The sequence below is a fragment of the Dioscorea cayenensis genome, chromosome 21, assembly GCF_009730915.1.
Source record: "Dioscorea cayenensis subsp. rotundata cultivar TDr96_F1 chromosome 21, TDr96_F1_v2_PseudoChromosome.rev07_lg8_w22 25.fasta, whole genome shotgun sequence".
In the NCBI taxonomy this organism is placed as follows: domain Eukaryota; kingdom Viridiplantae; phylum Streptophyta; class Magnoliopsida; order Dioscoreales; family Dioscoreaceae; genus Dioscorea; species Dioscorea cayenensis.
The window spans coordinates 3,664,485-3,736,573 of NC_052491.1; the positions used below are offsets into that span (position 1 = coordinate 3,664,485).

General features: G+C 35.0%; 3 protein-coding genes and 1 long non-coding RNA gene across 4 annotated transcripts; 1 reads left to right on the forward strand and 3 right to left on the reverse strand.

The window, feature by feature from the left end:
* Positions 1-2,029: 2,029 nt before the first annotated feature.
* LOC120252553 (F-box/kelch-repeat protein At1g55270) lies at positions 2,030-12,589 on the reverse strand. Its single transcript, XM_039260732.1, has 2 exons — positions 12,195-12,589; positions 2,030-3,768 (listed from the first exon to the last, which is right to left on the reverse strand). Exons 1-2 carry the CDS (start codon positions 12,255-12,257, stop codon positions 2,515-2,517), a joined length of 1,317 nt encoding a protein of 438 aa, XP_039116666.1. The 5' UTR covers positions 12,258-12,589; the 3' UTR covers positions 2,030-2,514.
* Positions 12,590-24,880: 12,291 nt separating this feature from the next.
* On the reverse strand, positions 24,881-25,693 carry LOC120252524. Its single transcript, XM_039260696.1, has one exon. It carries the CDS (start codon positions 25,691-25,693, stop codon positions 24,881-24,883), a length of 813 nt encoding a protein of 270 aa, XP_039116630.1.
* A 6,145-nt stretch (positions 25,694-31,838) lies between these two features.
* LOC120252525 (signal recognition particle receptor subunit beta-like) lies at positions 31,839-43,117 on the reverse strand (the record flags this gene model as incomplete). Its single annotated transcript, XM_039260698.1, is given in 6 exon segments — positions 31,839-31,946; positions 31,948-32,008; positions 33,500-33,629; positions 33,903-34,053; positions 34,218-34,304; positions 43,019-43,117. Coding segments are annotated over 6 exon segments (636 nt in total), but the record flags the coding sequence as incomplete, so codon positions are not given.
* An 11,689-nt stretch (positions 43,118-54,806) lies between these two features.
* LOC120252504 lies at positions 54,807-56,933 on the forward strand. The gene is made up of 3 exons (XR_005534004.1): positions 54,807-54,904; positions 55,525-55,574; positions 56,856-56,933. It is a non-coding gene; the product is annotated as an uncharacterized LOC120252504 (long non-coding RNA).
* Positions 56,934-72,089: the final 15,156 nt, after the last annotated feature.

Consider the following 72,089-nt stretch of genomic DNA (forward strand, 5'->3'; position numbering starts at 1 on the left):
ATTTTAAAATAAATTAAACAAAAAGATTAAAATTATTATATTAAATAAAATTGATGTTTAGTGATAATAATAAATAATAATATAATATGGGTAGTGAACATGTATCTTCATAATATTTTTTAAATTTTATACTTTAAATATATTTTTTATTAAACTTATCAATTTATAATTATCAAATTTCTAAAAATATTAATATAAAAAATAATAGTATAATAAATAAAATAAAAAACCAAAAAAACTGCAACTACTATTTCAAAAATCTCTAAAAAAGATGTGACCGTTCTCTTTCAAGATCATATGCAATTTCTCTCTCTCTCTTTGCTCAGTCTCTTCCAAATTTATGTTTTATCTTGTAAGGACTTATCTTACCTTTTTTTTTATATTTAATTTAAGTTAATTTAATTTGTTGCATTGTTTGATTTTTTTTTTGTGAACAAAATAATATGATATTTATTAAATATTTGTTTTGTTATTTGTTATGAATGTTTGTTATGAAAAATTTATTTTGCAAATTATTGTACATGAGTTGTTTTCTAATTGCATTATTTATTACTTTAGTTTTTCATTGTTAGTTGAGTCAAATGTTATTTATGCACATATGATAAAAATTTTTACACTTAACCCAAAATTCTTAGATATATACATATTTTATATAGATTATTATTATAATCTCAAGTTTGAATTAATGGAATTGTTTAAAATTAATATTTTTTTTAAATTTGAATTCAGCACCTCTTGTTTTTGTTTCTAGTTCAGCCACTGATCGTTAGTGTTTTGAAAGTTAGTTTCATTGTATTGTATTGACAGAAATGTAGCTTGTTTATGCATGATGTTGTTTTATGTTTAATGTAAATGCAGTTATATTTCTCAATTGCATTAAGATATTATTATTATTTTTTGGAAAACAGGTTATGATGATCAAACCTTAAAGCTCTTAATGAAGTTATAAAAATCAAAATATTTTTAATATTAACTCATTTTAATTTTCAACAAGGGTTATAAAAAATAAAAAAATATATATTGGATTTAAGTTCTAAATATACGAATCCGATAGGACATTGAGAGAGAAAAAAAAAAACAATAATATATATATATTTTTTTAAACAACCTTAGAATTTACTATCAAGAAAAATCCTCATCTAATTGGTATGACTAGTATTTTTAAATAATTTCAAATATCAAATTTATAAAATATATATATATATATATATATATATATATATAAAATCCTCATCTTGGAGGTAGTTGTTTTGCGCTAATCATGTAACTTCATGTTGTGTTGAAAAAGCCACTAATGACTTGCTACCCCTGCTTCTTGTCATTGAATTAAAACACATTTTCAATCATGTACACAAACTTGCATTTTAATGTTTAATGGAAGTTATTACATCCAACATATTTCTACTAACATTAAATATCTGCTCACACTCTATTAAAGGCATAAGATAAGCAAAAATATTTTTTTATATCTAATTAAAAAAACTGTGGTATAAATTTTTATTACCTTACCCCCATTTACCACAGTTAGATGAGGTTAAAATTCATATCTATGCTGGTGTTTGCAATGAATTGGACGGTCTATATCTATCTATCTAGCTACATAGTATTTTGTTAAACCAACCACCTCTTTGACCTATTTAGTGATCAGGGAATCAAATCCCATGAAATGTAATTGATTTTTTTTAATAAAATTTTTTTATTTTTTAATCAACCGGCCGGGTTGAACGACTTGGGGCTGGTTACAGATTGCCAGCCCTACTGCCGATCCAACGGGTTTTGCCAGCCAGGTCCAAATGCCAGCTTAAAAAAACACCCTAAACCCTAATGCCATATTTACAGAACTAATGCAAGAACTTCCCAATTTAAAAAAGTTCAGCAGGCCATCGCGCGCGCGCGCACACGTCTAACTGTTAGAAAATATTCATGCGGGCAAATATGTCCACTTTCCTCAATGCAAGGTGCAAGCACGAGCCCTGCACTCATATGATCCTTTAAAATAGAATCAAGATAGAATAACCATGTTTTTAAATGCTCTAAAGATCCTATATATATATATATATATATCCCAGCAATGATAAACTGATCTGAATTCATAAAAATTACATTCCCCAGCTGAAATCTACAACTCTATTTCTCTTTCCTACATGTTTTCACAACAGAAACACAGCCTACCGAACTATATAATGCCAACTGGAGAGAATTATACATCTCATCTCCCAGTTTTGTTTTTCTCAACATTTTCACCTCCAAAGAACACCTAAATGCAAACTTCAAAACCATCGAATGATGATGGCCCCTTCCATCCTCATGTTTCATATCGAACAAAAATGATTTGTTTTCAGGTGTCTAAAATGATTCCATCGCTTTCAGAAGAGAAGTATATATTAGCACAAGAAACAATCTTATGTTGGATGTTGGATCATATATAACCTCTCAACAAAGACTTCTTCCAAAGCTCGGCCGCTTGTTCATTCTCTGACAGATAAAGGTACTCTTTTGCAATCCCTTCAATTATTAGACCTGAAGAACTTGGCAGTGAACAATGTGACTTTTAAGGCCGTTCCGCCCTGCAATGCTTGACCACAAGTTTGTCATGAAGGTCTTAAGTTGGCCTTTCCCAGCAATAGTTACCCAGATAAGAGAACTGTTAGGTCCCACGCCAGCCCCATGATTCAGTATGTCAACAAGACTGATGCTCATATTATTTCGGATAATACAGAGTTTCCCGTTGATTGAAACAAGCGCGGCAGCTTCCAGGGCTCGGGAGCTACCCAGATGGAGTTTGCTATCCACGGATTTGTTCCACGAATCTGTAGCTCCATCGTATACCCTGAGCCTGCAGCCGTCTCTGCAGTCCAGAGCATAAAGTCTCCCATCGAATGAAATGCTTGGATTACGCCATCCTGTAACCAGCCCATCGCTAACAATAGACCAATTATTAGTTGTAGGTGCATACACTTCGCTTGTAACCTGCCGATGAGAATCAAGACCTTTGAGGAACCACTTGCCTTCGTGAACAACACCGATAAAGGGCACCATTGCGGTGCTCATGTCAGCAACCAAACTCCATTTGCCTTTATTGGGATCATATACCTCAACGGAACGCAAAGTTCTTTGAATACCTTCACATTCACCACCAGCAACATAGATACAGTTATTTATAACACATGAACCAAAGAAGTGCCGCTTGCGGAGCATATCTGGAGCACGGTGCCATTTATTTGTCCGGGCATTATAAAAGATGACACGCCTCATAGAGCCTCTCAGCGGATCTTTACCACCAAACAAGTACAGGTTACAACCACTGAGAACAGCACAGCCAAAACCAAGCGCTTCTGAATAATCTCCAGGAATAGGTGGAAGAGGCTGCCAGAGTTGGTAGATAGGGTCAAAAGCATGCCAAGATATCTTCCCATCCCGATCTCTTTTAATGACATAAACCCATTCCTCAGCCATTCCAAGCTTTTGTCTGAGGGAGTAAAAGTAGTTCCCAGACAAAAGGCGATTCCACCTCTTGCAAACCAGTCTAAGGTTTTGGTGCTCAACTCTAGGAACTCGGATTAGGCAAGAAATTGCAAGATCATCTGGAAGACCAGGTAAAAGTGGCGCCTGATTTCTGCTCCTCTCCTTGCGTGAGCTCCGAGACTTTGCTCTGTTGGGTATTATATCAGGCTGGATACATAACTTAGCTCCTGGAACAAATTTTCTAGCACCAACAACGGTTTTCAATCCTGCATCTACCCTACAATAGCATGTTACAGAATCGACCTGCAAATTTACACCATGTAGGTGAAAAGTTAGCAAAGAAAGGAAATAAAAGCAAAAGAGAATAAATTCAGAGAAAAGGATTAAATTTTGAAGGTTACAATCGACTATAGCTACAGCAACACAATGCAAAACACTGTACAAACATACTAAATACATTTAATAGCAAACATCAAAGGCCAAGAGACAGGAACTATTCTTTGGTGACAATTTCTAAGTATTATTAAATTGCTTAATGAATACACAGCAATAACACCAAATCTCCTCAAGTTACACCACATTATTCTACAAGCGAAAATATTAAAATGGCATTTTTAATCAGCAGAAGGGAAGACCTCTCCACATGCAAAAGAATATAAATATATTAAAGAAGCTAAAACTTAAAAGATGCAATAGAATCTAACAGTATTTGCGAAAGCTTGAACAAATTAAAAGGTGTTTAGCAAGCTTATCATTAAAGGCTTGATGTTCCAGTTATTCTTTTGGGGAATCTTATCACTGTTACTACACTAGATAAAGCCATGCATCCCCAAGCACCACATTTTCATCAGGAAAATAAGCTGATTTCAACATCAAACAAGTAAATAATAAATCTCAAATGGCTTAGTACACAGCTAATCAACTAAGCAAACACTTTAGCTGTTCATAGAGCAGCATATGGCAAGACAACAAACTGCTGCTTATGTGCCCGGTAATTGAAATGTTACGATAACCAGATAACATGACAATAAAACTACAGTCGAAGAAAAGTGTTACGAGACTATAAAACTTAAGGCACAAGGGCCAATCAGCCACTTCATCGCCATCAAGAGGAAGTTCAGCCCACGTCTGCATGAAAAGTGAGGTTTTTTTTTTTCTTTTTTGGGGGCAAGGGGTAAATACTCAAACTGATTTTTTTAAAAAGAAGTCCACTGCGCGAACTCCTGTCACTCCCCAAAAAAAGAAAAAACACTCATCGTAAGTCCTTGAGCTTTTGCCCCCCTTGCATTTAGCAAATATTAACATTTAAGCAGATATCCTACCACAATGTGTCCATATTGATGATGACCAACTATTTTTCCTATTCAAGCAGATATCTTAAACCTCCATGCATAACCTTCCCATTAGAATGAGAGAATATGCCTCCAGTATTTTTTGTTTCAAATATAATTTAGTCTAAAGTATTGTGATAATAACATCATTCACAGAGAGAAAAAAAAAAAAACCAACTCATGCTTTTTATACTACTTTTTGCCTTGTATGGTGATTTAGAATCAGGTGATATTACTAAATACAATCCACCAGGATAACAAAAAGGGATATAGTGAAATTTTATGGAAGATTAGAGCAAGTGATTATCCATAGTGGTTGAAGAGCATAAGATATTAAAGACGGGTAGTACACAAGAATATGAATGATCATCTAAATTTTGAGGGAAGCAATAGAATAAAATTGCTCAGGAAAAACAGAAAACGAATTAAAAAAAAATGGAAAAAGAATAGTAAATTTGAGGGGAAAAAAACCAAGGTGATGAGGAGAAACAGAGCTTTACTATGGAAATTTCAGGTAATTTAAAGCTAGGCGTCAGTCCAGAAGAAAGCTAGGTGAAGTGTTTGCAACTATGAAGGGAAATTTAGATGATCGGGTCAGAAGATATGAAAATTCATGATATTAGCATGTTGGAATGGTTATTTGCAAAAACTACTATCTTATGATAGCATAGAAGTTAAACTACCTCAGTTTGATTTGAATTTTTTTTTTTTTTGACAAAACAAATATATGTGCTTTGCTTTCTCTCATTTAAGTAGGACATAAATATAGCAGAGCTCATTTAAAGAAAACAAACCTTCTTCTAACTTCATGTGATTTTTTCAAACATCAGAATTAAATATTTCAATCTAATTCCTCAAAATTATAGATCTAAAGAAAGCTTGATAGAATACTCTGGATTACAACAGAGATATTACCATATTACTTTCACCTATAGAACATCAACAGTTAATAGTTTTCTTCTATTTAGTTATTGTTTTGCATTATTGTTCAATGGGAACATTAGTATCACCAGTTCCACAGAATGTAGTGCTTTGCAATAAGAGGTACATGTTTGCTGATCTTGTTTGCTTTATTGTTTTAATTTTGTGAGATTCTTATGATATGTAGTCAAGTGCTTCCATCAAAGCTTAAATTTATCTTAGGTCAACAAATCAGGAGTTAAATTCAGTGATTTACTATGACTTAAATATTTTGAATCAAGACTTTTTCTTTATTGGTGTCTGCTATGCTGTTATCTTAGATACAATTATGTAATTCTTGATTGGAATTACCAGATTTTATGCACAGGATGAGGTAGTTGGAATAAGTTCAAGTTCAACAGTAAAATCATATATTTGGCAGGCAACAATGAAAAACGTTTAAGATATTTGTTTTGAGGTGGGATAATCACTAAATAGAAAGAGAATCAGGTATTTGCAACCTTATCATGTAGAGTCAATGTAGATCAGTCTTCCATTTCTGTTGCCACGATATTTACAATATTGAAGAATTTATACATGCGTAATGGATTACGTGGTGTTTGAGCACTTTTCATACAAATCTGATGACAAGAACATCGGAGTTACAGTAGCATCTTAAAAGCGGGTATGAAGACTGCGTAATGGATTATGAGGTGGGATAATCACTAAATAGAAAGAGGATGAGGTATATGCAACCTTATCATGTAGAATCAATGTGCATCAGTCTTCCTTTTCTGTTGCCATGATATTTACAATATTGAAGCATTTATACAAGCATAATGGATTACGTGGTGTTTGAGCACTTTTCATACAAATCTGATAACAAGAACATCAGAGTTACAGTAGCATCTTAAAAGCGAGTATGAAGACTGCATAATTCCAGACTTAAAGCTAGGGATTATTTTATAAATGAAACATACAAGTCAAGACATTAACTAAAGTGGTAACATGGTTTGTTCTTCATGAACTTTTGATTAAAACATTGAATGGACCAAAATAGCATCCTCTTGACCACTAACATAAGAAAACTGAGGCAATCTAATTGGGCCTAATGTTTGTTAAGTTCAAAGGCATGACTGTAATTGAAAATATCCCACATGCTAAACATAGGCAAAGTATGATGCCTTTATAAAGAAATTTTAAAAAAATAAGGAAGAAACTTATAAAAAAAATCTTTGGGAGGGTGATTTTGGGATGAAGTTCATATCCTTGGATGATAATGCTTTCCTTTCTATTATTTATTTATTTATTTGGATTGCAATAGTATTTTGAAATTAACTAAAATCTCTGTTTTCAGCCACTGACAATTCCAGGTTAAAAGAAGACTCACTGTGAAGGGCCGAATTGCTGCTATATCATTATAGTCCAAAGAAGACTCACAACGCAAAGGGATGAATTGCCACTATTATCACTAAAGTCCATCAAATGTTGATTAATCTCACTGAAGATGATAGATGCAAACCAATTCTTGGACCTTATAGACTGTCCAAGAGTAAAAATAATGATTCAAAAGGATGACAAGAGAAGGCATTGTTTTGAAGCAGTAAAGTCTTGATTCTGGGGATTTTCAGTATATGTGCAATGGGCAGCTAAGCAGCAACTGAAGCTAGAGTTGTTTTAAGATCTACTTTGATTGAGGCTGAAGTGCAAGGTGCAAGAAGCAGATGCATAGTAGACTTGTATGCAACAAGCGACTGGATTAGCACTGCAACTGTGCATGTGACACAGCTAGCGAAGGATCATTGAAATTATGTAAGCAAGTACTTCATAACTGGAAGGTATTATCATATTGGCACCAATGCCAACTATTGGTAGAGAGCAGAATTGCTTTGAGCCCTCCAATGAACAAAGAGAACTAGAATTGAGAACAAAGATGAGATAATGCAATGCCCAAAATGGGATTTATGGACAAGGAAGAACTCAATGAAGTTGGCCATCAAGTAAATTCTTTTCAATTTTGGCTGTCACTAGTACAGGTTCTGATCATGTAAAAGACCAGTATAAAACAAAATTGAAGAGTTAATTTTAAATAGGCAGCCAGAAGAAATGTTTATAAGGACATTAAGCACTTTATATATCAAATTATGCAGATTATTTTTAGAAGAAAAACTAACCTTATAAGATGTAATCATCAATTACTCTAAGAATACGAAGAAAACAAAACAAACTATAAAGGACAAACGAACACCGATTTTGATGGATAATTTCCAAAATTTGAAAATTAACTCGCCATCCATGGCATTATGACGGAAGAAGAGCAATCCAACTTAACATTAAAATCCATAGAAAAATCAGCCTACATGGTACAAAGTGTAATGAATCCCCCAAAAGTATAAACACTGGTCTTGGATGGTTCCTGGGCTCATAAACAAGAAGGATATTTGTTTGTCATCCCCCAAGAAATTTGATGAAAGAGGAGTTATCTACCTTACACAGGAACTTGTAGAGAGATCATTCAACATTGCCCATGTTGTGAATCCTTCATAAAACTGAAGACTAATGCTTAGTGATTCCTAAGCTTGTAGCCATATAAAGTCAATCATATTCAGGATGGCATGCTAAAAAATGTTTTCGATGGTTTTCCATGTTACCTACGGATGTCACACAAAGATACTCAAATATAAAAAAGTCTCCTTACAGACACTATTAGATTTATTTAATAATAGAATTTTCTCTTTGGTCTTTGGCCCCCTGTTTTCCTAGGAGCCACAGGCTCAAAACTAGTTCGAGATGAGGTATTGGGAGCTCTATAAGATTCAGCAACTGAGGAATACGAGCATCAATAAATTTATAACCACAAACCAATATTTCCATTTCCTTCTTTTGCCTCCAACTAAATCTTCCACAGCCAACAACAATTCAGATGTTCCATGCAATCATTCAAAAACTATAATTTGATCTAACATAGAATGTCCAATATCAACTAAACGATGCCAAAAGTATGATATGCCCTAAATAATGTCATAAGCCCTAAGTGAAAATTTGGTTACCGTATTAGCTCAACAGTCCCATCTCCATTTTATCTACTTTATAAAAATAACCAAAAATATTTCTGCTATTGTCCTTTCCTCTTCCTCTGTTTTTTCTTGGCATCATTCTACAGAGGGCGCTCATTCTTTACTTTTTACTATTTATTACAGCACTGCAAAATTACTTCCACTTAAAATCAGAAAAATACACAAACTGACTAGACAAATTTTTCTACTTCCCAATTTTCATGTCAGCTTAATTCTATTTAACATTCTGATCATGTACTTTAAACATTTCTTGCATCTGTAACTATTCAACAAATAAAGATCCAAATGGAAATATAATCTGAATGCCTGCTTAGAAAACACAATCAAGACTCCTTGTCAAACTAATGCTAAGCAACCCCATAAATTACAATAGGGGACTTAGTTATGTATTGAAAAGGTAACATAATGGGTACAGTATTATTAACACAGCCAAATGTACCATGCTTGAACAAGCATACACCTAGAATCAACTTGATAAAAGGAAATCTATCTATGATAAATGACAAAGATAATCTTACATATGAGGTAATTTCAAAAGAGAAAAAATTCATAAAAAGATGATGCAAAGAAAAAAAAGGCTCAGAGAGAGTTAATTGTGTGAATTGTAAGCAAGTCAATGGTAGCAACACAACCTCTAAACCAAATATCAAAATAAACACCTGAAACAACACCTCCCATAGTTCAGGTTCGATTTTTGTGTCATTGTCTACAAATACTTTAATGTCTATGATATATGTCTTTTACTTTTTATAATTTAGTTAGCTATTGCTGGCAAAATGAAGTCAGCTTTCTATTTCCACAAAATTGTAGCTGATAATTTTGATGCCAAAGCTCTTCATACAGTTTAAATTCCTTAGCATGGAAAATGTGTGCCAAAGGGACGCAAGATGTTGCCACTGCTTTTCTACAGTAGCTACCACAAGCTTTACCCTTTTTGATTTATTACCAATTCTTAACTTGAACTCATTCTATATCAAAACCATTTAAGGCAAAAAATATCTCCTAGACATCATAAATAAAGATACACTACAAAATCAGCTATAGATATAATCAGTTCAATGTTCCATATCAAATTATTTTTTCACAATTAATATAATATACAAAATGGTCACAATAAATTTAATATATTCTTCTTTTTTTTTCCAAAGTCATTGTATCTTAGAAAAAACAGTTGCTTAAATCACAAATAAGAGTAATGATCTAGAATAATAATCCAGGATGTTCATAAAACGTCAATCAGCTAAAACATGCATGATGAGTTAATGGGCTCAACTAAATATCCCAACTTATCCTTGGAAATATGGCTTCCAGCCACACAATTACCACACAATACCTTCTACACTAGACTCGAGCAGAAAAATTAACAGGGGTCAATGAAATTGTCATCTTCCTCTTGGATCCTCAACAACTAATTACATACAGCATGCCACACAAGATATTTAATTTAGTCATCATCAAGAATTTCATCAATTCCTCCCAAAAATAATTACATATCATAAGCTAACAGTGAATATTAGCTCTCAAAGAATTACAATAGGAAAAGTTTGTCTAAAAATCTCAGAATTCCACCATAATGCCCATTGGATACCAATTACAAAATAATGTGAACAACCTTTGCACTGGAAAGAATAATTGGGCACCTATTCTAATTAGCAAAATAGACTTTGCACATGATTACAAATAGAGGGAACTAGGAAATTCTGGTATTCTTTTCCTAAAAGTGAAATTGGAGAGAGTCAAGTCCATATTCAACCAATTCCCCAAAAATAATTAGTGCTACTAGAATATGGTTGCGGATATTAAATATCCACATATCCAAGAGTATCACACGCATTAATTTGGCAAAAATTGATATGTGGGCACATGAATAACATTTCTTTTAGAGGACTAAAGAACACTGTATTAACAAAAAACATTTTGGAGAAATAGGCAACAATGTAGTAGGACACATTGTTTTAGAAAAATTGGGACACATTGTAGCAAAACTCTATGTTTTAACATTCTACTGGAACATATTGCCTTTAAAAACATTATACCACACCGCATTATTTTTAGAGAAACCGATACAATATACTGAAAATTGTGATTTTCACAGGAATAGATCCACATAAAGGGAATTTACATTATATTAAAATTTAAATTAAAGCAAAATAAAATTTCCAAGATCATTACATTAGAAAAAAAAAACCAAGGATTAAAAATATAAGAGAAAATAAGGAAGAATTATTACTTCAAACAAATAAAGAGAAACAATTGATGGGGTTTGAAAAGATAAAGAAAAGATAAGGTAGATTAAAAAAGAAAATTGAGATTGCAAATAAAAGAAAAACTAAGATTTTAAAACCTACATTATCCAAATCCATCTAATAGGGTGTCAAACCTTCTTATCCAAAAAAACAACTAATGTAAGAAAGGTAAGATACGACAAAAACACAAAGAGGAGCACAATTATATTGCTTTGAGATTAGCAAATTACAAGATAAGTTTCAAACTTATTAATTTTGATTTGAATTATACAGTTAAATGTATTGTCCTGTAGTCTCAAAGCAATTGCATAGTGATTGCTAATCTCTTGAAGTTTTTGTCAGGCTAACACTATATTCCCGTATCTGAGGAAAAAATACAAATTTGTCGTATCCGCGTACCACTAGAAATAATTACATCTCAAAACTATGGTTAATAGCTCTCAAAGAATTATGAGAGAAAAATGTCCATCTACAAACCTCTGTATCCCACCATAATGGCCACTGGTTACCAATCAAATGACAAGGTAAGCGCCTTTATTTTACACAGTACAGGGTATTTAACTAACTATTTTAATTATCTAAATAGTGCTTGCACATAATGATTAACTTAAAATCAACAATTCTAGTATTCTCGGACTAAAAGAGAAACTGCATAGAGTGAAGCCCCACACTTTGTTCGCCCGCATGGTTGTGCAATCATGAGGATCTTGGAATTCCAAGGCCACGCCCTCATCCTAATGATCGTAACCAATGATAAAGGCACACAAAACAAAGTACATTTCTACATTTTAAAGGTCAAATATTCCTATTTAACAGCCAAAAATCAAAATGCTCTGCATACGACAAACACAATGCCGAGCAATACAAAAGTGTACATAAGTTAGGGTTCAAAGATTAAAACTTTGTGGAAAAAAGTACCCTAGGTTTTGGCTCACAATCAGACATGACATCAACTAGATATCAGATGGTTAAGAGAAATCTCCAGTCATTCAAGAACACCCTCGAAATTCCCTAATATTCTAGGATCCAGAAACACAAATCAAGAGCAAACAAAACCAAGGGGGAAAAACAGACAAATCAACAGAGAGGAAGAAGAAGAAGAAGATAGCAACAACAACAACAGATCAAGATCCAACATCAAAAAATTGCACAAAAACTAACACGAGAAATCTCACCAGCGGGGCCTGAACGCGAACACCTCTAGGGTTGCTCACCCCACGGCCAGACCCAGCATCCATCCTCCTCCTCGCAGCCCCACCGAACCAGCAGAACCAGAACCAAAAAGCAAAGATGACAACAACCCCCCTGACAACAAAGCTCAATCACCTCCTCCAACGCTCATTCCTCCTCATCCCCTCTCAATCCAGCTCGCAAAACCTACCAGAGATGATCAATCTATCAATGGATAGATCGATCAATCGCATTCCCTCCAAGCAAAGCAAACTAGGGCATCATCCACAGAAGAAGATCTCTAAGGAAGCCCAAGAAGGAAAAAAAAAGTCACAAGAATGGAAGGGAAGGGACATTGTTTCTTGTGATGTATGTGTCTTTGTGGTGGTCTATCATTTAATTATGTTATTTTATGTTTTGGTCAACCCTTTGTAGACTTTAGGACTGACCTAAGTATATAGAGGAGCGGTTGGGTATGGGACCTTCTCTCCCCTCTTTTATCACCACAATTTATTTTTTTGGAATAATAAATAAATATCACATTTAAAAGAAAATAGTTGGATTTCATGTATATTTGCATCAATTTGAGATACAAAGATTTTTTTTTATATATAGTAAGATTTTGAGATTTTTTTTTAAATAGCATTCTTCTTTAAATGTTTACTAAATTAATATTCACCATATTATTCTTTATTGATTTTAAAGCTTTATTTTTTAAGGTGTCGGAGAGACATCAGTTATTATTATTATTATTATTATTATTATTATTATTATTTATTTATTTATTTAAAGCTTTGTTGTTCAATATGGGATTGCAAAACCTTTTATAGCCCATATAATGAAAATTACTTGCTCTAATTCCTGTTAATTCCTTTTGGTAGTTAGGAAATGTATGAATAGTAATTTTTCATTGGAATAGGATTCCTGCCAATGGAGGAATCCCATGTCATCCAACATAGGGTGAATTAGCTTTACTAAATTACTAAATTAGCTTTTTACCCTTGTTATAAAAGTTTAAATTGTTCTTCTTTCCTTGCTCTTAATCTCCATCCGATGCTCTGATCTCATCCCAGCTACTCTCAATCTCTGGATCCATCCCCAATTTGTCAAATTTATCTATGAACTCTTGAGTTTGTCACTAATCTCTCCTTAACCCGTCAAATCCTTCCCTAATATGTCTAAAATTAGGCATCAACTTTGGCAAGATTTAGTTTCAATCTTGTTTGATGCTTTTTCGTGTATTTTTTTATTAGAGATATTTTCGTATTCTTATGTTGTTAAATGCTGTCAATTTTGAATTTAGTGCCAAATGAACATGAGTTTAAGATTATTCATCTTTATTGATGTTATTTCTTGAATAGATTGAGAAAAGCTTATAATTTGATGAATTAGGTTATTTTATTGTTGTTTCTTTTCTGATATTCTCTCCAATGATATCTTATTGTTGTTTTTTTAATTGGATTATGATCCTATTTGCCCATCTATTCTACAGTTGCAAGGTTTCTATGGTTCTTTATGTATATATATATTAGTTGACTAAATTTCTAGGTCTTTCTTTCTAAGGATTATTTTAACCTTTAGTGCATTCTTTAGATTAACTAAGCATGTGTTTTGGATTGTTGATGTTATGGCTTTTAGAAACCCATGAAAGTTCTTTTCGTTCATATTTCCTTATTTGTTTTCTTATTATTGTTGTTTTCATTGGAAGTGCTATTCTTTCAATGACCCTTTTTTTTGTACTTAATAAAATGTTGAATTTTCTTTTCTTTTTTATAAGGATTGTTTGAATCTTCATCTACCTTGATGTTGTGATTTTTATTAATCAATGAAAGTTGGTAGTGTTGTGATTGGTTTATCATCTCAGTGTTTTTCTTTATATTATTTACTTTTTTGAGCTTTTTATTACTTAAATTTTATTTAATGTTTGTTATTGTATTAATTATGATGTTTTTGATATCATTATATAATGCTAATAAAAATCATGAGATAATTATGCATGTTTCTTATTATTGTCGATTTGTCTTGATGTAGACTGTAAATCATTAGGAAAATTTGTTTTAGAATCAGTTGTTGTTGTTGTTGTTTGGCAATTGTTTATTTTTATTCTTGGTTGGTTGCTTGTTATCATTGCTTTGCTATTCCATTGATATTTTTACCGATTCTTTTATAGTGAAATTTGCATTTGGTTTAGCTGTCTGAGGAATCCACAGCATTCATGTTTGAATTTTGTTCTTTTGATAATTGAATGCTTCTTTATTTTGTGATGTTTTATTAGTTCTTTGCTATTCTATTGTAATAGGATGAGCATAAAACTTATGACTTCATTTTGAGTGTTTACTAGCATGTTGGAATTTAAACATCATTGTATTAAATTGCATTTTGATCTATAAAAAGACCAAGTCTACTTTTTCTTTATAGAGTAATTTCATAATGATATTTTTGAAACTTTTCTTGAGAATTCAATAGTTCAAATTTGAAATTTTCTATTAAAATGTTTTATATTTTTCATGAATTACAACTGTAGATCTTTATTAAGACACTAACTTATTCATAAGGAAGTAATTATTAATAGATCTATCTAGACATTGTTGTGCATTTATTTACTTATATATATGCATTTCCTCATCCACAGTTGTGCATGGCTTGTTTTAATATACATAGGGTATGTATGCCAATCTGTCTAACCAATGCAAAATCTCAAAGATACCTAAAAATAGAGAACCATAGACGTGAAAGCTAGTAAAAAGAACATTGTTCCATAGTACTTTAAAAACTCCATTACTTGAAAAATACAATGAATAGATTTCATAACCACAAGAATTGCAAATTAAATTTCCATATTTCCATGTGAGTAACTCATGGATATTTCCACGAGAAACTCATGGTTATACAATTGCTTGGGGGTTTTTTTTTGGGACTTAGATGAAGAAGTTTCTTAGAAAATGAATGTTCTTATAGTTAATAAATGACGAGTATATCATAAGCTTGCCTTAATTGATGTACTTGTTATTTTAGATTTGGCTAATGACAATAAGGAAGGAATTGAAGCAAAGCATCTACCGCATATAAGCAAAGAAAGTGACAGAAACCATGTGGTTCATTATGATTAGATTGAGCCAACTTTTATTAGGTACCCTAGATAATATGAGTACTTGTATCAGGTAGCTTACAAAAGCAACATGAAGTGTATTAATAAACTATACATTGATCAATATTGCTTTCATAGATTATGTTAATTATTGATCACCATCGACAGGCTACATAGCGTAAGAAATGTTATGGTTGAGTAGAGATGATCACGATATTCTTGAACATTATGACACATCATGCCAAAAATAGGATAATTAAGTTTGAATTTGTCAGATCAACTGAAACAGTTAGTTGATATTTTTATGCATTTTGAAGATCAATTATCCTTTGTCATAGAGTCTTGCTGAGAAAACCTGAACCTCTTCTTGAAATTCAAATGACCCTAGATGGAATTTTTTTACGGTAATACTAATTAACTGCATGATTTTATTTTTAAACTATAGTGGATGGTTAGTAATAATGTTTGTTTTTCCCAATATAGAATTATCTTGGAGCATAAGATGAAACACACATTTGCTTGAATGTGCCTAAAGTTGATTGACCAAGATATAGAACAAGAAAATTTGAACTAACTACTAATGTGCTTGATGTTTGCAATCAAGACATGCAATTTATATGTTTTGTTTGGTTAGGAAGGTTCAACACATGATGGTTGAGTTCTTAAGGATGCTATTACAAAGCCTAATTATTCAAATATTCCAAATGGTGAATAAAATGTGCTCTTGCTTTTTAAAGTGATATTAATAATGAAATGGTTTCCAAAACCATTGGCCAACAATTAATATTTGTCTATCGATTAGGTTTCTATTACTTGGTTGATCCCAGATATATGAACTCACCCAATTTTCTTGCACTTTTTTGAGGATAATGATATCACTTTAGCTCTTAGGCTGATGACCATCAATTAGTTACAACTCAAGAGTTCTTTACCATGAAGTATGTTGCTACTTTTCCTCAAAAAATTAATAATAATAATAATAATAATAAATAATAATAATGAAGCATGATGCTACTAGAAATGTAATTGAGAGGTCATTTGGTCTTCTAAAAATTCATTGGAAAATTCCATCAAATCCAAGTTTACACAACATAATCACTCAAAGGTATATATCATTAATACATGTTATTTATTACATAATTATATTAGAATAGAGATGACATAAGACCCTATATAAGATGAAGTCAATAATCTAATGGTGAAGGAAAACAGTGAAGATGATACCAATAGCACTATAGCTATTGATCCAACATATGAGTGAGCCTAATTTAGGCTTGGCATTCCTACAGACATGTTTAACACATGGTGATCAAGTTTATTCAAATAATTGAGACGCGTGTACTTATCATGAATGCTTTCATATATTAGTATTTTTTATCAACATTTGTTTTATATTCAGAAATTTCCATGTTGATGGTTGATTTATGTGACATAAAATGTATTTGAATTACTTGACATGTGTATTACCTGCATAGATCAAGAGTCACAACAAAGGTGTAGGGGTCTAAACAAACACTATAGAGCAACACAAGAAGATAAGGCCTTGATTGAAGCCTTACTTGAGTTATTTACAAATACCATGTCACGGAAAGAAAGAGGAGGGGGGGAATGATAAAGGGAAAATTTCTGCATACTACACTGAAGGTTGTGCTAAATATAAAGTCTCAGGAAAAATTGTTCGTATACTATGCATTAGTGGTTTTGTTTGGAGACCAATATATAGAACATGGCAATGCAAGGGCCGATCTTGGAGATGATGCAGACCAATATAGGCATGGAAACATTAGCTTGGATGATAATGCAAGCTTATCTTAATTTCCAACTAATGATTTTTTTATGCCCATGGAGGAACCCATTGAGTCTTCATCTCCCATGACCTCAGATAATGGTGCCTCAAGCTTTGTAGAACAAAAGAGGAAAAAAATTGCCAAGGACCCAAATATCAAAGAAAATTTCAAAATTTTTTTGGTAATTTGTGATTCAAGACCATGGTTGAATGTGCAATTCGTAATGACAAGGCCAATGCACTTAGGGAAGTAGCTTATACAAAAGTTTAGGAAAAAGGAAATTATTGAATCAAGTAATTTCCAATATTGATGGGCTTTCCAAGGATGAGGCATTAGTGGTAATGTAGTCATTAAGAAAAGATGAGGAGCAATTACATATGTTTTGGGATTTGCCGGATGATGAAAAGCAGAATTTTTGTTATCTACTTCTAGGAAGGATGTCAAATCAACCACCGATTGTGTAAACCATCTCTTGAAGAATATGGTTTCAAGAACTAGATCACTATGCATCTCTTTTGTTGTTTATCACTTGACTTGATTTATCTATGCTTTATTCACTCTATTCATGGCATTTTTATTCATTGAATTAATTGCTGGGATCAACTTTTTCCAAGGCATATCACTAGTTTAATTGCTTATTAGCATGCTAGATTTTTCTAAACAAATATAATTTTAGTGTTGCCCAATAAAATATTAACAAAGGTTTTGCTGATAATTTTAGTGTGTTATCTTACTTAATTGGAGGGATTTGAGATTTTAATCTCTTTTATAAATGATCTTGCAATGATTAAAATAGTTCTTAATTGCCAGTATGTTGTTTGATAGCTCTGCATCTCTAAAATTTCTATATTGCACCATTCTTTTCAACAATGAGCACAACCCAACATATAAAACTTTGAGCATGCAAATCTATGCAACAAGCATACTGAAAATACGCTGTAGTGTTAAGAAAGTAAATCAAATAATCCTACTATTTGACTAACACTTTAAAAATAAGAACACTTTGAAGCTATAATTTTATTTGTAACGATGGCTATCCATCTTTTGACAAATTGATGAAGAAATATCTAGGCCATATATTCCTTTTCTAGTACTTCACTGGTTTCCTTGAAAATTTCTAGTGTTAGACTACTATACTTAATTTCATTATTTCCTGGATGAATAACCTTACCACTTTTCAACCAATTGTCCACTTTCTTTATTCCTCTTAGATATCAATACTTTTTTTTAATCTAATTTTCTCATCAAAGAAGCACCAAATATCATTAGAAGAATACTATATATATCATGCAAAAATGTTTGTTGATGAGTGCATTTCATATAGATGTTTTATATACCATTTTAATGTATTTAGCTTATTTTTTTAGCATTTATTTGTTGTGATTCGATGCTACTTTAGTATAAATTTCCCGTGAAAAGAGCACAACTGGACTTCACCAAGGGAAGCACGACCTTAACACGCCCATGTTCAAGCCCATGCAGATCTTAGGACATAGAGAATTCATCAAAAGAAGAGAAGCATGGGCTCACATGCTCGTGTTCCAAACACATACTATAGCAAAAGTGTTGTAGCACTATACTGTAGCAAAAGTATGAGCATCCTTCTCAAAACACGATTGTGTAGATGGAAGCATGGCCTTGCTTAGGGCATATTCCAGGCCATACAGATTATAGATTGGCTAATTTTTATGTCAATTAAAATCCCCAGACTTTCTTGTATAGTGCACGGGCATAAGCACTGTCTAAGCACGGCCGTGCTCGCATCGGGGAAACATCTTTTTAAGCCCAAAGTTAGGGTTTCAAGTGGACTTCTTCTGGTTTTTCTGCTGCAGCTGCTGAGCTACTTTCATCACCATCTTGTAAGGGAAGAGAGCTAAGATATCAAAGCACTAATTGGAGCGTAGCTAAGTTAGTGAGAACTTCCTTGGAGCACGATTGGAGAGATTGGAGAAGCAAAAGGGACTCTTATGAATTCATACTTGTTTGTTTTCTCTATATTTTTTTTTTTATGTTGTGTGAACCCATGAGGGGCTAAATTGTTCTTCGGTGCTCCGGATTATGAACCTTGAGATGTTTTGTATTCGATTTGCTTAATTACATTGACTATGGAGTTTTCTTGGATTTTTCTATATTTTATCTTGGATTGTAATTTCATTGTGCATAATTGCCATAGTTTGATTATCCACAAAAAGTTCTTCTAAGTTTCAGTATTCACTTTAAGTCTCTCCTATTTTTGATTTCACACTTTTTTATTCTTCTATCAGAGAACACCATTTAATTGGATGTGTTTGATGAAAATGCCCCTCCATCGACTGTAGCGTCGACATTTTTTTGGAAAGCAGTTGGGATGGGTACAAGTCCCGAGGAAGTGCGATGTTGACTAGTAAAAAATTGCCCCCTTGTTCTTCTCTTCTCTCCCTTCATCTTTCAAAACATTCACACAAAGAAGATCGTTTCTCTCCCTCTATTCATTTCACATGTTTGGATGGTAAAAGCTCTACACCAAAAGGCTAATAGCAACCGGTTTGTCGGAGAACTCCCGCTGTACACTAACAAGGATCCTTGACACCATCTATTCACGCTTGAAGCAATTGATGCCGCGGCCTAAGGTAGGATAGTAGGCTGGGGTAGTGCAATATATCAAGAGTTTTAATTTTGGTTTTCTACTTTTTTAGGTTTGTGTGTATTCCATGGTTTTGCAATGTAAGGTTTACATTCTTGTTTATGATTTTACATCGAGGTAGTAGTTATTGGTTCTTGTGAAATTAGGGTTTTGGGTTGGCGTGGGTTTTGTGGATGCCGTGTCCACCATCGTATCCCCTTACATGACGTGCCATTCAAGGTGATAATCAATTGTGTGCTCGTTGTTATGTGATAATTGAATAACAATTAATCGTTTCCTCATTACGAATAATGTTTTCCGCATACTCATTGTGAATGATGTTTTCCGCTTTGCTAAAATGTTTTTGTTTAAAATATAATGTTTTCGCTTAGTGCTACCGGTTTCCATTTAAACATTAATAAATGTTGAATTGAGTGATGTGTTGGTCTTAGTGCTGGTAACCGAGACATGGCTACCAATCTTGTGAATGGGAGGAGATAATATGTCCCAATAGTGGAGACATTTTTTGAGTTGAAACTGCATATGAGTGGAAGACACTTGGAGATTATCAGAAGGACACTCTTGGCACATTAATAGAAATTGAGGCGATTATGCAAGAGAGGAGGACTACTTGATGCTTTGATGCAGAGATATGATGACCGATCTAGAAAATTTAGGATTAGTGAGAGCTTGTGGAACTTTAGACTTGAAGATGTTGTCATCACACTTGATCTTTGATATGATGGGGGTATGGTGGTATTCAAGAAGAAGAAAACACAATCAACCTTTGAAGAAAAATATCAATCTAAAACATATGAAAGAAACAAGGATGCCATCAAGAAATTCTTCATGAGATTCTTCGGAAGAAGGAAGAAAAAGAGAAATTTGTAAGGCTTTTGATGATATATCTCCTGGAAACTATGTTGTTCCCAAACATATCTTGTTTCGTGCCCAATTTGATAATTGACTACATCAATGATTTGCCCTCCCTAGGACGATATGCATGGGCAGAGGCCACGAACAGGTGGCTTATGGAGAATGTCCCTCAGATGGCCACTCGGGTATAGGAAAGATGTAGTGGAAAGAAGACTATTGCAAGCTACCTAAGAGGGTGCACAGTGGTATTAAATATATGGTTTAACGAGATTATCAGTATTGGGAGAAAGGTGTGTGTTGGGAGGACACCATGGATATTATGCTACGAGAAGAACAATTTTTGGAAGCAAGCTACCCTCCGTCCCCTTACTATCATCTCTCGATGTCAAAGAGGTATTAATTTTGTTTCTAGCACTTTAAATCCAGAAATACTTTTATAAGTTGCTGCTAAAACATTTTGTATTTCAGCTTACACATTTTTCTTTCTCTCAATTTGTTTTATTTCCACTTAAGTGTGTCCATTTTCATTTAAGTTTGTTTGTTATCACTTTAAGTGTGTTTGTTTTCTCTTAAGTGTGTTTGTTTTCACTTAGTCATTTTTGTTAGTGGTTAAATTTTTATGTTTCTGATTAAAGTATGTCCATTTTCCCTAATAGTATTTTGAGCGCAACCTCATTGGCAGTGACTAGCAGCCCCCTTCCCCCCGGGTGCCTCACGGGGGCGCCGGAGCACCCATCATCGTTCCTTTACTGGAACCTCTACGTGACTACAAAGTTTAGCAATTTGTAGGCCTAAGTAAATGCAATGGAGGGGTGGGTCCACATACATGATGCATTGGTTTAGAAAAGTGAGGGAAAAGGGCAAAAGCCCCACTCATCATCATCTCCTTCGTTGGCTAAGTGGGTAAAAAGGCTTGCTATAAAATGAAGGCTACTATTGCCATTTCTTGGTACACGTTAAGCGTCGACTACAAAAAAAAACCAATCAGACAGTTGATACCGGTAACTCGTTCTGTGTCTATAAATGCCGATTACCTTGACGGCCCTCCAAAAAAAAACCTTGAATTGCAGAGTAGAGAAAGAAACAAAACCAACATCTTCCTCCACATCTCATGAGGATGATGGCAACACTGCCAATGTTAACAGTATAATTGAATCTCTGACTAGCTTGAAAAACTAATTACCCTGCCCTAAGTATGATGTTTCAATAGAAAGTCCCCATGGTGATCTTGTGGGTGAGGTTCCCACAGTAGATGACAACCCCATCATTTCACCAAAGGCCATCACTGAACTGCCAACTTTTTAAGCTAAAGTAGCATCGGGAGATGAACCAAGGGCTCTCTCGCGAACTCAACCCATAAATGATAAATAAAAAGCTCCCTCATTGACCCAGTTAGCAAAAGAACCAAAAGCACTAGTCCTAAAGCAAAACGAATAAGAAGATGAAGACGAACAAAATACTCCTATCCCAGCACAAAAAAAGGCAGAAGATAAACAAGAAGCTCCATCCCTTGCTTTTCTAATAGAAGATGAAACAAAAGTTCCCAGATCAGTTCCATCTACAAATGAAGCAGAAACTTTCTTCCCAATGCAGGTCCCAAATGAGCCAAAAGTACCTTCCCTAGTGATGCCAGTAGACAAACCAAAAGCTTCCTCCCCGGCTCAACCCACAAAAGAAGAAGTAAATGCTCTCTCTCTCTTGAGGTGCCACCCACTATCATTGAAGTACAAGGCGATGGTGTTGAACTGACAACTTCATCCATCAAGGAACCGGTAAGCACCAAGGCTATAGAATAGGTCTCTGTTGTACAACTGCTGGCACTTACCACCCCTAAACCAACCCACTTAACCAAACTTTAGGAAACTTGTAAAAAACTCACCATCATTGAAAGATAACAATCACAAGAAGTTAGGACAAAATTTATCCCGAAGAGGAAATGACCTACTAGCTTTATGAGGTTAGATAAGTGTGAGCAAGCGACAATTGCAATATACCTCAACTGCATGATGGATAAGTAAGAAGCAAGCTTAACAAGATATGTTTTCATTTAAGTTGTAGAGGTTTCATTTGAAACCATTGTTTTCACTTTTTTACTTGTGTTTCGATTTAACCATTATATTCACTGTCTGTTTTGTCTCTATTCATCACAGGGCCATTGTATGGAAAAATAAATGGGCCTACACCACTCGAGACCACCTATATAAGTTAGTTGAAGGAAAAATGGTCCCCGATGATTTCATGGATGTCTTTGTTGTCATTATCTCTGAGTCTTTTAAAAAAAACTATATCAATACAAGAAGCAAGCGAGAATTACTCGCCCATTAGCCCAGTTGATGTTGAAGATGGAACACAACATTGAAGTCTCTCTAATGATGATGGAAGATGCTGCATGTAGTTACCGTGAGGTCGAAATCCTCCTTCTCCCCATTATCTTTAATGGTCACTTCCATTTATTTGTCTTCAACAAAGAGAAGAAGGAGTTTCAACACTATTCATCATTATAAAGCCGCAAGTATGATGTCGACGCCAAACATGGTGAGAATCCTTACATGGTTTACGCATTTTCTTTTTTTCTTTTTAACCTTGTCATCAATTTGACTGAGCTGTCATTAGCAACATCGGGGTCTCTTCGATAGATGCCTGGCAATTGAGCTGAGGTATGTGGAAATAGAGGCCAACCCCCTTGTTCATGTTCAAGATTGCCTGCAATAGAAGCCTAATAGCGTCGACTACTACCCCTTTATGATGCATTTCATAGAACAAATCCTCCAAGAGGAGAAGCTCCATCTACCACAAATAGATGTTTCTCTTCTTCAGTTATGTTTGTTATATAGATACTAATGGACGGCATCCCCCGAAGTAGTAGCAGTTCGTAGGGTGAGGAGAAAGAGGCTTCGCTTGAGAAATCTTAGAATGTCATACTGGATTTAATTAATTCATCAAAATTGGACATGTTTTCGATTAGTGCCACTGTTGCACACTTAAACGTTATTGCTACCGCTTACTGGAACATGTTAACGGTTAAAACAAAATTCATCATGCTTAATTTTTTAGTTTTTATTTATTGCAGCATGTTGCATATAATTTGACTCATGGTTGCCTAATGTATGCATTTTTCATGTGTTGAGCAACTTTCAACCTGGCATGCATCATCTCCGTGGTAATAGGGTAAAAACACTTTAACATGTGTATAGAAAAAAACCTTGGTCAGTCAACTATTGGTGCATTGTAAGATATTCGGTCATGTCCAGCCTTGTGACATCTGCTGCATAGTAACTAACAAACGATGGATGACAGTGATTCTATTCTCTTTTCATCTCAGTTGATCTGAATGAATCCTTGTGATCAGTGCTTGCAAAAGTAGTTCTGCGGTTAACATCGGTTGGCTTGTTATGGTCCGGTATGGAGAAAATAGCTTCAGCATATGAAAGGACAATAAGCGTCGATGGTGAAGTAGTAGTCAACATATCGATGCACAATTGCTTATGTTTGCATTATTGACGAGCATGCATTCTTGCAAAGGATGCTATAAATTTTCCAATGTCGACAGGAGCACATTTTTGAGAGAAAACTAATCGAGTAGCTGTTTTGGTCAACTACCTCGAAATGATCTCCACTTTAGCGGCCGCCCAGCAAAGGGCATGATTCTTCAATAATTTCCTCAACCTTCTTGTGTATGTTAGGCCATAAGTGTATCTCCCATTAGTGACAATGTTCGCGGAGTATACACAACATGTTCATTAGCTTAAACCTTGGTAATGCCAGGGCAACAATCAATTAAGTGAAAACAATGTTGGATAAATGAAAAATTCTCCCCTAAGTATAAATAAACTATGTTAAGGGGAAATGTCGTCTGGTGAACAAAAATGTAATATATTGGAGATAAAAAGTCACTTTTGAATGATAAAGTAGACTGGTAAATGGAGAAAGTGTAGGTTAAAGATAAAATAAGTTTCTTAACATGGATATAATGAAGTAAGCCGAAACTTGTTGGAGAGTAAGTGTAAATATGCAGTACTAAGTTCAAATGCATATGTTAGTTAGTTAACCCAAGTATGTCCTACATATGCACAATATTGAAGCTTACGTTATGGAGTATACCATGTTCATCACCCGGAAATGGCAGGCCTCCTTAATCCATGTATTGAATGACTCAGCAATGTTTGAATACATCTCATCCCATCTTTTACCTTTGAACATATAGTTTGACCAATGAGTGACATTGAATTTTTGCAGTAATCTTCGATGTGCATCCACTGAAGTGGCTAACAAGTTATTAATTGCATTATTATACTATTTCTCTATGCACACGTATACAATCTTGATGAGTATGGACCATCAGTCCTTTTTCAATTTCTTCCAAAATATAATATTCCCTTTCATAAAATTCACTTCCAAGTGCCTAAAGCAATATGCATGTGGGGAAGAAGGAAAGACTTTCACGATGGCACTGATGAGGCCATTCGATTTGTCAGAGATGAATGTAATAATCTTCATATAATCATTATCCTCGTTTAATGCATCCCCGAGCTTTAATAGAACCCACGTCCAGTTGGAGTCCATTTTGTTGTCCACGATAACAAATGTGACATGGAGGAAGCCGTCGTTCCCATCTTTACTTGTGGCACCCAGTAAAGTGCCCCCGTATTTTCCGAGCAAGTGAGTACCATCAATGAACAACCAGGGCCTGCAACTACTTTTAAAGCCAATAATACATGCATAAAAGGAGAAAAACATGTGCCTAAACCGATTTTCATCCTTATCGACAATAGCAATACTACCAAGGTTCGTCTCCATGATCTTACTTGCATACCATATAAGTAGGTTATAGCTCTCCAGTTCACTGCCATGAAGAACACCATGAGTAACCTCTTTCCCCAACCAGTCTTGCTTATACGATAGATTAACACCGTGATCTTGTAACATATCACGTTGAATGTCAATAGTCCTGTACAATAGGTGGTCTTTCAGCTTCTGTATCACACATGCATTGACCCATTTTTTGGATGCTTTTGGGTGCAAAATCGTGCCAATATCGCCGCTGCATATGTGTGTTAGATACATCATCTTGATTCTAAACATCTCTTTATTGCCTTCTTTTGATGCATGAATACGCCATTGACAACCCTTGAAGGCACATTGGGCAGTCATCTCACCAACTTCCAGTGGAAAACTTTTAGAGCAATCTGACGAAGATCATATCGATAGGACCCCCACAACTTATTGTTGAGTTGGGAACGTGCATCGGCTATAGGATATGCTCTTTGAAAATGAATCACTATAAACAAAGGAAACCAACAACCATCATATTATAAGCAGAAACAAATATTATTAAACAGAAACCTAAAACAATAAGCCAGGTTATTAAATAGAAACGTACGATATTAAGAGAATAACCATAATCATATGTTAAAACATGTATTTGTAAATGGAAAAGACAATTTGTAATCAGAAAGGAAACGACTGATGTGGGAACTTAAGGTATCAATCAAAACCCATAATTTTATAGAGATGGTGAATCAAAGCTGATGCATAGAGCAAATACAAGATATTTATGATACAAATGAGGAACACTCGAGCACATGCACTGTTTCCTCGACTGTATCAATAATGAGATCAATGGTAGAGCTGTTGAACAGTGGTATGCATGGCACATGCATTGGAAGTCCACCTTGGTATCAATGGGACAAATTGTTCGGTGTGCATATGGTGTAACAAACTTCACCCTAACACTAAAGACTTCAAGTTCCCATCTCTTTAATATCTCGCCAAGTATTAACTCCCAAGAAGTCAACACTGTAAACTGCAAGACTCAATTCTCCTCCTTATATATGGCCACAGTGCCCAAGGTATCCAGACCCACAGTGACATGGTTTAAGAGTGCAGAAACATGAAAAAATTCTCAGCAAAGTATGAAAAATACTCACAAAAAAGTTTAACGTCTCTTCGAATCTCCCTTGACAAACTTGGATGGTTACATAGATGGTCATTCTTGGTGCACAGATGGTTAGATGGCTAGTAGCAAAGTGCAACAACAACAATGTGTGAGAGAAGAGACAAACTAAACGCAGATGGAAACAAAAGGGAATAAAAAGGATTTGTGGAAAAAGAAGAAAGGTAGAGTTGGATTTAAAGCAACACAAAGTATGAAAAATTATTTGAAAAGATGGGAAAAGTTAAGTGAAAAATGGGAAGAGGTGTTAATTTAATGGACATTTGTACACCATCTAAAATGTTTGACAATATAGGCAGGTTTTTTCCCACCACAACTAGGGGTATAATTGATCGAGTTCGAGCCGAGCAGTAGCGAGCTCGACTGAAAATTCGGTACACGATACTTGGCTCGAGCTCGATCGAGTATTTATTTTATAGCTCGAGCTCGACTCGGTACACAAATCAAGCTACTCAAGCTCACTTGATTAAGTTCGAAAAAGCTGAAAATAATCATGAACATTATGTTCGAGCTCGAGCTCGACTCGAGTTCGAAAGTTTTTCCCTTTGATTTTTATCAAATAAATCTAAAATTATATATATATACATACATGCTCGATTAGGCTCGCGAGCACTCGAGCCAAGTATCACAATACTCGAACTCGGCTCGCTCGACTACTCGAGCTACTCGAGCTCGAGCTCGGCTCGACTGTGACCGAGCCGAGTTTCGAGTTTTCACCAAGTCGAGCCCGAGTAGCTTGTGAGTAGAGGTGTATCATTTACACCCCTAATCACAACTAGGGGCAAAACTGTTATTTAATACAAAAGTAACTGACTGAGTGAGCTCTAGGGACTAAAAAATAAACGCATTGAAAAAGGAGAGACTATCTGGGATATTCTAATATTAGATGGACTATGTGAGAAGTTTTGAAACTTTTAGGGACCTATAATGAATTTTCCTATTTTAAACATACCAAACAACTCACTATAATGTATTTCTTGATATAATAAATGTGTTCTATTAAAAAAAATGTGAACTAGAATACTAAATGAGTGTACCATTAAATTTTTGTGAGTCTCCTGGTCCAAATGTGTTATTCAAATCTATTTTTTATTTCAAATTATGTTTTTAATTTTTTTTATATGTTAGAAATTGGATATGTAAGGAGTTTTTAAATATGTTTAGGATTTTGGTGTATGAAACTTATTATATTCGGAAGAGAGTATCAGGTTAACATATGTATGAATAATTTTGATAAATTTTTTTTTTTACTTCACCAAAGATTGTTTAATAAACTAAAATGCATCATGGTCTTCCACATATGTGTTATATGCAATTTTTTTTAATATTCACTCTCTAACAAAGCTTTTATGTATACATTGGAAACAAGGATGTCAATTTTTGACATAGCACGAAACAACAGGTTCTTAGGAGGGTTTGGGTTTGGGTTAAACAGGTTTATATCATAAACATATCACCTGTTTATGACATGATTAACGTGTTCAACACAAATGGATAAACATGTCACATGTCAACATGATAGTGTATATGACTAGCGAAAATAATTCAATTAATTTATTATTTTAATTTTAAATTATAATCGAAAAAAACCCTAAATTCCTAATTCATTTGGTTCTTTTTAGAGTTCAGACTTTCGTTTCATCCACAGCCGTAACCACTTCTCTTCCTCTTCTTCAAACCCACACTTCTCAACAACCATAGCCAAATCACCATTTCTCCAAGCTTCTCCACAACCACAGCCACGTTTCTCCAAGTTTTTCCAAGCTTCTCCAAAACCAAATCACCGTTTCTCCATAGCCACATCCCAATACTCTGACGTTACTCTGATACTGGCCATTACTCTAACGCTACTCCGATGCTACCCATTTCGTCTGACGCAATCCTTCACTCCACAGTAAGTCTTCCTTCACTCACAACCACTCCGACGCTATCCATTTCATGTCTTACTTGTCTTTCCTAGTCCTACTCTTTCCCCTTTTTCCTTTTTCTCTCGATCTTTCTCTCTCTCTCATGGTCTCTCCCTTACAACCATTCTTTGTCTCTCTTTTCTATCATTTTAGTTCGCACTCATGATTTCTCCTCTCCGTTTCTTTTTCAGGTTCGGACTATCACCGTTCTGTTCTCCCCAGGCTATTGAACTAGCAGATTTGGGCTATTGGATTAAGGTTGGTTTTGGTTTTGATGTTAAATTTTTGTGAAATTTGATTAGTCAATGTGAGATTTTTATTGGTCCAGCTATTTGGTAATAGTTCATTTGGTTTGTGATGATTTTGCGAATTTGATTAGTAAATGGCAAGTTTTTTATAGATAATGTGTTTTGTTCTGATTATGAATTTTTGAAGTTGAAATTTTTGGCAAAATACTGTGAAGAATGAGCTGGTTGTTGTAGTCTTGTAGATGAGGGCGCCATGTTATTTTTTGACAACTTGTTATTTTGATGTTGAAAGTTTTTAATAGCTTGGAAGCTTGTTATTTTTTTGGTTTTATATTTAATTGTTTGCTTTGGTTGCATGGAATTGGCATAATCGAATTATCCTGGTAAGACTAAGCATTCTTTCTTTTTTTTTAAACAATAATATGGTTTGTTGGGTAGTGTCAATCGATTAATCTGAAATGGTGGTAAATAGTGACATTATAGTTATGTTTTCTATGTAATGGTGTGTCGTTTGTAGTACATTGCTACTTTGAAGTGGGCTTAACTTTTAATATGCTTAAGTTGATTGAAGTTTAGGCTATAATTCTTCTTTTAATGAAGACTTGTTGATTTTTGTTAAAATGGATTGTTGATTTTACTTGTAAATTAGCTTCTTCTTTTTTCTTTTTCTTTTATGATAATATCTTATAATTCTTGTTTTTATATTCTTGATTGTTATTATTCTTGAATAGCTTATAATTTTTGTCTTTAAAATGTTTTAATTTTGTAGAAAGTATGTCTTCAAGTCCATATGTTGGTGAAATTGATGGTTCCCACATAAATGTTGATAAGGAGAATGATGATTTAATCGACTTGGAGGAAATGCCTCCTCTTGGGGAGACAACAACAACAAAAAAAAAGAGTGGCTCATAAAAGAAAATTTATTTCAGCGGTGTGGAACCATTTCAATATCCTACCAGAGCAACCCGATAAAAAATGAGGTGCGAATGCAAACACTGTGGAATAACTTATGTGGCTGAGTCAAAATATGGGATAGAAAACATGAAGCGACACATCTCCACTTTTGTTGGAAAAGATATCCGTGATGTATGATAGTTACTCATTAGCTTTGGATCTATGCCTTTGTCTGGTAATAAGTTTGATGTTGAAACCTTTAGAGATTTGTTGACTGGTGCAATTATTATGCATGATTTGCCCTTTCAATTTATGGTGTTTGAAGATATTAGAGCTGTTTTGACATATTTGAAGCTTGATTTGCATATTGTTACTAGAAATACTTGTAAGGATGATTGTCTTAAGATATTTGAAAGGAAAAACAGAATATTAAAAGTATGCTAGAGGTGTCACCTGGAAGGATTTGTTTGACTTTTGATTGTTGGTCATCTTGCACTTGAAGCAATAGTCCTAGGGTGAGAAATGTCCGAGTGCCCCACTTTCTATCGATTCCTCTCCTATCATTTTATTATGTCTCCTTCTTGTTCTTTTTATTTCTATTCGCATCGATATTATTCACACCACTTTCATTTTCACCATAGTTAAATAGCAATTCTTGTGTTTCTGATCACTATTCTCTGTAGATATGACTACCCACTCACCAGGGTACTTTATTATTTCGACAACCCGTGCACTTACGGTATGCACTCACAAGGAGTGTGTCAATGACCCATCGTATAAAATTTTATATATATTTTAAAAAAAAAGCAATATTTGTTGTTTTCTACAGTCACTATAAACTATTCACTATTATCTACAGTGATGGTTCATTGTTCTCTACAGTTGGCATCCCACTATGAATAGTGATTTCACAATACTGAGTTAAATAAAGGATGTTATGTACCCGCCTTTGTTCGTGCTGAGGGAACTTGCCTCCAAGCTTCCTTCATTGGGTGGATAGTGCTCTCGCTGCCTCTCGCCTTTCTTCTGTGCCTCATCCTCCCCTGTTTCCCTCAGCCTGCTCCTATTTTCTTTCAGCTTTCTCCAGAGAGTGATTGTCTCCCCTACTTGCTATTACTGTGGTATACTAGGCCACATCGAGTGTGATTGCTGGAAGAAGCAACGTGGACTTCCACGTGTCGCTCCTCCTAACGCTTCTTCACCAGCACCACCTCTTCTTCCCATGCCTCTCTCTCCCCAAACACACTCTGTACAAGCCTCTCATACTCCTTTATCTCCTGCAGATTAGTAGCTAGTGGCTATGTTCTGTTAGTTCCACCAATTCTATCTGGCAGACTTCTCCCCCTTTACTAGTGATGCACGTTCCGCTCATGTTTCTCCATCTGCTTCAGGTAGTTTTTGTCCTCTCTGGCTTCTTAACTCTGGTGTTTCTCTCCATATGACCCCTGATGCCACTTATCTTTACCATTCCCATTCACCATCTCACATCACCTGTGCTCGCATTGCTGATGGCACACTTCTTCCTGTTTCCTCTACTAATCATCTCTTCTTTAGTGCTTTCTCAGTTCTTTCAGTCTCTCATGTTCCTTGTTTATCCATGAATCTTATATTAATTAGCTAGCTCACGGATTATGACTGGAGCTGGCTATCGTCATAATGGAGTCTATGTGTTGGATTCCCTTAGTCTTCCATCTTCAGCTAGACCTATTCATCATTGTTATACTATCGTTCAGTCACATCGTAAGTGGCATCATCGTCTCGGCCATTTATGTCCTTCTTGTATGTCGTCCCTTATTCGGTATGGTATTTTAGGAGCTATCTCTCCTTCTTCTGATGTCATTTGTTTTGGCTATAAGCTCGGTAAATAGCTCCAACGTCCTTATCCTTTGATTGTGTCTTAGACTACTGCTACTTTTGCACTAATTCACTTTGATATTTAGGGGCCTGCTTCCTTTATTTCGGAAGGTGGTCATTGCTATTATATTCTTTTTATAGATGATTACACTCGCTTCACCTGGTTTTAACTTATGCCTTACCGTAGCCAATTATTGTCTATCTATCACTCTTTTTCCGCTATAATACACACCCAGTTTTCTGCCTCTATCAAGACCTTTCGATTTGACTCTAGCGGTGAGTACACCTCTTGCGTCTTTCATGCCTTTTTGTCTTTTGAGGGTACCTTGCTTCAGTTATTAAGTCTTGGGGCTCATCCTCAGAACAGGCTCATCCAGATTTTGTTTCTCAATCATGAAAAGATGCTGCACCTTGACCTCTCATTGTCGAGGATAGATCGGTTAAGCTCTCCTGGGCTTCACTTGCTCTCTAATGAATTGTTCAACCTGAAACACAACCACCTTCTTATGGCATTGGGAGAATGAAAAAACCTCCAACGGTAGCCCCAAGTGTGTATTCATTGGTCACATATGCACTGGATACAGCAGTTCTTGATGCTCGGAGCTTGTTACTGCAAAACAAAATGCAGTTTTGAGTTAGTGCCCTCAAATTCATAAGCATATTAAAGGTTTCTTCATAAGAGGAGAGAGATCTGCTAAGAGGCAGTTTGGTTCATGGTAATGACATATTACCACGTAACGAAATTACCATAGTAATATGAGTAGGAATGTTATATGATCGGGAATATTGTAGTAATTTAATGTAACCATGTTTGGTTGGAAACTTTTATTACCGAAAATAGTTCATTGTCGTATTTGGTTGTCATGGTAATCAATTTGGTAAAATATAAAAAGTTATAAGATTACCACGGTAATCCAAGATAGACACCAAATTTGGTGGTAATAGAATTACCAACTTTTTTGGTAATATTTATAAGTTGGTAATGTGATATTACCATCCAGATTACCACCGGTGCAATGCCAAATGTCATAATATTTTCAGATTATCACGTAACATGTGGTAAACCTTCTACATTACCGCAACCAAACGGCCCCAAGAGTCATTCTATTTTGCGCTTGAAACAGTAATAAAGTACTAACTAAGAAGAAATCCGAATCTAGCACAAAGAAAGCATTCACAACATAACCCAAATTCATTGAATTCATTGAACATGAGAATTCAATGATGACACTAATTACCATTTTATCAGTGTGCAAGCTCCCTTAACCACAAAGACTTTGTTAACGACATATTCTCAGTGTCCTGCCTTTAAAATGTTGCTAGGAAACTGACCCTAGATAAACAATTGAAAGATGGGCATACTTCCAATTATCATCAAACTAAGTTGACACTTCGAATAGGATGCCACCAGACCATGCTTATGTTGCTAAATTTATGACTATGTGATCCCAATCTCTCAAAATGGACCATAATTTAGTTATTGCCAGCTTTCAGGAAATATAACTAAATTGCACCAGGTAGCATGGAGATGAAGATTCAGAATTAAATAGGTAACCTAGTGCAAGGTCAGTGTCAAACAAAGGTATAAGTAGAATTTAAATGTGAGAAATGAGAATCATAAACTCCAAATGTGAGGATACATCTATTTTAGACTAGTTCACCTTTTCACTTGGGGAAACTGGAAAGAATAATAAAAATGGTTGCCATGATAGTTAGCACCCATTAAACGCTATCTAAGGATGCTATTTTCATATTTAGAGCATTCTTATTACAAATGACATGAGGTTAGGCCTTGATTTCAAACAACACTTCCAAGTGCCCAATTGATGATGTCAATGAATAAGTGCTTCCAAATCCTTACAATAGAAGCTAAGTAACACCTGTACAAGCACGCAAACAAGAAAATGCCAACAAATAAATAAACAGGATAAGCAAGAAAATTTGGATTACTAAACCTGCAAGTCATTAACCATGACAAATTTCGAGCTACATTTAAAAATCGTATTCATCAGGTCAGAAAGAGAAACTGAAGGCCATTGCTTAAACATGCGTTGCCATTAATAGCTATCATTTGGTAATTAGATGAAGTTAAAGACCTGACATTTCCTTCTCCAATTGTTTCTGGATAAATTCCTTGGAGTGTGCTGTAATTTTGTCAGTATTGTTGCACAATATCAGAATAGAAACTTTCCTCTTAATGACAGTTGATTTGGTCAAAATATCATACAGATTCTTTCGACAACAAAATTACAGAGAAGCAAAGAAATTTATCAACAAATATTAAAAAGAAATGCCGCTTATAAAAAAGTTATAAGAAAAGGCCAAAAGAAGAGTGATGGAGCCCATAGCCACCTCAAACTAAAAGTCAACTCCCAGGAAACAGCAGGTGCCATTTCTTAACACAAGTCAAGTAAAATTGGTCATAAAATTGTAGTCATTCAACCAATTATCTTTAAAAATCATTTCATGTCAACAAGAAAATAGGCAATCGTTATTGGTGGCTTACTCTGCAGTAGCCCGACATTTTGGCAGGAACTCTACTGCATCCACCACAAATATAATTCCAGCTACTTGAGCCAAGAAATCATCCAGAATTGGTCTTAGCCGGGAATGCCCAGGTACATCAACCAGATGGATAGGTTTAATCTTGTCCTTCTGCAGAGAGAATAAACAATAAATTTTAGCATAAAAACATGCTCCAATTACTTGACTTAGCAATAGCACACTCAGAATAAGATGTATAGTGGCCTCTTCAGATTAGTTTGTGACTACAATGTTTCCTAAGAGTTAAATTAATAAGCTACAATCTACTGCTTTACCTTTTCCAGCTCAGAATGCAGTACAAAAGTACCACGATTTGGCTCCATCGATGTCACAGTGCCATGATGAGGGGTGCCATCACGAAGCTAGCAAGAACAGTAAATATAGAATACAGGTAAGAGAAAGGGTACTCAAACCTTGTAAATATGAGGAAGGGAATAGTAAAGTATGAGAAAAAAATGATCCTTCACTATTCGATACATAAACAATGACATTTTACTATAAAAAGTTTTGCCAAATTATAAAGGAATGACTATTGTAAGATCTATTGCACTATGAACAGGATTATAAATGGTATAAAGTTAGATTAAATCTTTTGAATAAACGTCTGTTATGAACAAGAGGAATGACTATCACGTGATAGAATGTGTAACATCTTTTTCAATCTCAACAGTTAAACCATCAGATTAAATATACAAGTTTCGTGCTTACTGGATCTTGTCTTGTGAACAAATAGATTGTTGAAGAATAAGTCAAAAAAAATTCTTTTACCAAGCTTATTGGAGGTTCTTAAAACTATAAGCTAAGAGAATTCAAGTTGAGACATGACTGATAGTTTTATTAATATGTGATTCAACTACTTTAAGGCATTGGAGGTGTGTTAAATTGAGACAAGTCACGTAGTCACAGTGACCATTAAAATTTGTTAAGCAAAATTAGTTATCAGATTCTTATATTTTTTTTAAATTTAGTTAATCTGTCCCGGCCAGTCTTAATTCTTGGCTCAAAATCAATGGAGCATAACTCTTCATCAAAGCACCAAATCAGCTAAATGATCTTTCTTTTGGGTGCGTCTTTCAATGAATCTCAATTCATGAAAAGATTACATGCTCCATCTAACACAAATGAAGCATATGGATATTTGTTTGTATGACCTGAGAGTGAGAGAACATACTGCAGGTATAAAAAATTCTCAATAGTTGAGTTAAGATGTCACCCCCAAAAAAAAATCTAGACTTTGTAGGAAGTCCTTGAGAAGTATTTTAAATCCTAACTTCAACCAATTGATAAAACAAAAGTCTTCAAAGTTTTTATCTATTACTCTTCACATGTGTACAAAATAGTGCAGCATAAAAATTTATCCCTTGAAGATGCTTTTGTTGAGAAATATAAAGGTGTAAATTTTGGACAAGCCCCAAGTAGGATTCGAACCCTCAACCCTTATCCTTGAGTAGGAAGGGGAATTAAATAACTGTTAGATGTATTATTTTATTTTTAAATTGTATATGTATATATACATATATGTGTATGTATAGACGTATATGTATACTTGTCTATTTCTATATGTGGACCCAAAGGGTCACACATGAATGTTGTTTAAGGTATATGGACTTGTTGCACTCTCTCTCTCTTTCTTCCTCTAACATGGTATCAGACGCTTAGGTTTTTTCAGCCACCGCCATCGGCCGTCGTTGCCGGCTTTCTTTCTCTTTCTTTCTCTATTCTTCTCTCTTGCCGGCCCTCTCTATCACTCGCAGGCAACCTCCTATAATCTTCTGCCCCTGGTTCTTTACCAAAAAAAAAAACACTTCAAATCCGTCCGCTCGCCACCACTATCTGACCAGCCTGCCCATCATCCTTCCACCAGCCAGTTGCACCCCACCAGCTTCGGCTACACAGTCCTCGCCATCCACGCAATTGTGTCATCCTCCCATAGGTGCAGCTCCTCTTTACCGCCCATCAACGGTCTCGATTGCCATCTCACTGGAGTCGCCGTCCAGATTCACACTTTCTTTTTTTTCCACAGACCAGATCCAAAAAAAAAATAATTCAAATCCAGTGACCGTGCCACCTGCACTCCGTCTGCTCCCTTACTGGCCTGCCAGCCCCACGTAGGAGCATTACCGCTCACTACCGATAGCTTTTTTTTGATCTCACATGAGACATTTGAATTCTCTTTCCAAGCACAAATAGCCAACCTGTAGGAGTCCAAGAACTTTTCCAAAGAGAAAGAGACAAAATGTTGTAACTGATAAGTGCTTGTGTATTAATAATATAAAGTATTCTTTTCTTACATAAAACATTGCTTTTCTCAGGTTTTATCGCTTATGCATGTGTATTTGTGTTCTTTTGCCCATGTAGGGTTGTGAAGACAATTATGAAAGAAAGAAACCAAAAGTAGATCGTGGGTGCAATTTGTTGATGAAATCTTAGAGTGAACAAATGTGAAGACACAAGTTGTACTGAAAGACATGTGAATGTGTGGCAACCTCCGTTGTGCTCGAGTGAACATGCAAATTGGAGGGGCACAAAGGCAGTCACGCTCATGTGTTCCGACTTGTGCAACACTAGCAAGATCTTCGTCAAATGTGATTTTATTGAAGACGCAACGTGATCTACTGCATGGATGTGTGCCCATTCATGTGGCCTCGATGAAAAGTGTGGATTCGGGAGCATTTTGGTGAAGTACTATAGCAACTTACTGTAGCAAATCACTGTAGTAGTACTGTTCACAGCGCGCTGAAAATTCAATTCCTAGAGATTCACACAGGCGTGTGAAAATTCCACACGCCCGTGTGTATGCCTGATTCCAGCCCTATTTAAGCCGTGACTTGAAATGTTTTGAAGAATCTTTTTCCCATCTTTTCCCCAACTTTGGAGGCGCTCGCGGCTAGGGTTTAGAGAGGCTTCGGCAAGGTTTTTGGATTAATTCTATGGCTTTCAACACCGTGTTCCTTCATAAGATTGTTATTGGGGGAGCTTTCATCGGAATCTATTCGGCGAGGTGTGCCCAAGGCTTGACGAGGGAACCTTTGGAGAAGACGAGGCTACTCCACAAAACCATCGATATGGACTACAAAGGGGTTTTACTTATAGATTGCATGTTTTTACTTTCGATTTCATTATTGATTGTATCTTGCTCCATGGAGAGCTAAACCCTTAGTGGGTGCTTGGACTTGTAAACCCTAGGATGATTTTGTTTCATTGACCTTTCATTATATTTTCTTTAATTGATGTTCTAATTGAGTTCCAATCTTGAATGCTTGTTGAAGTGATTTTCCTTTAGAGTGACCTAAGATTGAGAATCCATCTTGGTAATCCTTGTGGATGAGTGACACAACATGAGGGTTAGACAAAGCTAGATTGGAGAGGGTTGAGAGAGTTAGTCGAGAGGTAGAGGAACATCCCTTTTCTCTTTCGGTGTGATTTATCCTACCTCCGTGTTCTAAGAGTTCTTTGCGGTCACAATAGGGTGAAGTGCTAATTAACGAACTCCGCTGGGTCTTTGTTGCGCAAGCAGCAGTGAAGCGTTGAAGTTATCCTTAGTGCTGGGGCTTAATTGTAACTAGGGGTCTTTCGCCTGGACCAAAGGGTTAAATCTAGATTAGGGAATAGGATTTATCATTTGGAGTCCCTAGAGCTTTTTCCAACCCCACACATTGTGAGGCATTGAGAGCATTCCTTTCCGTCGGGACATAGTATAGAGTTAGTCACGATTGACCTTAGGTTTGGGACTGTGTGTTTAAGGATTTCCATGACTCATTAAATATCAGTTAGGAGATATAGTGATCGGTCTTGCACTTGAAGCAATAGTCCTAGGGTGAGAAATGTCCGAGCGCCCCACTTTCTATCGATTTCTCTCCTATCATTTTATTACGTCTCCTTCTTGTTATTTTTATTTCTATTCCCATCGATATTATTCACACCACTTTGAATCATTTTCACCATAGTTAAATAGCAATTCTTGTGTTTCTGATCACTATTCTCTGTAGATATGACTACCCACTCACCAGGGTACTTTATTATTTCGACAACCCGTGCACTTGCGGTATGCACTCACAAGGGGTGTGTCAATGACCCATCGTATAAAATTTTATATATATTTAAAAAAAAGCAATATTTGCTGTTTTCTACAGCCACTGTACACTATTCACTATTATCTACAGTGATGGTTCATTGTTTTCTACAGTTGGCATCCCACTATGAATAGTGATTCCACAATACTGAGTTAAATAAAGGATGTTATGTACCCGCTTTTGTTCATGCTGAGGGAACTTGCCTCCAAGCTTCCTTTATAGGGTGGATAGTGCTCTCGCTGTCTCTCGCCTTTCTTCTGTGCCTCATCCTCCCCTGTTTCCCTCAGCCTGCTCCTATTTTCTTTCGGCTTTCTCCAGAGAGTGATTGTCTCCCCTACTTACTATTATTGTGGTATACTAGGCCACATCGAGTGTGATTGCTAGAAGATGCAATGTGGACTTCCATGTGTCACTCCTCCTAACGCTTCTTCACCAGCACCACCTCTTCTTCCCACGCCTCTCTCTCCCCAAACACACTCTGTACAAGCCTCTCCTACTCCTTTATCTCTTGCAGATTAGTAGCTAGTGGCTATGTTTCGTTAGTTCCACCAGTTCTATCTGGCGGACTTCTCCCCCTTTACTAGAGATGCATGTTCCGCTCATGTTGCTCCATCTGCTTCAGGTAGTTTTTGTCCTCTCTGGCTTCTTAACTCTGGTGTTTCTCTCCATATGACCCCTGATGCCACTTATCTTTACCATTCCCATTCACCATCTCACATCATCTGTGCTCGCATTGCTGATGGCACACTTCTTCCTGTTTCCTTTACTAATCATCTCTTCTTTAGTGCTTTCTCAGTTCTTTCAGTCTCTCATGTTCCTTGTTTATCCATGAATCTTATATTAATTAGCTAGCTCACGGATTATGACTGTTAGGTTATTTTTTACCATACCTTGTGTCGTGTGTGGGATCACTGTGGGACAGTGATTGGAGCTGGCTATCGTCATAAAGGAGTCTATATGTTGGATTCTCTTCGTCTTCCATCTTCAGCTAGACCTATTCATCATTGTTATACTACTGTTTAGTCTCATCGTAAGTGGCATCATCGTCTCGGCCATTTATGTCCTTCTTGTATGTCGTCCGTTATTCGGTATGGTATTTTAGGAGCTATCTCTCCTTCTTCTGATGTCATCTTTTTTGGCTATAAGCTCGGTAAATAGCTCCAACGTCCTTATCCTTTGATTGTGTCTTAGACTAATGCTACTTTTACACTTATTCACTTTGATATTTAGGGGCCTGCTTCCTTTATTTCGGAAGGTGGTCATTGCTATTATATTCTTTTTATAGATTATTACACTCGCTTCACCTGGTTTTAACTTATGCCTTACCTTAGCCAATTATTGTCTATCCATCACTCTTTTTCCGCTATAATACACACCCAGTTTTCTGCCTCTATCAAGACCTTTCGATTTGACTCTAGCGGTGAGTATACCTCTTGCGTATTTCATGCCTTTTTGTCTTTTGAGGGTACCTTGCTTCAGTTATTAAGTCTTGGGGCTCATCCTCAGAACAGGGTCGTTAAACGTAAGCATCGTCACATCTTAGAGATGACCCGTACTCTTATTCTAGGTGCTTTTCTTTTCCCTTATTCTTGGGCAGAAGCTGTTAGCACTACCATTTATCTCATTAACCTACGACCCTCTTCTCACCTTAATTGTCATAGTCCAGGTGAGAGTCTCCATAGAACACCTCCCTGCCATGATCATCTTCATGTTTTTGATTATCTTTGCTTTGTTTTGCTTTCACCTAGGAAGAGAACAAAGCTAACAACCTAGTCTGGTTCTTGTGTCTTTTTGGGATATAGCCTTGAGCATAAAGGTTATCATTGTAATGATCCTGTCACTCGTTGTATTCGCATCTCTCGTGATGTCACGTTTGATGAGTCCACTCCTTTTTATACCTCTCCGTCTTCCATTGAGTCCCCATCTCTCTCGATTCTTCTGTCTTTCCTTTTCCCTACCCCTTTGGCTGAGAATGCTCCCCTTATGTCTTCCTCTACTCCATTATTCGATCCTCCTTCAGAGCTTCTTTCTCAGTCCTCTCTTGACCCTTCTCCATCTTTTATATGTTGAGTCTCCTATAGTGTCTTCCTCTCCTTCCTCACTTTTTCTTGCTTACTCACCTATTCATTTCACATACCACTGTTGGGATCCTGCAGGGCCTCTATCTCGATCGGTCATCTCTGACTCCTCTCCTACTACTGATCTGGCTCCTAAGGAACTCTCTCACACTTATTCTTTACGCAATCGCTCCACTTTACATCCCCCAGTCCGTTACGCTTCTGCTAGCACCAGCGTTTCAGATATCTTTGAGCCAGGTACCTACAGGGAAGCAGTTCGGTCACTTGAGTAGCGAGCTTCCATTGCAGAGGAGCTTAATGCCTTGACTAGGACTCACACGTGGGATCTCATTCCCCTTACTTCTCATGTTGTTCCCATCACCTATCACTGGATCTATTGAGTGAAAACCCGCTTTGACAGGTCTCTCGAGCGCTATAAAGTGCACCTGGTTGCTCGTAGCTTTCAATAGGAGTATGGTCGCGACTATGAGGAGATATTTGCCCCAGTAGCCCACATGCACATTGTGCGCACTTTGGTTGCTGTTGTGGCTGTTCGTGGTTGGGTTCTTCATCAACTTGATGTGAAGAACGCGTTTTTTACGGGGATTTGAAGGAGGAGGTTTACATGACTCCTCCCCCTGGCCTTTGGGTGTCTCTGGGTTTGTTTGTCATCTTCGCCATGCTCTCAATGAACTCAAACAAACTCCATGGGCCTGGTTTGAGCGGTTTAGCACAATGGTTGAGGCTGCTGGTTTCACTCCGAGCATACATGATCCAGTAGTCTTTTATTCACTCTTCTCCTCGCAATCAGACTATTCTTCTTCTATATGTAGATGATATGATCCTTACTGGCGATGACTCTGCTCACATTACCTTTGTGAAGCAGAAGTTGTGAGAGACTTTTCTGATGACTAATCTAGGTCCACTTCGTTGCTTCCTAGGTATCGAGATCACTTTTCATCTTGATGGTTACCGTCTCTCTTAGCAGCGTTATACTCACAACCTACTTGCTCAATTTGGTTTGGTTGATACCCATACTGCCGCTACACCGATGGAGTTACATTTACCGCTTCGTGCTTTTGATGGGATTCCATTATCTGATCCTTCTCACTATCGACAATTGGTTGGCAGTTTGGTCTACTTGGTCATCACTCGTCTTGACATATCCCATGCAGTTCACATTCTCAGTCAGTTCGTTGTGGCACCCACTTCTGTTCTTTATGCTCATCTTATTCGGGTATTGTGATATCTTTGTGGCACTATATCTCATAGTTTATTCTACCCACGCATGTCCACTCTTGAGTTGCAGGCTTATTCTGATGCGACCTGGGCCAGTTGTCCTGATGATCAGGTTTGTGTCACTGGTTGCTGTATCTTTCTTGGATCTTCTCTTATTGTTTGGAAGACCAAGAAACAGCCTACCGTTGCCAAGTCTAGTGCTGAGTCTGAGTTTCCTGTGCTGGCTTCTACTGTTCAGGAGGTGCTCTAGTTATGTTCGATTCTACAGGACTTTGGTGTACCAATCACATCTCCCATTCATATTCACTGTGACAGTATTGGGGCCCTTCAGATTGCTGTAGATCCGGTCAAGCATGAGCTGACCAAACACATTGGTGTGGATACACACTTCACCTGATGCCATGTTCGTGCCCAGATTGTGTCACTTCACTATCTTCCTACAGAAGTCCAGATGGCTGATTTCTTCACCAAGGCGCAGACACGTGATCAACATGTATTTATGTTATCAAAACTCAAAACGCATGATCCGCCTTAAGTTTTAGGAGGGGGGTGTTAGATGTATTGTTGTATTATTAAATTATATATGTATGTATGAATGTATATGTATACTTGTCTATTTCTATATGTAGACCCAAAGGGTTACACATGAATGTTGTTCAAGGTATATGAACTTGTTCCTCTCTGTCTCTCTCTCTTGCTCTAACCATAACAACTATGCTATTGTACCGGTGGTGGCATAAACTAATTTGGAATTTATTAAGTTGACCACAAGAACATGTATCCTTTTCTAGCTTGTAAGTAACACGTTAAATACATAATAGCTTTCTCAAGTTACATGAATTGACCTATCCATATGGCATAGCCATCATACTCACAAACAGACACAGAAGAACACAAAGAAAAAACACTCATCTTGAAGTTATAGTTGTTCAAGTTTACAAATTTGAAAAAAAAAAAATCACTGAATTAAAGTTTTAGAGGGTGCCGAAACAACAGGTTCCAGAGATTAATTATTTTCATTCATTGCAAGAAATATAATGGAAAAGCACCCAAAAGGCAGATCAGTAGATAACGAAAACAGCTAAATAGGATTAATAGATATAACCTTTTATTTTTAGTTTATGGTGAAAAAATTGAGAAAGAGTCTTGTAAATTATGACAACTAGCAAAATCAAGGCTCACTAATAAAAAAAATGCTTGATAAATGAACAGTATTTTCATAACTAAATGCAATATAAGAATATTTCATATAATTCATCAACTCTAACTCCAAGCCTAAGCATTTCTGATTATATTTTTCATTCTATTGCTAATTTAAAAATTCATCGTCCATCTGCATAAAATCCTTATTTAAGCCAACAACAAAAGCAGCAGAAAGTAGTCATTATCTCTCTTATGCCTTGTTTAGTGGGACCAAAAGTAATGTAATATGATAAATTGAAGGAACACTAGCATCTTGCAGAAGCAATAAACACAAAAAACATAAGCAGTCACCTTCCAAAGGGCGACTCCACTGAGACTCTACCTTATTATTTACTATTAATGGTTAATACCCATGGGTGTGCTACTAATTGGTAAATATGATCTATTTATAGTTTTGACTTTTGATAGCAGAAAATGTGATAAATCATCGATTAGGAGTACCACCAGAAGAAAAAAAAAACCATTAAAAAGCAAATAAAAGATGCAAAACACATAACCAGGTACCTCATAGAAAAGAATTATTTTGCCCCCACCACTTAACCCTGTAAGCTCAATAGTAATACGTTGCCCACGATTTAAGATACAATCTGTAATGAACAAACACAAAATTTTAGTCAAAATTTTTTTTTCTAGGGGCAAATGAAAAAAAAAAATTTCTAAAGGCCAAGCAATAGATTTTTACAAAAATTTTTCTAAAAAATAAATTTTTTATACTACATATACTAATTTGTAAAAAGCCATGTGACTAAATAGTATATTTTATAAATATTTTCCTAAAAAATATATATTTTTACTATATATGCTAATTTGTAAAAGCTAATTTCCAAAAGGCTAGAGGCCAAATAATTGATTTTTATAAATATTTTCTAAAAAAAAATATCTTTTACTATTTATATTAATTTGTAAAAAGATATGGGCCAAATAATAGATTTTTACAATTTTTTCTTACAAAAATAATTTTTATACTATATATGCTAATTTATAAATAATAAGAGGCCAAACAATAGATTTTTACCCATATTTATATTATATGTACTAAATTTTAAAAATCTATGGGGGGCCCTTTAGCCCACCCCTGGCTCTTTCCCTAACTCTAAGAAATAATTGGTACAAGTTGTATAAAAATTCACAATAACACACCAAGAAAGTATTTTCAAAAAGATTGGATAAACAAGTTTAACTAAGTTACTACACAAACTTGAAGAAATCAGAGTCAATGGACAAAAAAAATTAGAACGCAAACTAATAAAAAAAATATAATTAACTAAGACTTAATTACAAAGATAGCATGCTTATTCAATAAAATTATTTCTATCATCTCACGATATAGATACATCAATAAGTTCTACAACTCATTAATCAATCGAGTAATTAAAAGTCACCTTTAGTAGTTACAAAACCCATATAATGATAACAGTAAAGATGAATGAGATCATATGGACAACTTTTACAAGAGCTTTGTTACTTTGAACCAATATAAACATAACTCAATGCGAAGGAATCAAGATACTGAAAATGACAAAATTGATCACTGACGGACGATAAAAATAAGGTATGATCAAATATATGAAGGGTTTGCACGATATTGTAATCATCGTTGATCAGGAAAAAGAATATATGGCTCTTCAAGAATGTGCCATTTTGGGGATTCCGACAATTTGTTTAATCGATACAAATTGTAACCCAGATCTTGCAGATATTTCGATTCCAGCCAACGATGATGCTATAGCTTCAATCCGATTGATTCTTAACAAATTAGTATTTGCAATTTGCGAGGGTCGTTATAGCTATATAGGAAATCGTTGATTATTATTAAAAATAAAAAATAATCAAATTGCTTAATTATTTGATTTGGGAATTCCATAGATTTATTGGATCGGTTACTATTCCTAAACTTTTTAAAAGAGATAAATAAAAAAAAGTACTTGGGATGTTAGTATAACAACAACAATAGTAGCATGAAGCTGCTTCTTTTGGTTGTTCATGAATCCACTGCTCAAACTGGTGCACCCATTCCTCAAAATGCTGTGTCCACTGTTATACAATTTATTTTATAGCCAGTTTAATGTTCCATGTCAAATTATTTTTTTACAATTATAATATTTGATATAAAACAGTCACAATAAATTTAATATATTCATTTTTTTTTGGAAGTCATTGCATCTTAGAAAAAACATTTGCTTAGATCACAAATAAGAGTAATGATCTAGAATATTAATCCAGGATGTTCAAAAATGACAATTAGCTACAACATGCGTGATGAGTTAATGGGCTCAATTAAATATCCCAACTTATCCTTGAAAATATGGCTGCCAGCCACACTATTACCACACAATACCTTGTACACTAGATTCAAGCAGAAAAATTAATAGGGGTCAATGAAAATGTCATCTTCTTCTTGGATCCTCAACAACCAATTACATACAACATGCCAAGCAAGATATTTAATTTAGTCAACATTAAGAATTTCATCAATTCCTCCCAAAAATTATTAAATATCATAAGCTAGCAGTAAATATTAGCTCTCAAAGAATTACAGTGAGAAAAGTTTGTCTAAAAATCTCAGAATTCCACCATAATGTCCATTGGATATCAATTTCAAAATAATGTGAACAACCTTTGCGCTAGAAAGAATAATTGGCCACCTATTTCAATTAGCAAAATAGACTTTGCAATGATGGTTAAAAATAGAGGGAAATAGGAAATTCTGGTGTTCCTATCCTAAACGTGAAATTGGAGGGAGTCAAGTCCTTATTTCACCAATTACCCAAAAAAATAATTAGTGCTATTAGAATATAGTTATGGATGTTAAATATCCATATATCCAAGAGCATTGCACGCATTAATTTGGTGAAAATTGAATATGTGGGCACATGAATTACATTTCTTTTAGAGGAATAAAGAACATTGTATTTAAAAAACAATATTTTGGATAAATAGGCAACATTGTAGTAGGACACATTGTTTTAGAGAAGTTGAGAACATTGTAGCAAAACACAATGTTTTTAAAGAAATCATGAACATTCTAATAGAACACATTGAATTTAGAAACATTCTACCAAACAACATTATTTTTAGAGAAAAAGATAACAATGTACTGAAAATTGTGGGTTTTATAGGAATTGATCCATATATAGGGGATTTACATCATATTAAAATTTAAATTAAAGCAAAATAAAATTTCCAAGATCATTACATTAGAAAAAAAAACTAAGGATTAAAAATATAAGAGAAAATAATGAAGAATTATCACTTAAAAAAATAAAGAGAAACAATTGATGGGGTTTGAAAAGATAAGGAAAAAAAATAAAGAAGATTAAAACAGAAAATTGAGATTGAAAATAAAAGAAAAGCATAGGATTTAAAACCAACATTATCCAAATCCATCTAATAGGGTGTCAAACCTACTTATTTAAAAAGAAACAACTAACGGAAGAAAAGTAAGATATAACAAAAACACAAAGAGGAGCACAATTATATTGTTTTGAGATTAGCAAATTACAAGAAAAGTTTCAAACTTATTAATTTTAATTTAAATTATACAGTTAAATGTATTGTGTTGTAGTCTCAAAGAAACTGCACAGTGATATTGCTATTCTTGTGGACCCCGCCAACCTGGTCCCTACACCTTTCATTTGTCTCCTTAAAAAACTTAGTTAAGTGCTAACCTTGTTTACCTTACCCTTAATCCTTTCTTCTTCTTCTTGTCACCATGCTGGGAGTCTTTCTAGAGAGAAGAATTCCCGGAGGAATTCCCGGAAGCCATCTTGTCATGGCCCCCTTCTTGGCCGAATGTTTTTCACCCCCCATGGTCATCTCCTTTCTTCATTCCTCCATCTCTCTTCTTTCTCTCCACTCTCCCACTTGTTTACTCCTTGGAAGTTGAAGAAGAAGGCCATCCATCACCGGAGTTCGAGTCTCCACCGGTGGTCTTGGCATCCGAAGGTGAGGAGAAGAAGAGCAAGTAGCCGCCCGGCGTCCTCCAAAGGCAAGGTAGGCTCTCTCCTCCTCTTGTTGATGGTGGTTGTCTTGTTGCTTATGTTTGCATGGGTTGTTGTTTAAAAATTTTTTTGGTGCTTATCCTTGCATGAAAAAAACCTCTCCTTATGCATGTTGAAACCCACCCTTGTGCCTCTTGAGTATCTTTTAGTTCTTGGTCTCCATGTTACATAAAGTTTTATTCATGGAACCATCTATATGTTTATACCATTTTGCTTGAAACCCAAGATAAAAACCCAAGTTTTTGCATGCCTAATGAATGTTTAGTTTTGTAGTTTTGGCATGTGTGTTGGACCTTATATATTTTTGCACCCTTGTGATTATATATATATACATGCATGCATGCATGCATTGATCTACTACTTGTGCTAGGAGATTTATTTCCATCCTTGTTTCTCTCACCTATTGTCCTTGTTCCTCTTAATCATTCTATGTTCCCTTCCCACATCATTGTTATTACCACTAGTATTAGTTTTTATGTTAGATCTACTTGTAGATACTTTCATATTGTTGTTGTTTTTAATGGGGTATTTTTTTAGACTAGCTTAGCATGAACTTTGGTGCTTGAACTCTTCCAAATATTCATGTATATTTGGTTGGTTTTTCCCTTGGATTTTTAGGACCACCTTGAGCATCATCTTGGATCTCTTTTTTTGAATTTAGGATCACCAAGTAAGTAATCTCTTAAACTCTTGTATTTAAATTTTTGTTGTTTTTGATTTATTTTTCATGCGAAATTTCTGAAATTTTTGTTTGCATTTATTCTTTAAAAATTATTGTGGGAATGCCATCTATTTATGTCTTGTGTTTTTAGAGGAAGAGAAGTTTCTATACTTAGTTGGAACCATAGTGTTATTATTTGCCAAAACTTATATATGTTATTTCCTTGTTACTTCCAAACATTTAGCAAAGTAATTATCCTTTTGAAATCTTGTTTATTCCCAATAACAAAAACTTAAGATTTATTAAGTGCTTGAATCCTTGGTCCACCTAACATCAACTTGAATTACCTATATATTATTTGGTTATACATTTATCCCTTAAATATCCACTTGCCTTTATGTCCTAGCCTATCTCCTTCCTAAAATTTTTAACATCCTTGTTTTGACAATATTTCCTTTGAAATTATCTTTCTAGCTATTTTGGTTTTAGGTGGCCATTTTTCTTCAATTGATGAGATACATTAGACCTTGTATTTTTACAAATTTTAGTATATTATTGTATTAATGCATTTCTTCCGTGAGATTGGTCAAATAATTATTTATTGGTTTCACTATTATTTATATTTGTGTTATTTTATTTTATTTTTAAAAATCCTTTATTTTCTTGAATTTTGGGAAAATATTTGTGAAATGTTGTTATTTCTCCAAAGTGAGAACCAGGCTTAGGTTTGGAAAAAGTGAGTATTTCCTTTTACATTATTTATTTATCTGTTTAATTAATTATTTATTTTTACTTTTATTAGATGAATTTTTTTGGAAAAATACTTCGGATATTCCGTATTCTTGGCTTGGAATTGTATCCGAATTTTTTTGGTCTCCAAATGAACAATATGCAACCCCATCGCTGGGGGTTAAACCCCGACCTTGTCGACAAGTAATTTTGGAAAAATGAGACTCGAGTTTCCGCACCGTGTCCGTTCGGTGAAATAATCAACGGCCACCTGTTATTCAGTCTCGGGTCACCGAGGGTAAATACATGATTTCAGTTATTTCGGCTCGGGTCTCGCACCGAGGGTAAACAAATGACCTTTTGGCACTTTCGAGTGAATTTGGAGTCATACTTTGGATATTGTATTTATTGTTTTACCTTTGATTTTTGTTTACACTATTTTTGTGCTATTGCATTATTTTTTTGTGTGTGAAATTTTTCGAGACTCGAACTTTTGCTTCCAGTTTGTTTTTGGATTACTTATCGGGCTAGTGAGCTCATGGATTTACTTTTAAATCCTTTTTCGGATCGAGAGCGATGAGACCCTGTGGATCTTAGAAGACTTCCAGAGATGCCTTCTTTGGAATTATGTTCGTGGCTTATGTTTTTTTGCATTTGTTGTATTATTGTGTAAGGACCTCCTTGTAGGTCGATCTTGTATTTCTTTCGTCTTGTATTTGGGTTTGGTTGTAAACCTTCAGTTGTACTCTTATTTAGTATTTTGTCAGTTATTTTCTACTCCTAGTTTGTGTTTAGGTTTTGAGGCCTTGCAGGTTCACTGGGCCCCGCCTTGTGGGTCTGCGGCCGTTTGTCAGCGCACCAGGTTCGGGGCGTGACAAATTCAGTGGTATCAGAGAATATTTAGATAAACCTCTTGTCTAACGATCCTAGTAGTCTAGATAGAGTCTTTAGTGTGAAATTCTTAGGATGATTGATGATTTTGGTAGAGGATATGTTCAGTATAATATTGCTTGTATTCTTGTGCATTGATTCTTATGTTTTGTTAGGAAGAAGATGACTTCAGGACTTAAGCAAGACAGCGAACAGCCAGCCTTGGGATACAACAAGGAAGCAGTCGAACAACTTATCAGGACAGGGAAGAAAGGAGAGAAAAAGCGATTGAAGAAGCTGGAAGGCTATGAACCGTCCAGTGGAGCAGTAGTTCATCCTCTCATGCCATCATCTTCTATGGTGATAAGCATGAACACCCGTGATTTCAGCTCACTGATAGCAAAGACCATGAGAGAGCTGTATGAAGAAGAGACTGATATTCGCATGATGCAGTGGGACATTGGAAGGTGGATGCGTAAGGACGGACTTTCTGAAGAAACAGCTACCGCTTATGACTATTCCTTGACTATTCTCCGCCGTCTTGGTCCTGTAGATCCCCTCCGTGATAATACTGATCTAGCTGTACTATCACCAAGAACAGTGCAAGGCCGTGAGTATTTCATACATAGGGAAGAGCGGAAAAAAAGAAGGCCGGCGAAACTGGCTAGAAGGATTTTGGTGGAGGATCCAGTTACTTCTCCTGCTCACTCCACCATGCTTCATGATGAGAGTTCGGCCCAGGAGAGTTGTGGAAGCTGCTAGTGCTTTTTTTTTCTTTCCCTTTCTTAGTCTTATCTTTGGTGTTTAATTGTTAAACCTCCCTCCTTGTATGCTTTATTGTCATTCTCTAAGACTAGTAGTACATAAGTGTTGCTTGATCATCTGCTTTTCCACGATCATGTTCTTTTTTGGTGTTATTCTTATTATCTTCCCAGGGATACCTGTTTAGATTGTGGTTAAGCCTCGTTGTATTAGAGTAATGGTTCTGCTTGATTTGATTACCTACCTTCTTTAAACCTTTGTTGTCCTCGCACCCTAGTTTCTAATTGGATTAGGGTTTTTGCAGAATACCTCGCAGAGCAGCTAATAGGAGCGTGAATGAATTACTTGGTCAACCAGCAGCTGCTCAGGAAGGCCAAGGTGGAAACCAAACTGATTCTGCTAACAATCCAGGGGTGATGCTGGAGCTTTTGCGTGAAGTAGTGGGGTTGGTGCGGGAGCAGCGTTTATCTCAACAACCAACACCGCCACCTCCTCCTCCCCCTAAGGAGCCCAAACAAAGGACAGTTATGGAATTTAGGAGTACAGGACCCCCGCCATTTGAAGGAACCACTAATCCAGATGAGGTAGACCAGTGGGTAGCAAAGATGGAAAAAGCTTTTGCCGTAATGAACTGTACTCCAGAAGAGAAGCTCAGGTTCGGCATCTACATGATTCAAGGACCTGCAAATGATTGGTATAATGGGGAAATTAGGATCAGACAAGGAAAAGAGTTTGAATCATGGGCAGAACTGAGGAAGGCACTCTTCGGGAAGTACTTTACCAGGGACAAGCAGAGACAACTAGAGCGACAGTTCGTCCGTTTGACACAGGGGAATAGGTCAGTAGACGAGTACGAAGTGGAGTTTGATCGACTATCCAAGTATGCTTCGAAGCTAGTGGAAGATGATCAGAGTCGGGCGAATCGATTCGAGGAAGGGTTACACCCTCATATTCGCAGGGGACTAGCACCTCTGCATTTGAGTACTTATGCTGAAGTGGTGGGACACGCTAAGTCCCTAGATTCTGTTTGGAAGGATACTCAAGAACAGAAGAAAAGCTTCCAGAAGAAGAGAGGTAGGAATTTTGACAACCAAAGTACCCGACCTACTGGAGCGGGAGACAGGAACAACTCCGGCAATAGAGTTCAAGCTGAGTCACAAACAGTCAATGGACCACCGGCGCAGCGACCTCGCAAGTTGCCCCCTATCCCTCCTCCCCGGACTAACCAGCCAAGTTGTGCTACTTGTGGTGGAGCTCACAGGACTACAGATTGCAGACGAGCTTCCGGAGCTTGTTATAGGTGTGGCAGTCAAGGTCACCGCATTGCTCAGTGTCCGCAAATGCTTTCTAAGCCTCAACAGACTTTTAGTGGGCAGAGTTCCAGGGTGGTACCAGCACAGAAACCCCAGGCTCCTTCGGAACAGCGTGCAGGAAAAGCTGTTAGTGGACAACCATCTTCCTCAACCCATCAGAAGACGGGCAGACCTAAGAATCAAGGGCGAGTCTATGCATTGACTCAGGAGGATGCTCATGCCTCTAATGCTGTGGTGTCAGGTACTTTACCAGTATATTCTGCTTATGCATGTGTTTTGTTCGATTCTGGAGCTACGCATTCCTTTATTTCTTCTGCATTTATTCGGAAGCATGCTTTGCCTGCTGTTGTGTTGGATTATGATTTGAGTGTTGCTACACCTGTTGGTGATACCTTAGTAATCAGCACAGTTTGTGTAAACTGTCCTGTGGTAATTGATAATCATGTGTTGCTAGCTGATCTCCATGTCATGAGCATGAAGGACTTTGATGTTATTTTGGGGATGGACTGGTTATCCTCCACCCATGCCATGGTAGATTGCCATAGGAAAAGAGTTGACTTTAGAATCCCTGGAGAACCAGAGTTCTCTTTCCTTGGGAGTGCTTTCGTATCACCAGCTCGAGTAATTTCTGCCCTGCAAGCTAAGAAATTACTTTTGAGTGGGTGCTCAGGAGTCCTCGCCACTGTGGTAGAAGTCAAGAGTGGAGGTCAGGTGCTTGAAGATATCCCAGTAGTGAGGGAATTTCTAGATGTGTTTCCTGAAGATCTTTCGGGGTTGCCTCCGGACAGGGAGATAGAATTCTCTATTAACCTAGTCCCAGGCACTAATTGCATCTCTAAGGCCCCTTATAGGATGGCCCCTGCTGAGTTAGTTGAATTGAAGAAGCAGCTTGAAGAACTTCTCGATAAAGGTTTCATCCGTCCAAGTGTTTCTCCTTGGGGAGCTCCTGTACTTTTTGTGAAAAAGAAAGATGGCAGCTTGAGATTATGCATCGACTATCGGGAGCTAAATAAAGTGACGGTGAAGAACAGATATCCATTACCAAGGATTGATGACCTATTTGATCAACTGCAAGGTTCACAAGTTTTCTCGAAGATTGACCTCAGAACGGGATACCACCAACTGAAGATCAAGCAAGATGACGTGCCAATTTCCGCATTTCGAACTCGTTATGGTCATTATGAATTCCTAGTAATGCCTTTCGGGTTGACTAATGCACCAGCTGCTTTCATGGATTTGATGAACAGAACTTTCAAACCTTTCCTGGACAAATTTGTTGTGGTGTTCATCGACGACATCTTGGTGTATTCTAGAAATCAGGAGGAGCATGAAGAACACTTGAGGATCGTATTGGGGACACTCAGAGAGAGGAAACTTTTCGCCAAATTCTCTAAGTGTGAATTTTGGCTAGATCGAGTAGCTTTCCTTGGCCATGTCATAACCAAAGACGGCATCTCTGTGGATCCTACCAAGATTGAAGCAGTCGTAGAGTGGAAAAGGCCGACAAGTGTGACAGAAACTCGTAGCTTTTTGGGACTGGCAGGTTACTATAGAAGATTTGTTGAAGGATTCTCAGTGTTGGCAGCACCATTAACGAGACTTACAAGGAAAGGGACAAACTTTCAGTGGTCCGATAAGTGTGAACAGAGCTTCCAGGAGTTAAAGCGTCGTTTGGTGTCAGCACCTGTGCTCACACTCCCTTCTCCTGGAGACGGTTTCACTATTTATAGTGATGCTTGTAAGACGGGGTTGGGCTGTGTCTTGATGCAAAATGGCCGAGTAGTTGCCTATGCCTCTAGGCAACTTAAACCTTTTGAGGAGAACTATCCCACCCATGACTTGGAGCTTGCTGCAGTGATTTTTGCTTTGAAGATCTGGAGACACTACCTTTATGGAGAATCATGTGAAGTATTTACAGATCACAAGAGCCTCAAGTATATTTTCACCCAGAAAGAGCTGAATTTGAGACAGAGAAGATGGTTAGAATTGATGAAAGATTACGATCTGACTATCAGTTATCACCCTGGCAAGGCTAATGTTGTGGCCGATGCGCTTAGTAGAAAGTCTTTTGGCAGTGTGGCGGCATTGATCACTTCTCAAAGGTCTATTTTGGAGGAGATAAGAAGAATGGAACTTCAAATAGTTCTACCGAGTGTCGATGCTTCTCTAGCAAACATGGTGCTACGACCTACTCGCTGGAAAGGATCAAGATAGCTCAAGAAAGAGATGATTACCCTACGTAAGATCCGTCAAGAAGCAAAAGATGGTTCCCAAGTGCAGTTCAGAGTCCATGAAGATGGCTCAGTCAGATTTGGTGATCGGATTTGTGTACCAAATGTTCTAGATTTAAAGAAGGAGATTTTGGAAGAAGCCCACTTCTCTAGTTACTCAGTGCATCCTGGCAGCACAAAAATGTACAAGGACTTGAAGCTCAACTTTTGGTGGAACAACATGAAGCGAGATATTGCTCAGTTTGTGGCGCATTGTTTGACTTGTCAACAAGTAAAGGTGGAGCATCAAAGACCTGCAGGACTTCTCCAACCTCTTCCTATTCCTGAGTGGAAATGGGAGAATATAGCTATGGACTTTATGTCTGGTTTTCCTAAGACCAATAAAGGTTTTGACAGTGTGTGGGTAATAGTTGATAGGTTAACTAAATCTGCTCACTTCTTAGCTGTTAAGACTGGTTTGTCTTTGGAAAAACTTGCTGAGTTGTATATTGACCAGATTGTGAAGCTACATGGTGTTCCAGTAACCATCGTCTCTGATCGGGACTCGCGGTTCGTAGCTCATTTCTGGAGGAGTGTACATAAAGCTTTAAGGACGAAACTCACTTTCAGTACGGCTTTTCATCCTCAAACTGATGGGCAATCAGAACGAACTATTCAAATTTTGGAAGACATGTTGCGAGCATGTATGCTAGATTTTGGAGGTGCTTGGGATCGACATCTACCCTTGATAGAATTTTTCTTATAACAACGACTACCGAGCAAGTATCCAAATGGCTCCCTATGAGGCTTTTGTACGGGGAGGCGGTGCAGGTCACCCTATCTGTTGGGACGATGTAGGAGAAAGAAAACTTTTGGGGCCGGAGATTGTGCGAGATACATGATTGAGAAAGTTCACCAAATTAGAGATCGATTACAAGCAGCTCAGAGCCGACAGAAGAGTTATGCAGACAACAGAAGAAGAAGCTTGGAATTCCAAGTGGGAGATCACGTGTTCTTGAAAGTTGCTCCTACTAAAGGAATTGTTCGCTTTGGTGTGAAAGGTAAACTTAGTCCTCGTTTCATTGGCCCTTTTGAAATCTTGGAACGTATTGGTGAGGTGGCTTATCGGCTTGCCCTTCCACCTGCTCTCTCTCGAGTGCATAGTGTGTTCCATGTCTCCATGCTGAGGAGATATGTTTCCAACCCTGATCATGTCGGATTTTGAGTTAAACAGTGATTTGTCCTTCGAAGAGCAGCCGGTAAAGATTGTAGACTTCAAGAAGCAAGAGCTGAGGAAGCGAGTCATTCCTCATGTCAAAGTCCAATGGAGAAATCATTCTAAGCGTGAGGCAACTTGGGAATTGGAGTCTGAGATGAGGGAGAAGTATCCTTTTCTGTTTCTCGGGCCAAGAGCGAGTTTAGAGGACTAAACTCCTTTTAAGTAGGGGAGGATTGTGGACCCCGCCAACCTGGTCCCTACACCTTTCATTTGTCTCCTTAAAAAACTTAGTTAAGTGCTAACCTTGTTTACCTTACCCCTTAATCCTTTCTTCTTCTTCTTGTCACCATGCTGGGAGTCTTTCTAGAGAGAAGAATTCCCGGAGGAATTCCCGGAAGCCATCTTGTCATGGCCCCCTTCTTGGCCGAATGTTTTTCACCCCCATGGTCATCTCCTTTCTTCATTCCTCCATCTCTCTTCTTTCTCTCACTCTCCCACTTGTTTACTCCTTGAAGTTGAAAAAGAAGGCCATCCATCACCGGAGTTCGAGTCTCCACCGGTGGTCTTGGCATCCGAAGGTGAGGAGAAGAAGAGCAAGTAGCCGCCGGCGTCCTCCAAAGGCAAGGTAGGCTCTCTCCTCCTCTTGTTGATGGTGGTTGTCTTGTTGCTTATGTTTGCATGGGTTGTTGTTTAAAATTTTTGGTGCTTATCCTTGCATGAAAAACCTCTCCTTATGCATGTTGAAACCCACCCTTGTGCCTCTTGAGTATCTTTAGTTCTTGGTCTCCATGTTACATAAAGTTTTATTCATGGAACCATCTATATGTTTATACAATTTTGCTTGAAACCCAAGATAAAAACCCAAGTTTTTGCATGCCTAATGAATGTTTAGTTTTTGTAGTTTTTGGCATGTGTGTTGGACCTTATATATTTTTTTGCACCCTTGTGATTATATATATATATACATGCATGCATGCATGCATTGATCTACTACTTGTGCTAGGAGATTTATTTCCATCCTTGTTTCTCTCACCTATTGTCCTTGTTCCTCTTAATCATTCTATGTTCCCTTCCCACATCATTGTTATTACCACTAGTATTAGTTTTATGTTAGATCTACTTGTAGATACTTTCATATTGTTGTTGTTTTAATGGGGTATTTTTAGACTAGCTTAGCATGAACTTTGGTGCTTGAACTCTTCCAAATATTCATGTATATTTGGTTGGTTTTCCCTTGGATTTTAGGACCACCTTGAGCATCATCTTGGATCTCTTTTTGAATTTAGGATCACCAAGTAAGTAATCCCTTAAACTCTTGTATTTAAATTTTGTTGTTTTGATTTATTTTCATGCGAAATTTCTGAAATTTTGTTTGCATTTATTCTTTAAAAATTATTGTGGGAATGCCATCTATTTATGTCTTGTGTTTTTAGAGGAAGAGAAGTTTCTATACTTAGTTGGAACCATAGTGTTATTATTTGCCAAAACTTATATATGTTATTTCCTTGTTACTTCCAAACATTTAGCAAAGTAATTATCCTTTTGAAATCTTGTTTATTCCCAATAACAAAAACTTAAGATTTATTAAGTGCTTGAATCCTTGGTCCACCTAACATCAACTTGAATTACCTATATATTATTTGGTTATACATTTATCCCTTAAATATCCACTTGCCTTTTATGTCCTAGCCTATCTCCTTCCTAAAATTTTTTTAACATCCTTGTTTTTGACAATATTTCCTTTGAAATTATCTTTCTAGCTATTTTTGGTTTTTAGGTGGCCATTTTTTCTTCAATTGATGAGATACATTAGACCTTGTATTTTTACAAATTTTAGTATATTATTGTATTAATGCATTTCTTCCGTGAGATTGGTCAAATAATTATTTATTGGTTTCACTATTATTTATATTTGTGTTATTTTTATTTTTATTTTTTTGTAAATCCTTTATTTTTCTTGAATTTTTGGGAAAATATTTGTGAAATGTTGTTATTTCTCCAAAGTGAGAACCAGGCTTAGGTTTGGAAAAAGTGAGTATTTCCTTTTACATTATTTATTTATCTGTTTAATTAATTATTTATTTTACTTTATTAGATGAATTTTTGGAAAATACTTCTGGATATTCTGTATTCTTGGCTTGGAATTGTATCTCGAATTTTTTTGGTCTCCAAATGAACAATATGCAACCCCTCGCTGGGGGTTAAACCCCGACCTTGTCGACAAGTAATTTTTGGAAAAATGAGATCTGCAGCTCAGACCGTGTCCGTTCGGTGAAATAATCAACGGCCACTGTTATTCGGGCCTCGGGTCACCGAGGGTAAATACATGATTTCAGTTATTTCGGCTCGGGTCTGTCACCGAGGGTAAACAAATGACCTTTGGCACTTTCAGTGAATTTGGAGTCATACTTTGGATATTGTATTTATTGTTTTACCTTTGATTTTGTTTACACTATTTTGTGCTATTGCATTATTTTTTGTGTGTGAAATTTTCAGACCTGAACTTTTGCTTCCAGTTTGTTTTGGATTACTTACTGGGCTAGTGAGCTCATGGATTTACTTTAAATCCTTTTCAGATCAGGAGCAGTAGACCCAGGGATCTTAGAAGACTTCCAGTAGATGCCTTCTTTGGAATTATGTTCTGTGGCTTATGTTTTTGCATTTGTTGTATTATTGTGTAAGGACCTCCTTGTAGGTCGTACTGTATTTCTTTCGTCTTGTATTTGGGTTTGGTTGTAAACCTTCAGTTGTACTCTTATTTAGTATTTTGTCAGTTATTTTCTACTCCTAGTTTGTGTTTAGGTTTTGAGGCCTTGCAGGTTCACTGGGCCCCGCCTTGTGGGTCTGCGGCCGTTTGTCAGCGCACCAGGTTCGAGGCGTGACAATTCTCTTAAAGTTTTTGTAAGTCAACACTATATTCCCGTATTGTCCCGTATTCGTGGGGAAAAAAATACAAATTTGTCGTATCTACGTACCACTAGACATAATTACATCTCAAAACTATGGTTAATAGCTCTCAAAGAATTATGAGATGAAAATGTCCGTCTAGAAATCTTTGTATCCCACATAATGGCCACTGGTTACAATCAAATGACAAGGTGAGCGCCTTTATTTTCACAGTAAAGGATAATTAACTACCTATTGTAATTAGCTAAATAGTGCTTGCACATAATGATTAACTTAAAATCAACAATTCTGGTATTCTCGGATTAAAAGAGAAATTGCATAGAGTGAAGCCCCACAGTTGTTCGGCTGCATGATTGTGCAATTGTGAGGATCTTGGAATTTGCAGGCCCAACCCTCATCTTAGTGATCGTAACCAAAGATAAAGGCGCACAAAACAAAATATATTTCTATATTTTAGGGCATGTTTGGGTACTACTAAATTCCATAGAAATGGTGGTAATTTTTATAAAATTTAATATTATGTAGAAAATTATAATAAGGGGTGTTTGGATATTATTTCGACATTATAAAATTACTATGGAATCGTATGATTCCATAGTAATTTTAAAAAGAGGTTTTTAACCAAAATATTTTTTCCCTTTACTTTTAGGTTTGTGACCTCGTTTCTTGTACGCCCTTCATCTCCGGTTGCCTCAGACCTTGTCACATTGAACTCCTCCTCCTACTTCGCACAGTTGACTCCAATCCTCACCTCCTCCTCCACTTCTTCAACTTTCTTGGGCTTCATCTCTGCTTCCCCCATCCCCCCTCTCTTCTCCATCTTCACTCTCTCCCTTCTACTCGCCAACCTCCATTGGCCAACCTTATCACTTCTCTACTCCCTTGTATCTCGCCAGATCTCCCCCGCCATTGCCTTTGACGCCCTTCTCAAATCCACCAACCTTTGCCACTTGTCCTCCATCTCTCCTTTCGACTTCCTAATCCAAGCCTATATCAGGAACAACATGGCCATGGACACTTTCAGGGTTCTTAAACTGATGCTTGGATCAAGATTGGTCCAAGAGACGAGAATGGTCAGTGATTTGATGAATGATTTGCTGAAGATTAGACGTTTTGATCTTGTCTCACAGGCGTTCAATGAAATGCTTAGGTTGAAAATCCAGCTTGATGTATTCGTCTACACTACTGCTGTGCGGAGCTTTTGTGAGTTGAAGGATCTAGTGAAGGCTAAGTAACAATTTTCCATATGGAGGTGAATGTATTGAATTCAAGCATTATGCCATATAATGTGTTTCTCCATGGTCTCTGCAAGTGCGCAAAAGTTTTCGAAGCACTTGAAGTGCAACGGTGATGCATATTTGACCTATCTGCTAGCTTGCCAATATGATTTGATAGAAGATTTCTGTCAGATGAATATCATAATAGATGATTTCTGTTCAAACGTTTTTCCTTATATTGTGTTCTTTGCAAGAGTTCTATAGACCAGGTGAAGATGAACAAGGTTTAAAAAGTCGAAAGGCGTACTTGGGACATTTTCCTTTTATAAAGCGAAGCATAAGCCTCGGGGTGATCCAAGGCGTAAGCCTCAACAAAAATTGAAAATTGTAAATAATAATTGATAAAATAGACTAAATAATCATAAAATTCATAACAAAATGATTCATTGTCATTGGTTTTCATATTTTTTTTAACTTAAACTTACTTCATAGTTCATTTTTATTTTTAAGAAATTGTTTTCTAATTGTTCCAAAAGACATTGACACTATCATCACTCATTAATCACTTCACTAGAAAATTTTTTCATAAAATCATTTTCTTCTTCATCTTCAACATCATCCTCTTCCCATTCGGATTCTTCCTCCACAATGCTATTGCCTTTTTCCTTTACCTACAAAATATTTATAAATTATAATGTGATAGTTTGAAAACTAAATCATAAATTAATGTTTAATAATTAATTCAAGTATTAAACCTTAAAGGAAAATTAAACTAACCTCTTTGAATCACTATGCTTGCTTTATGGCCCTCGTCCTTTTGAATGTGATTTCCTTTTTCTTTTACTTCTTTTGTCATTGGCATCTTTAAGTAGCACTAGCACATCATTAACATCAAAATCATCTTCATTAAATGGTAATACTACAAATAAATTGCCATATAGTGACGGTGTAAAATACGTTGGTAAAAGTCAAAAATCCGTTGGTAAAGGTCCCAAAACCCTATACAGACAGAAAAAATAACTATTCCAACACTTATTTTACCATCAGTAAAAGCCTTGTAGGTATAGACCTATACCAACGGATATAGCGTTTGTTGGAATAGATTTATTAGTTTTACCAACGAAATATGATTGTAACTATTGGTTATACTGTTGAGATAGCACCATCAAATCACTTATCCTATACCAACAATAAAAACACTTATTCCAACAATTTTTTTTACAATTAGTAAAAGTCTTGTGCACATACATCTATACCAACGGTTATAGCTTCTATTGGAAAAGGTTCATGGGATTTACCAAAGGAATATAACAGTAACTATTAATCTCACCGTTGGTAAAACATCTCATTTTTATTTACCTTATACCAATGATAAAATGTATATTCCAACATTTTTTTTCCGTCAATAAAAATCTCATAAGCATAGACCTATACCAATGGTTACAATATTTGTTGGAATAAATCCATTTGATTTATCAATGACTACAATATCCGTTGCTATAGATGTATATTCAAAAAGACATATTTATCTTTAGCAACGACTATACCGTAGGTAAAATTTTTTATATTAATAATTAATCTGTCAATAAAACTATTATTGTTACTCCTGAAAATATATTATGAATAGTTTAATAACTCATACACAATTAAATTAATTTACAATAAATTAAAACAATCAATGCCATTGAAAAAACACAAAAACATTCCACTAAAAATAAAAAAGAAAAACTATTACATCACCACAAACATATATTTATAAGTTATATATCCAAAAATAAACCACAATTCAATCTTAATAACCAAGAGTTCTTCCCTCAAATCCAAATTTAACACAAAAATAAACTATTTTCATTTAATGTACAACCCAATAAAGCAACAAGAATTTTTCCAAGTAGAACCGATGTCATCTTCTAAACGACATCACCTACAAGAACCATCTTAAAAAAAAATTACAGTTAATAAGATGCATGCAACAATAAAACACTAATATCAAAACTTAAAATAATAAGCTGAATAATATAAAAAAAACTATAAGTAAAATAATATACAGTATGTCATGCCTTCTTTTCATTTGGAGACAATAAGAGCTTACTTGATGCATTTGGATTTGCTTGATGAGATTCATGAGAATGATTATTCCCACGCGGCATTTGTTGAGCACTAGAAGCATCAGGTACCTACAAATTATATAAAATAGAAGTTAAAATTGCTTACACTACAATAGCTAAAAGCACTTGCAAACTAGTAATAACTTGGAAAGATTAAAAACAATGATATATATCAAAGACCATTAAAAAATTTACTAGCAATACTATCAAAATCTTACAACAAACCAAAATAAAATAATTAAATATGCAACCATCAAAACAAAAAATGAACAAAACTTATATATGACAATAAGGGAAAATAAATGTATTTAAAAACAATGAGAAATATCAAAGACTATTAAAAAATTACGAACAATACCATCGAAATTCTACAACAAACCAAATTAAAATAATTAAATATATTTCAGCACGTGATGGTGGAATTCCATTAGATTCTTCAGTCTGCAAAATTACTTTATTTAAGTAGATATAACAAACTCAATTTTCCAAAACCCATAACATTAGTCAAAATTCAATAAAAAAAATTGTAAATTTATACCACAGTTTGAATAATAGTAGGGAATGATCTTGTTCCTGCACAATGGGGTTCATCAGATTTTGAACGATTTATTCTATTTGTCTCACTTTGTTCCTATACAATTTTTGAGTATATAGAATATAACTTAATGTATCATTATGTTTTGATTATCAAACCAATATAAATGGTATATAATGTGAAATATATAGATATACCTTCGCTTTTTGTCAGTCAACCAATAAGTAGCAATTACCAAAAATTGTTGTTTGTCTACTCAAGGATCATCAATCTTTGAGGCCATTTCCTCTACTGTCTTGTGTTCATCATAATATTTGGACTTCAAAAAATTCTTCCATTGCCTCCATTTAGTACTCATATCAGACACTATCCAACTCTTAACCATTTGAGTTGTATTTTTCATTTAAAGACTCATCATTCTCATGATGAACAACTCAAATGTAATTTGGTCTAAAAATATTAAGATAAGAGTATTAGTTGAATGCTAATATATTGAAGTAAATTATATCTTGAACATAATAAGATTTAATACCTCGATTACTTTCCATATTTCTTCCTTTGAAGAATCGGAACTCATGCCAAGTTGAGTAAGTATGAGTGCAAAGTTAGGCATTCGCATCATACTACCGATAAATCGAGTTAATTTAGTAGCTTCTTCTCCAATTGGGATACGGTGATCGTTTAACTTGACAATAACTCGTTCTTCATTATTCAAATCCCAAATATCAACCATATGTGTAGGACCTCGAACTTTTTTTGGCTTAGCATTATCTACATAAAAGAGAAACACAAAAAAATTTAAGTCACAGTTAAATATAAATAAGTGAAAATATATTAACTAATGCATTAGAATTTATACATGAAGTTGATGGTTGTTCAAATTGTTGATCGAGGTCTCATTTGGTGAAAAAGCTCGAGTTCCTAAAAACACGATTATTGTTCGGGATAATGAGCCCTGATTAGGATTATTGTTGAGAAGTCAAAGTGCGATTTGCCTTAGTGATATTCAAATCTGTTTATGCTTTCCCATTTATCATAAATATTAACAAGATAATTTATTTCCTCATAAAAAAATGCCTCAAATAAGTCTTAGTTAAAAGAAAATAAGTAATTTACCTTTATATGCTCTTAAAGTACATGCATTAACCAAGATAATCAAAATATAAGAAAATTCAAACACACAAAGTAAACTTCATACCCACATAGTCACATCAACAAAATAAAATGAACAAACTTGGTTCTATAATCAACATCTATAACACCAAATTAAATCATAAAATAGATCTAAAAAAGGTCCTCATTATGTCATAAAGAGCTTGTTCTTCTTCATGCGCCGTTTCCATCTCTTGTGTGACCTCCACTCCATCAACTTCATTCCGAACACATTTTGTAGTGTCATGTGAGTCATCATCTTGTACTTCTGCACTCCCTTGAGCCCTATCAAAGGATGATCCACCACCGATATCATATATGTCCCTAAGTTTTGCATGCTTGACAATAAGCCAATCTTTATTCTTTTCATCTTGAACATAAAAGACCTTCTTAGCTTGTGATGCAAAAACAAAAGGATCATGAACCAAATTAGTTCCACTATGAGCAAGATGTGAAAAATTCACAATAGTAAAACCAAATTTATCTTTCTTCAAACCTCTATTTGGATCGATCCAATCACATTTAAATAAAATAATTTTGAATCTACCACTGTAGTTTAGTTGAATGATGTCAGTTAAAACCCCATAATAGTTAATTTCTCCTTCAATAGGTTGTGCATCCCTGAGACTTGCATAACTCATCATCTTAGATGTTACAACAACCCCACTATTTTGAGTTTTCAAACCCATCTTTCACGAGCTTTGGTGTGAAATCTAAAACCATTAACAATGTATCTGGGTGTATCTCCTTGCTGTATCCAATGGACCACGAGCAAGTAGTCTAAGTTCATCGGTGATGTTTGCATTTCCTTGTTGCTCCAATTGTGCAACCTATGTAATATCATACATAATTAATTAAAATAATGCTATAACTTAAAAATATTATAAATAATCCAAACTTGAAGTCACACTTACATGATCATGAAACCAATCATGAAATGTTTCACTTTGTAACTTTTATATCTCATATAAGGCGAAAGAGCGCTGGGAGGCGAATTTACGCTCTTAATAAATGCTCAAATAGCTTCCTAAATACAAAATTAACTATACTAAATAAAAGAATTTCAATTAATATAATTTAGCACACATAAAAATTTATATGATGAATTAATCTCACTTTAAAAATGGAACAACTCCATCAGAATTGAACAACACATAACGATGTGCTTGCACCAAAATTTGGTTGTCAGCAAGTGTAATATGCGAGACCTCTTCACGCTTGTTACTACTAAAAGCCTTTATTTTTCCTTCCCAATGGTCTTCCAACATTTGCAAAATGGATACTTCCTCATCACATTGCCCAACATTTTTGATCTTCTTCATTTCTAGTTGATTGATTGAAGTTAGTTTTAGTCCCCACTAAATATCGTGAAGCAAAAGTTAAACATTCATTACCTAAATAACCTTTTGAAATTAAACCCTCTGGACTAGCTCCCATTCGCACTATTATCGTCTTAAATGCGTAAGAAGAAACCTATTCAAATATAAATTCAAATATAAATATATGTATTAAATATAAAATTGAAATTTAGGTATTTAAAATAAATATTTAGAATGCAACATATACCTTTCAACATGATACATCCACTTGATATATATTTGGACCCAAAGGAAGTCTTGCTTCATTTTGCTAAATGAATAACCAAATGTACCATTATGGTAAAAAGGCCGGAGGAAAGAAATTTTCTCCATTTCACATAATGTTGAAGCAGCTCGATATTCAAGCAAATCATATCCACAACAAGGACATGCATACTCTACCTTAGTACTCCATCCAGACAAATTGGCATATGCAGGAAAGTCATTGATTGTCCAAATAACTGCTGCATGTCATCGAAAGTTTGATTTTGTGACGCATCAAAAGTCTCTATACCAACTCCCGAAAAGCACTTGCAATTCTTCAATCAACGCCGTTGCAAGTATACATCTATATTGTTCTAGAGTCCTTTTGGACCCGAGAATAAGCAAGGAAAAATAAAAGTGTTTGATTGCTTTCATCACACATCCATAAAGGTAACTTATAAGGTATCAAGATACAGAGCTAAGCATCGCGTGAACAATAGTCATAGTTTTGAATGGATTGAAACCATCATAAGCTAATCCCAATCGAACATTATGACGATCAGAGGAGAATTGAGGATATTGAGAATCTAATTCTTTCCAAGCTTGAGAATCTGCGGGATGTCTTTGGCATCCATCTTTGGTATGTTCATGTTGATGCCAAGTCATTAGAAAGCAGCTGAAGACATAAATAACCTTTGCAATCTTGGAATAAGAGGAAACCATCGAATATTATTTTGGTAGCTCTTTTTGTAAAAGCATCTTGTGAATCACTTTTTCCTGTCATTTCCAAGTTCTCTTTCCATCTTGAAGCTCCACATTTTGTGCATTTGTCTTCATTTGCATTCTTCTTCCAAAATAGTATGCAATCATTGGGATAAGCATGAATTTTTTCATAAACCAAACTCCATCGTGAAATCATCTTTTCATTTTCTTGATATGACCTTGGCAATGTATTACCTTCTGGTAGAACAAGTTTCAGCAGCTCTAGTAAGGCATTGAAGGATTTGTGGGTCCACCCATTAAAACATTTAATGTGGAACAAATAGATAGCAAAAGAGAATTTTATGAAAATTCTTGCAACTGTAGATATAATTCCACCTCAGTATCTTTAAGCAAGCTATAAAAATTGTCACCATGAATTCTGTGGGTATAATGTTGGCCCCAGTGACTTTCTTCTGATTGCATATTATGGACATCAAGCATTCAGTACTCTTCTTCAGTCATCATATCATGTAGCTAACTCATGAATATCATTGCGTCAAACACTATTTTCTTCTTGATCTACTTATAAGGTAGAAGTAGCTACTCCGTGGTTTTCCCCATGAAAATCCATCGAATATATCCTTTATAAGCCATCACAAATAATATGATCAAATTCTTCTAGACACCCTATATGTGTTCACACATTTAACACAAGGAGACCAAATGTTACCATCTTCGGATAATTTGGCAAAGGCAAAATCTAAGAAATTGGTGACCCCATTTATATACTCTTCACTTGCTCTTTGATGCTAAAGGTTTATCCAGATGCTTTATCCATAGGTTGAAGAATTAACTCTGAAAATAATAACAATAGATTTAAATTACTTATGAGAATTATTAAAATAAAGAATGATTTATAATATTAGTGTTTGCATATATTTTATTTCCACATGGCAATACTTATTAGAGAAGCTATTATAAAAGTAATGTTATAATAGGAAAGATTTATTGTTAAATAGTTACTAATAATGTAAAACTTAGATGATGGCCTACATGATTCCTTTGTTTAGAATATAGTTAATTAAACTTTCACATTACACTAACCAATTCTACATGATTTATTGCGATGACAAAAACCCATGAAATTGACTCAATGAGCATGCATTTTGATCTTGTTTGCAACTCCTAAACTTAATTAGATGTCATTTTTATAAAAATAGCAATACAAGATTATCTATTTTACCTCCAAATAGTTTCTCACTCGGAATAGTTGATTTCAAGTGCTTTGACCCACTAAACATGCCTCTTGCTTCACAATACAAGATCCCTCGCAAATATTCCACAAAACACAAATCATCACGCACGCACTAGGTCATTTGTTCATAAACAAGTTGATGATGAAAAGGTATCAAAGAAAAAAAGAAAAAGTAGTTTAAATAAAAGATATCATTCTTCTTAACCAACGTTTTATGGATATAATTAGGACACGTTTCGTGATGACAACACTTGTACATCTCTAAATCTCAGCCTTAATCTAGATTAAGAACAAGCTTAATCATGTATTAAGCATAAAGAACTCAAATGATTTGTTTAATGACCCACCAAACAGCTTTGAGAAGAGGTTCCCCTTCTTTATCTTTGTCTTTCACCTCTCAACTAGTGGCTAAACTAGGGTTAATGTTAATGCTACCCACATTAATGTTATCAATTGTCCCCCTCTTCATTCTCCACTCAAACAATATCACTCATAATTAAGAATATTCATATATAGTTTAATATTCATAATAGATATATACAAAGCCGGTATATATTATATATATGTAACTCTATATCATATATATAGAAAATAAAATGAAAGTTTACCCATGTAGATATGTATATATCATATAGAAAAGGAGGCAATGCATACATGCATGAGGTTTTTTTTTAAAAAAATGTGTATAATAAATAGTTCAATAGATAGTGTAGGTCGGAGTAGCTAGAACAGTATTTCAAAAATGGTTAGGAAGCAAGTGCATGAATGAGACATTAAATGTCACCACCATGGTCCATCTCTGAACAGTTTCTTCAAATAAGTACAACAGTTCATTTTCAACCATCATTTTCACATATAATTATATAAACAATTGAAAAACTTTAAACTGTTACTTTCCATGTTTGGAATTTTAGATAGAAATTTAAAAAGGTTGTCATTATGCAAAAGTAAGATTACATTTCTTAAATATAATCTATCCATATTAAGATTGCAGAAATTTAGTCAACAAATTTTTAAAAATACAAATGTTTATTGATAAAATTTAAGGTTTACATAAAATTAATTTCTAATAATTTAAGTTTTATAAAAAAACTATTTAAGGTTGATTAAAGGTTTTGCACAACCAAATTCAAACAATCAAATTCTTTAGACAAAAAAAAAAACAATGAAAGTACAGAATCAACTCAAACACCAACCAAACGCCTATTTTCTTTAAACAATCATAAATAATAATAAAAAAAAAAACAATTGGTGGTCCAACAGGGTTCAGTCAAATTACATAATTCTACGAAACAATGGGAGTGACCGCAAATAATGGAGTGGCTTTTTAACTTTTATGACCACTGTCCCTAGTGAGTACTCAACAATAACATCTCAAAGAAGGACAAAATCAAACAAATATTTCTAGTGTTTTCTACTCTGAAAAACAAGAAGAGATATGCATGGCAAAGTTGGAGATTAGGAAACAAGGACTAATGGTGTCTGGGATAAGGATGGCACTCTTTGTTTAAGGCCTAAACATGATTTGTCAAAATATTTGCAAAATTGAGGCTGCTAAGCCATGTGAAGGAATCTTTAGCATTCGCATCTCTTTTTAACTTTTTCTTCTTATAAAAAGTAGCATGCTTAGCAACCAATTAACCTAAGTTGCTCAATTCAATTGGACTCTCTCTCTCTCTCTCTCTCTCTCTCTCTCTCTCTAAATATAAATGTATATAAAATATATAACATGACCCATACATAGTTTTAAATCTAGCAATTAAACAATTTCTTTTCAAATTTATAGCAATATGTGACTTTTTGGAGGAGGAATATTCATGTGGCAATCCACATGAATCCATACATAGTTTTAAAAAAAAAAAAGACCTAGAACTTTATTAAGAGATTAGACAGTTACATAGCAAATAGTAACAGAAGATAAAAGAGATTACAACCTACTGGTGATGAATGAAGCTATAAAAAAAGGGAATATAGTAATAACTGGTGCCTCTTAGAAGCATAAACATATTAATTTATTTTAATAAACAAACATTTCAAAATCTAAATTTTGTTTCAAATTATTAAATCTAATCCACACTTTTATTTTAATTTAGGTATTTCGTATTTTGAGATATTATTTAACAAATAATAATAAATTAAATGCAAATCTATATCTTAATATATATTTTTTTCAAAAGATAAGCATTAAATATTTTGAACTTTTTGAATTTTTAATCCCCATATTTATCGTGTTTAATTAATTACAATTAACTTAATTACCATCAACTCCTTCCACTCATTCAAAACAAGAAAAAATCTTGACGTGGCGTAAAACCAGGGTGATGACGTGTCAGTACCAAACTCCTGGGCCCACTAATTTCAAACCAAACAAAATCCCCATATTACCCTTGAACCAAACTTAAAGAATAAGAAATCTAAAGGCATAATCCATAGTCCTTTCCCCCAGTAAGCTTAAAGAAGAAGAAGAAAAAAAAAGAAGGAAAGAAAGAAACAAAAATGAAGATTTAAAGGCATAATTTGTCACTCTCAACCCCACCCAAACAACACAATACAATTTTCAAACATCATATTAAAGAAATCTTGACTTTTAATTGAAGACTTTTGTTCAACATTTTATCTAGCCAAAGTTGTGTCAAAGGTCAAGCCTAAATTAGACCAAAAACTACTGAGACAGTACTCAACTGCTTTGGCATTCAAATGAGATTCAGAGGATGTAATGTTAGAGTTGAAGTTCAAATAATGCGGCCATATATCACAATTTGATTGTGTTCATACCAAATATGACATAAACTAGCAAACTACACCCGAATTGAATAATTCTTCATTAACTCTTTGCACCTCCTTTTTGTTTGGGGAAATACAGAAAAAGGGTCACTGCAACATACGATATTTCCAGTATAGCAGTCAAAACATTGGAAACTTAAACTAGAGGAATTAAAACCTTATGTAGAACCACCGTCATCATGGGCAAGCTGTCAACCATTGGCTTAAAATGTAGTCACTTTTGAATATTTTTAATTCAAGCATTTTATGTGCACCGATGGTTTCATGAGAGATATTATGATCAGGTTATAATCAACAGTAGGATCAACCAAACCTAATAAACAATCCAAACTAGCACAACAATGTAGATGTTCCCAGTATATATATATATATATCTGTGCCAAAAGCCTATGGAAAAATAGATATACCACTCACATCAAGAAAATAGAGCAATTGTCATGGATATTATTATCCTTCAACGTAGTATCCTCAACTATGCCAAGGTCACCTCCTTCACCTTCAGCAACACTGAAAGCTGCATCATCCTCACATCTAACCACTGCAGTGTACAACATGAAATTTTTTAGTTTCAGAATGCTACTGAAATGCATATCAGAGGATTCTGATGACTGATGCTTGTATAATTGATTTCACCCCATCTCACCAGCTGATAATAGGGATTAAAAGTAGAAGGGGCAGCAAAACACTAATGGGAGAGATATCACTTATTGATTTCTTGCTAATAATGGTAAGGAAAATTTCAACTCTTAAAGCTTTCTATCAAGAACACAAACTGTTGCTTAGCTTTCTTTGTGAGAAATAAAAATTGAGTTAGCATTCAGCTGTTCTGAAGCCAAGATGGAAAAACCCTTTGAAATTAATTGATACAAGAAATGAGTGCCATAAGTCCTCCTAACAATGGGAAGCATGTTGTTGACGTACCATAAAACAAGAAGCAGGTCAGACAATCACTACAAATAAACTTTGAGAACATTAGAAGATTCATCCATTTTCTTTTAAACGCCAAAAAAGAAGCATCATAAGAATCATGACTCTCTTGTATTAATTAATAAGGTCTATCCACTTCTAGATATAAAAATAAAGAATAATGTCTAATTTGTTTAAATCCTAAAATCATTGGCCATATAAATGTAGGATGTCTATGTGGCACAAAAAAAATTATAAAGTCTAGTCGAATGGTTTCAAAATATCTTTATTGAAGTATCAATTCTACGACACTGCACACAAACAATCCAAGTGATCAACAAGCTGACCATAATAAGTAATAAGCATAGAAGTCCAAATTCCAGGATGGGAATTGTTTTTCTTAGAGGTCAGTACCAAATGTACACTTCTCTGCAGAACCATTAAGAAAATCAGAAGCTCATACAAAGCAATAGAAATGCATTAATTATAACTATAGCAATAGGAATTGTCATTGTCATGGATATTATTGTCATGAATATTTGATAAAGAGTTTGCTCACATTTCTTCTCTATATTCCATTTTACATCAACAACATGCAAGAACAAGTAAATTTGAAATTCATTCAGAGACATCACACAAAATCATGCTCATTAAGCATAAGATTAACAAGACATTCAAGGAAAATTCCAGTGAGAATACCTAAACCATTTCTTGATAACACCTTGAAATTAGAGAATTTTTTTTTAAAAAAATACAAAGAGAAACAAAATCAAACCCCCAAGGAACCACCAAGAAACCATGCCATAAATTCACCCTTAAATCCTTGTCTAATTCCATTAGAGGCAAAACAAGAAACAACATCTAAACACATAAATATACTCCACTCCTATCAACCAAAAAAAAAAAAAAATCCTACAAAATCCAAGATTAAACTGTAGAAAAACAACTAATCCTTGAATGATTCACGGAGTACAAGCGATTAAAGAGAAAGCAATAGAACCAAAAAGAATAACATTATTCTTTTTTACATCAACAAGGTTTATCAACAAGTAAATTCGAGTCTCATTCACAGATATGACACAAAATCATGATAATTTGACGCAAGATCAACAAGGCATGAAAGGGAAAAAAAATCCAGCGAAATCAAAGCAAGACCTAAAAATTCTTGATACCATCCTGAAATTAGCCAATAAAAACAAATAATACAAAATGAAACATAATCAAACCATCAAAAAACCAACAACAATCAACGGAGAAATCAACAACAAACACATCGCAACTGAAAATCGGCAACAAAATAAATCGGAAAAAAATATGAAAAGGTTGAGTTAGGGTTACATTTAACAATCGGTGGGTGAAGAGGCGAAAACGAGCAATCCCACCCCGGCAACAATCAATGGCGGCAAGCAATGACGGTGAAGTGGTGGATGAAGGGGGTGAAGAGGGTTTGTTAATGTTTTAATATCTTTTGTTTTTGTATATATTATTAAAATGTATGAAAAAATATTTATTATTTATATTTTATAAAATTTCAAGTTTTATAAATATCTCTTATTCATTAATTATTAATTATTTAAATTTAAATATTATAAAATTAACAAGAAACCAATTTAATTTAACATAAAAATTAATTTTTTATTTTTATATGAAATACTAATAATTTCATTAATTTATATAATTAACATTATTTGCTATTATAGAAGAGCAACTAAATCAATTATTAATTAATTATTTATTATTTAAATTTAAAAATTAGAAAACTAACAAAAAACCAATTTAATTTAACATAAAAATTAATTTTCTATTTTTATATGAAATACTTATAGTTTCATTAATTTATATAATAAACATTATCTTTTAATAACATGAGTTTTTTTTAAAATAGATATATAAAAATATATTATAATCCAATGTTAAAAGTAATTTTAAAAATAATTAAAATTAAATATTTATTTATCAAAAATAAAATATTTTTTGAATGTTAATATTTTAAATATTTATTTCAATAATTATTTATCTTAATCAAATAAAAAAAAGTATATGTTGCAAATTAATTTATATAAAATAAAAATTTAAGTAATTTTCATAAATTTGTAAATTAATTGATTAATTTATATATCCAATCAATGTTCATAAGCTTGTTATTTTTACGGATGTGCATATAATTTAGAGTAAATTATCATGATATTATTTTTTATATTTTTTATATTTTTTATAATGTTTAATTTTTTAATTTAATTATTAGTCCTAATATAAATTTCAAATTCAATTCTAATAATATTATTATAATTAAGTCATGCTCTACTAAATATAAATATAAAAATTAGATAAAATTCAAAATATATAGTTCTACCAACAGAACGATATCCGCTGAATGTCTGACCTATTCTAACACTTTTAAAGATTCATTGGTATAGATAATCAATAGCTACTACGTTTGACCATTGCTATAGATAAGTATAAGTATAGAGTAGTAGTTTTTACCAATGGAAGAATATCTGTAAGTAAATATCATATTTATTCTGACAAATTGAATGTTTCGTTAGTATAGATAGTCTATAGCAACAAATTTAACTGTCACTATAGATAAAAGTCTATCTATACCAACAGAACAAAATCCATCAGTAAATGTCTTATATATTGTGACGTTTTTAAAGTATCGATGGTAAAACCAATCTATAG

Bases quoted from the DNA above. Each gene is read 5' to 3' on its own strand.
- LOC120252553 (XM_039260732.1), bottom strand. From the start codon at position 12,257: ATGGATGCTGGGTCTGGCCGTGGGGTGAGCAACCCTAGAGGTGTTCGC. The intron at 3,769-12,194 runs GTGAGATTTCTC...GTAAATTTGCAG, and splicing joins TTCGCGTTCAGGCCCCGCTG to GTCGATTCTGTAACATGCTA.
- LOC120252524 (XM_039260696.1), bottom strand. From the start codon at position 25,693: ATGACTGCCCAATGTGCCTTCAAGGGTTGTCAATGGCGTATTCATGCA.